The following is a 72089-nucleotide window of genomic DNA, read 5'->3' as shown; positions in this document are numbered from 1 at the left end:
GAAGCGAGAATATGAATATTGTGCCATAAACTATGGATTCAATATTGATTGAAACAAGTTCATTTCAAGGTAAATTTGTTCATTATAAATTCCACATTGCCATTACCCAGGGTGCTGACAGCATCATCAAGTCAGCTAATCTAAATAGTGGTAAAAATGTGTAGGTGTGTGTACAGTTATGCCACTCAAAAAAACCGTTGCTCTTTCTCAAACTCACACCCAACCAATGTCCAGTGCATGGTAATAATTTAATGCAAACAAGTTACCATATTACACATCCAATTTAAAAGTATTATTTGTCATTAATCTAGTATTATTATGTCTATATGAAGTAAAATTTGGCTGCTTCTTTAGTACTCGAGATGTTCTCAAGCATCTTGATAGGTATGCTAGTACTGTGCCTCTTTCAATGAACCTCTAATGAATACTGGCTTCTATATTTGATAATTAGCCATATAGTATAGTAAGTCTTCTAATGTTACACGCAGTAAGTTAAGGAACCATTTAATGGTATAGAAACTATTTATACCCACCAACACACAACTTAGATTCCAAACTTTGAATTTCTCTTTAATAGCTCATAAATACTGTTTAATTCATGCTAACTTTTAAAAGAAGTTGAATTTCTTCTTGAACTCTACAGGGAGTTGGACTTGATCTTTTTGGGTCCCTTCCACCTCAAGATATTCTATGATTCTATGAACTTTTATCAATAGGTAAATTAGGGAAGAATTTTTTGAATATTCAAGTTTTTTGTTTTTGTTTTTTTCTAATGTAGAATAATACATGAGAGCAAAACCCAGGAAACTGTCCTTTCTAGCATATAACCTGGTGTGATGGCTAATAAGCATATTTCTCAGATATTAGAAAGGTTCTTTATAATTCTTTGAAAGTCTGTCAGTATCCCTGGGGAAGATAAAATTTGTAATGGAAAAAACAGTAATATTTGTCTCAGACACTTGTGTTCTTGATAGATAGTCTTTATAATGGAGGTATTAACGCATGCATGGTAAGGCTTAGTGTCAAGGATTAAAATTTAGTTGTGCAAACGCTTCCTCATATTTCAAGGATTCGTGAGACAACACTGTTTTGCTTACACAGATTTGTTCTTGAAATTAAATGTTCTGGAAATTAAACTAATTTAAGTCATAAGCAAATTTTCAACTGTTACAATAGTGTAACCTGAATTAATTTAAATATCTGAAACAGAGGGGTCAAGACTTCTAGAGCTGACCACCAAATTTTGGGTCTCTGTGTAAATAAAGCTACTGTAGAACAAAGCCAACAGAATGTACAGTATATTTTAGGGGTGAATATTTAAAACACCTGAAATAATCCTGCTGCTATGTGCTATGCTGGGTAAATAAAATAAATATTAATCAATTTATGACCATTGTATTTAAGAGCGTTGTGTGAACATCTTGTTCTACAGTAAGGAATGACAGCAAAATAATTCTGCTGATAATGGGTAAATGTTAAGCAGAAAAAAAAAATCACACCAAAACCCAAACAACACTGCTGCTTTCCCTTAACCAGTCTGCTATTTCAAAACAGGATAAACTTGCAATTTCCTTAAGTGATGTATATGACATTTAGTAACATGAAAGGTAGGTGTCTGAAATTGTTTATATTGGAATTTAAAACATTAGGTTAATTATAGAAGACGTAGGACAGCACAATGACCTCCTGAGGTTTCCTGGTTTATTTTTTAGGGAATTAATTTTCTTAAGGATTAGTTCAGATACTGCTGAATGCTGTCTCAGATTCTCAGTGTGTTTGCCTGATAGCTGTACTCATTCTAAATAGGCAAACACAAAAAAAAAAATAAATAGCAGCATGATGATCAGTTTGTGAAATGTCAGTTTTAATTTCTTGATTGGCTCACCAAACTCTGCTTTCCCAAGAAAGGATAGGAAGGGAGAAGCAACAGTTATTTTTGACATGCCCCTAGGTAATTGTATTCTTCTTCATCAGACAAGAATGTATACGCTTGGCTGCACAATTCAGAAATTAAAAGCTGCTGTACTTATTTGAAAGGCATGTTTTCTTTTGGGGATTGTACCACCATTTAGAATAATCTTTGTCTCATTTTAGATGTGATCCTCTTTTGGGGAATCAAAAGGAGTGCTTTCTTTTAGCAGTACTGATGAAGGTTAACTCATCAAAAGTACAGTAGTGCATTCTTTAATGCAAAGCTGAAAGGATCTTTCAGTGGGTTTTCAATTAAAATTTCCTTGTAATATAATAATATGAACACAGGCACAGCGCACATGGCAAGAGATCCTACTGGACTAGTTTGCCTGTTGGAGTGTGCCGAGCCAAAGTGACTCCACGTTTCACCTATAAGCGCAGTGTTACAGGTGAGGTGGTTGTCAGACCTTGTCCCCACCGTGTGATACCACTTTGCGTGTGCCCAGGGGAGCTGCTTGACGAGAGGCTGAGGCAGGGACACTGGGACCGGTGACCTTGGCCACCATCCCATAAGAAGGTGGGACAAGAACCTGCTCTTAGAGGAAGAGGAGGAAGGACTCCAATCTTTTCCGCCTCCATCCTGCCTTCCATCCTCAAATTTGAGTGCCTTGTCTACCTGCAAGACACTGGGAGTGCGCATGGGGAGCAGCTCCCTGCTCCTAAATCATCTTTATGGTGCGTAGCCTCTCCCCTGCGGATGGCAGAGCACATAATTAACTGCTTTTTACGGGATGCAGAGGTGGCCCATTGCTTTTTGCTGGGAGATGAATGAGACCAAATTTGTCAAATGTGGGTGCTTGATATTGGACCCAAACTTAAGAATTTAAATCAAAATTGTTTTTTGGTTTTTTTTTTTTTTTTTTTCCTGGGCACTGAACTTGCACCTTTTGCAGCAGCAGTACATTTTGTGGGTGCTTACCTGACTTTAAAGTGAGGCTGCTATGGTTAAAGTGCTAATACGCATCTCGGCAGCTAACCTTAAGCATTAAAATTTGAAAATTCTGTCTGAGGCTGTCTATGCAGTAAATTTTTCTGTTCTTCATTTTGTATTTGCACACCTCTGTTAATTAGTCAATTAACAAAAGAAACCATGATAATAAACTTCTCCTGCTCAGACATGTGGTACATAATTCCTGCTTCTCAGCTGGCTCATTTATTTCCGCTTCATAATACTGACCAAATTCACATCAGATTATGTTTCTGAATAGTTTTTCCATTCTGAACCTGATAGAGAGGGTTAAATTTTGTGCTTATTTGTTGAAGACTTTTATTTTTTTCACTTAAGGAAAATTAATTTGATCTTTGTAGCTCACTAGCTTCCTAATCTCCAAAGCCATATTATCACCAGCTTAAAATAAACTATGTGCTGATTGATTGACTGACAGGGAGTTTTTCTCGTTTGGCTGGAAATGCATCCTGTGCCAGAAACAAGCCCTTGTTTTGCCAGTCATTTATTTTCTAAGGATTTTATTCCACTCAAATATTAAAATATTTGTTTCTATACGATTATGCAGGGAAATAGCTTAGTACTGCTTTCTCCATATTAAAATGCTGCATGTGCAGAACTGCTTGAACTGAATATGAATATATGTTCAAAGCTGTATATTCGGTATCAAATTTGAAGTCAGACCCAGATATGTGTAGAATAAAGCTTTCTGCCTTTTAGTAGTTCATGGTGTTATCATTTATCTGCCTCACCACATAGCGAGCTTTGCAAATAAGATAATTTTGTAGCAGTCTATAGCCAAATCTTAACAGCTGGCTTTCTGTTGTGCTCAGATTCAGATCTGAGCTTTTAATGCAGCTCTTCTAGAGTGCCCTTTATCACTAGGAGAAAAGGAGAGACAACTGCTTTACATTTTTCAGATGTAATGTGTTTTGGGGTTTTACCAAGACCAAAGTCTCTTGATAACAGCTGAGCATATATAAGAGTGAGGAGGAGAAAGCTTAATATTAAATACCGTAGATAAAACTAGAGATAACCTTTGAAAAGAAACACCTGAGTAACATGTAATATATGTAGAGAGAACACCTTTTATTTTTGTTCTTGGTGAAATGAACCAGTTTATGATTTTAAGCCTTATGAGATATATGACTACTCAGCAGGGGTGAGCATTTCATCACCTACAGGTAGAAAATTGATTTTCACTCAGTCTAAGGTGATGTGTAGTATTTCTTTAAATCTATAGTCGGAAGCAGAACACATCCCCTCATGCTGTACAAAAATCAATTTACCAGAGAAGAAGGAAACTTAAGTATTTTCTAAACTGTGAAACAGAGTGGAAACAAAGCAGTTCTGGAGATAGCACTTGGTACTAACTGTAATAAGGTTTACTCTACAATTGTAGAGGGAAGCAGTCTTTCTTGCAGTTCTCTTCATTGTTGATGCATGTCTCCCTTTCTTTGTAGTGCAACTGGATTATTAAAACAAAACAGACACAATATGGTTTGCTTTGCTTTTTCCTCTTTAGTCTTTATCTGATGATTCTACTTTTTGCAACCAGGACTGCTTCAGTGTCTGGCTAGTATGATGTCTGATTAAAATGGTGGGGCAAGGCATCTCTTAACATAAAGTGGTCTTTTTGCTGAGATTTTGACCTCCGTGATAAGTATTGTGCTCAGGCACCTAAACAGTAAAAGGTACCAGCAGCTTAAACTTTGCTATTTGCTCCCAAACTGAAGGTGGTTGTGATGGCAGGAGGTTAGCACCATGACAGTCAAGGAAGCAAAATGTGTGTATAGCTTGTCTGCGATGCAGAGGTACTATTGCAGTTTTTGCAGACAGTCACCACTGCCTGGCCAGTGCAGCAGAGTGTTAATTGTGGTAGTGAGACCCTTAGCCATAGATTGTATCCCATCCAGTTCAGATAGATCCCATTGAAACTGAATTTTGTCCACAACCCAGCTAATTAAACCTTGCTCAGATATGGCAACAAGAATTGTAGGCACACTTGTGGATTTTGGTTTAAATGTATTCATGTCGTATTGATATTAGTGCAAATGGAGCAAGTTTGCCCTTAACCGCTGCTACAGACCTGGCAAACCAGTATCAAGCCTTATGTCAAAGCAACTTCACCACTGTTAAATTGCAATCTCTTGGGTTTAAAGCTAGATTTTGGTTTGCTTACTGTGAAAACGTGCAATGTCTCAAAAGTCATGCAGTGTTTTTGGGAGCCTGGAGAGGCATTATCCAAGGGAACAATAGCAGGTGGCTCAGTTTTTTGGAGGTGATTAAAAAGAAGGCTATGCTATAGAATATGTAATTTGGAGGTCTCAATCCAGTCCTGGTGGACACAGACTTCTTCTAGGGCATAGTCTTGTGTACTACAGAGCCACAGAGACCCTGTGTAAGAGTGGCAGTCGTGCTACTGGGTGCTACAAATTGAACAGAATTTGTAGATTGGGTCTGATAGATTTAAAGAATAAAAAAAAAAAAAAAAAGAAATCCTGCTGAAGTCTCTGGGGCTGCCTTAGACTCTAATGGTATGTCATCAAACTGTAAAAAAATTACAAAATATTAAAAGGTGAAAATGTGCAGTGAAGGATAATGGTGGGTGAGCAGAAGCATAACATTCTGAGTAGGAAGTATAAAGAAAGGGAAAAGAAAATTCAGACCAGAAGGGGGGAATAATAGATCTGTACCTCTATAAATGTGTGTTTTCATGTACTCTAGAGTCTGCATAGCATCTGTTGAAATTAGTGAGAAAGTTACATGAGGATTTACTGGAGCACTGGCATTCATCTCTCTGCACTTGGGTCACTTACACTGACCCAGTTCGCCCCAGTTTTCTAGACTTTATTTCTAGCTGCATTCACCAGATGTTCACACCAGAATTTCAGTAAACTGTAATGAAACTAGAAACCTCTGTACCTGTAGATGCTGACAAGGCAAATGCTCCCTTCTGTTACTGTATGAGGAAAAAAAAGACTTTCTATCCAAAATAGTAATTGATTATGTCTATTGATAAAATAACATAATTTTGTGTGTGTTGGTAATGTGTACTTAAGAGACTCCATAAATGGGTGAACAGCAAGAAAGACCAGTGTAATGCCTGCATCTCAGACAGTTGTGTTTCAGTTCGTTTTGCATTTCTGTTTCTTTGTTGTCTGAATATTGCTTGATTATAACTGGATTTTAACCTCATTAGAGTCCGCATTGCAGGCATTATTCCCACATCAGACAGTGGGACCTGGGGCATGTTCAGGTTAGGTAACTTGTGTTAGAATATACTTGCTTTTCCTGAAATGTATAGGCTTTTCTCTTTTTAAAGAAACCAATCAGATCAATTGTAATAATTTCATAGGATGTGGTATCACTACGCATCACACAAATTGACTTCATGCAAGCTTCCTTGGAACAATTTGGATCGTGTGCTATGCATGTGGTTGTACAGATAGCCTTCCAGGTTGTGGTCTGTCCATGTCCAGTGTCAGTTGCAGAGTATGCCTTTTTGACAACTTGGTCAGGTAGATTGCTACATCTCTGAAATCAAAAAAGAATTATCTTGAGAGAGATTGAAAAATGTTACATTTAATCTTTTCAACAAGAAGTCATTATGCATTGCCTTTGTGGAGACGCTGAGAAAACTTCAGAGTAATGGAATGTTATTTACATTTGATAGCCTAAAACCACCAGCAGAGAAAACACGCCATTTTAGTGATGAAACTAACTCCACAGCTACTTGATCTACCAAAGAAATACCATTTAAAATGATTGCCTGATAAGCAAAGAATCTGTGGCCACACCATTCAGCCCCTCCTTGTTGCAAATTAAAGCCTATATATAAAATTTAAATCCACCTTTTTACCTTATTCTAGCCTAGTGATATACTAGTTTCTTATACCATGAAAAACCTAATTCGTAACATGGGGATTACAGAATGACCTGTCTTCTTGGTCAGTCATTTGTTGTTCACAATTTACTGCACCGAGATTTCAAATATTAAGCACTTTTTACAATGGAAAGTAGGTGTTCTGTGTGTGTGTAATATCTTTATCCATATAGGTATTTGTAAAGCATGGTCAGTGAGCTGATCAATTTATGGTGTCAATGGAACATCAAAAATTTAGAAGACTGATTATACTAGTAAGATATCTGCTTTGCCTGGATATTTACACTTCTGTTACTGTATTCAAACTGTGTTTTTGTTGCTGAGCAAGAGAGTTAATTTCATTGACTAGACGTACTTAAAACCTGTACAGATTCTGAATTTGAATACCAATTTCTGTGTTAAGATTTCCTGCTAAAAGTGGAATCCAGCCTGTAAACCTATGATGCAAAACATATAAAATCACGAGGATTGATTTTAGAATGACAGAATTATAGAAAAGCATGACTCTGATGCCCTGACACTAATTACTGTAAAGGTGGTAGTAAAAAGAAGGTTGTTGAAATGAACAGCTTAGTATTGAGCTATTGTTCTTATGCTTTCTTATGACAACAGTAGTTTTGTGTTGCATGGGCACAGATATTGATAGTTTTAAAATGGTTAACTTTCTATGTGGGCATATAATATTATGTCTGTAGACTCTTAAACTCTTATTGCATTTTTGTTTATCTACTAGTAGGCCTTAGTATAGATGCCTCCTTATAGTTCATCCCCCTCCTTCTCCCCCTCTCTCCTGGCTGGGGGATGCCTCTGTGCATGATTTTCCAGTATCACCACCAGACTTGGCAGATCTCCTCTCCTGAGAACTTGTCTACCCCACTGTGTGGGCCCTCACTTCTGTCCAGTCCGGCTTTAAAACTGGAAGCACTGGTTTGCAGGTGGGAAAACTTAGCCTGGGTTAGTTATGGGCCAGCTTGGGTTGGGGTCTCTATGTTGACTATCGTGGTGCCAGGAGGCAGGGTTTTATAGGCCTGACTTCTGGTGTGTTGTGAACATGGCAATGGTGCTTCTTGGGCTGAAAAGTGCGCGCTGACTTGTTTGGGTCTCAGTTTGGTGAATCTCTGTGCTGCATGCCTTTGTGCTATTGTGTTGGTATGAGCTAATGAGGCTTTTTGGGGAAATACACTAGGAATCTTTTTGGAGTCCAGTCCTCCAAGACCTCCTTTGTTTATAAAAACAGAAATTCATGCAGAGGTAAATATTTTTTATTTTTTGTGCTAGTCTTTTACACATATGATTGTATATATGCTGTGATCTTATGCTGGAAACTGTTGTATAGAATTGTGAAGGCCGGTTTGCTCATGCTTGATGTCCTTGTCTTTCAAAGTTACTGTTAACATTATCTCCCTATCTTATGTGTATAACTATCTTAACTATCTTATGTATATAACACACTCCATTTGCTGGTTTAGATTTCCAACAGGAATGGCATCTTTTAACTTGTGAATAAACTGAATGCATATTAGGAAATGCTTCTGCATTTTTTCTCAGCCTGATTTATAAACTTGACTTCTGTCTTTTCTCTGAAATATTTCTGATTATCCAGTCTCCTGTTTATCCTTATATGAGTAAATATTTTTTTTTTATTTTTCTACATTACTGTTCCCTTTGAAACCTATTCTCCATATAACAAAGAACGAAGTTATATTTTGATTGACAGCTGTACTTTAAAGAAAATATCCCTTTGAGGAAATCCTTTGTAACAGCTCAGAATATTTGCTTTCTTAAGATTCAGCACCCTTTCTCACAAATGATACAATATTTCTTAAGAGGTTTACCTTGTCAAACATTGTTAAAATGTAAATAAAGTAAATAAAATGGATTTGAAGCCACAGGGTGCCTATAATAGCTTTTTGTCTCACGTGAAATAAATATGAACTTTATCTAAACTGCAGATTTCTTTGTGATTGCAGAAAATGACAGTTATATTCCTACACTGTTCACTACAGCTTTGTCTGGCTTTAATTTTTGGAGTCAAGGGGCAAAAAATGATACCTATGGATTTTGTGTTAAAAGAGGTTCATAAATTATGGATGAAGTGGGACAATTATTGGTATTTAAAGACATCATTCTTGTAGATGAATATTAATAGAGGTAAGAACCTGAAGGAATTCCAAATAAAAACTCTCTGAAATAGAGCAACTGAACAAAGATTGCACAATTCAGTAAATAATAATATTGATACTGAAATGATGGATTAGTGAAGTATGCATATTTATATGCCAGGTTCTTCATACAGAGGGAGTGATTCCTTATAGCACAACTCCTTATCTGTTAAGTCAGTCTGCACAGTTCAATTTCAAGGTCATCATTCCTATACAAGCAGCTGGGATGAAACTTTTGCATCGTTAATTTGTGCCACCTGCTTGAACTTTTGTCTGAGGCAGATTTATGTAGTAGTTTGAGATTGCTCTGGGCTGGCCAACAAGAAACCAAAACCAGGCAAACGTGCGTTGTTGGCAGCCTGGTTGTTAGAGCTGTTTTCTGTGGTAGAAGAGATAAGTGTAATATCCACTCCCAAAAGATTGCATAAACTTGTTTATATTTCACAGATGATTAAAAACAGTTAAGATTTTGATTATTTTTTTTTTTTTAAACTAGATTTTTTTACCAAGGAATAGCATAATGAAAATATGCCCAATGAAATAAATATATAAACTGCTAAGCAAGAGTAGACTGACAAGGACAGTGGAAGGCAAGTGGAAATGTAGAATGAACATACAATATGACAGTGAAAGTCAAGAGAAGAAGAAACTAAATGCAGATGTAATTTATAGATTTGAGGTATACAGGTCTAGTTTGACCTGGTATCCATTTCTGTTATTTTTTTTTTCTCTCTTCTCCCCCTCCCTGTAAAATAACTTACAGTTCTGCCTCCCTGACCAGCCCAAATTCAAAGCTTTGGCTAGATCTTCTGATCTTCTGGCTTGTACATTACAAAAATTTACTCATTTTACATGAAATGCTAGAAAGAAATCTGTTCTCTTATGCTTCTTTTTTTTAGGTAATTTTGTTGTATTACTGTAGCTTTCTAGAGGATGTGGTAGGGATCTATATGCTACTGGATAAGGATTTAATGAATTTTTAAAGAAATTGCTGAGTTCACCCATTATTTCTAAACCTTAGTGAAAGAAGTGTAACTGATCATTTTAGAATAATTCTGGTTTTGTGAGTTCTCAAAGATTATTGGTTTCAGATAATTTATTCCTACTTACATCAGCTAATTCTTTCTTTTTTTATTTTTGATGAATCATGCACAGTATACTAGAGATCTGATATGCAGAAGCTGAAACAGTAATTACAGAGTCACTGTGTGGAGCCTTGTGAGATGATGCCCTTACTGTGAAGCATTCTGTTTTGTCAATAAGCTTACATCAATACTTGGCAGGTCATTTATGCAGCTTTAATGTTTCAGAATTTAAACTAGACAAAGTGACTAATATCAAATTGGAGCTGCTTTGCATCTGCAATTGACAAATCCTATTTGAAAGCATGCATGAACATGAGGATCAAACTTAGCTTTTAACATTTACATTTTTTTCCAATGGGGAAGTGCCTGATCCACTTCTAATTTACCTGTTGTTGATTACCTGATTCATTCCTAATCCCTTGAAGCTGAGATGTCCTCACCATTGGAGGAGTAATTAACAAAATCCCTGACTGGAGTGTATGAAGCATCTGTTATGGAAGCATAAAAGGTTAAGCTAAATCCCAGCACACAGAGATGTCAGACTAGAACAAATCAGCACGGAGATTTACCTGGAGGCACCACAAGGTTAAGGTGGAGCATATGTATGGTAAAAAGGTTGTTTATGACTAGCAGAATTAATTTTTCAGGATGAGAAGGTCAGACATGCAGAAATGAGGGCTGTCTGTGATGAGCAGGGATTGCTTTAGACTCCAGTTTTCACCTGGTGAACACTAAACTGGAATATTTTTTGTTGTTGTGTCCAAACTGAAAACACATAAGTGAAGGATTACACAGATGCCGCTAACTGTCCTCTCTGGATGGATATATGCTTATCAGTCAGCTTAATTCTCAAGAAGGCTACTCTCTCTTTCCCTACCTGATGGTGTAGCCTATTTCAACCCTTCAAATTGAGGTCCTTCAGCCTGCTTCAAATCCAGTGCATGTTGGTACAAGAGCATCTCGTAGTGCACATATTAATTGTATAATTTCCAAATCCGGGGTTTCTGTATTTGTTGTATCTGAGACAAGTTTTAAACTAATGAAGTATATACATGTCTGATAATTGTAAAATTTTGGAAACATTCAGTTTGGATCATCATATGATATGAACAGGCATTGTTCTGCTACTGCCTCTGTAGATCAAGATAGGTATATATTACCACATATTCATTTCCAGCTGTTTTCTAGGGTAAAGTTTAATTCCAGGACATTTGGGTGTTCTCCAAAGGGTTTGCACTGGCATATGATTTTTGTCTAAAACTTGTTTTAAATTCATTCTATTTTGTATTCAACATTTGCATGTACATTTTTCAATACATAAACACTCATGCATTAGCCTATGTATGCTAGCACTGTTGGAGCTGGCACAACAAAAATCTGAATATGCTGAAAGGAATTCAGGGAAAAAAATGCTACCAAAGAGGTTGGAGATTGAAGGGACCAATTAGTGGGAAAAGATTAAATGGTCTGATTGTGCCCTTTACATGCAGGCAAAAATCAACGAAAGATTATATATCTGGTTTTGGAGGCAGTGAGGGACAACAGCCAAAAAAGGAGATGGAGTCAGGGAAATAGTAACTGAAGGAATATGGTAACCATCTCAAATTCTTGAATAGAGAATAAATTTAAAATGTAGTTCAGAGCAACAAAATGAAAATAAAAATGTTAAATTGACTATAGAAAATTAACTTGCAGAAATAAGGAAGGTGAATATCAATAAAAGGAGAAAAATAAGTTGATGAAAATTAAATTCTTTAGGATGCGGAATGGCAGCCACATATATCAGCTAGGGAGCATCCATTTCTGGGATAATTTAACGTGTAACTATTCCAAGCATTAAAAGATGTAAAATCTCCAAAAGACAGACATTTTGAAAGCATGGAGTAACAGACCATGAGTGTTACCATCTCTGATCAATGTAGGTATATTTATGCAAGTATGAAAACCGTAATTCTTGAAAATGATAGGTCTTGTGTGTGAAGTTGTTGCCTGGAAATTTAAATGTTTGACTTAGGAGCACCTAGAAGGTAAAAATGTAAGGTTCTAGCCTCATACTAATTCTGTTGCTCTGTATTTTATTCATATTGTCAGGTACTTAATGTGCTTCAAGTCAGATTTTCAGTTGGCTTTTCAGTAAGAACACATTCCTTTTGGAATCTACAGCACGACATCTACATCTACAGACCCATCCAGACAGCTGTGGTCTTTCACTGCTGAATGCTTGGGTGTATCCAAGTTCTGAGTCCCTGGAAACGCTGCTTTTGCTTAGTACTATGCTACGTGTTCTAGTGGGTTTCTAGATTGAGATTACGTTTCTGTCTTCCATATGTAGAATTACAAATATTCTGGACTTGAAATACTTAAGGAGGAAGTGTGGCTATTGTTTTGCCTTGTGTGGTCATTGTGTGTTTGCTAGTCATCTGGAAAGAATGTATTTGTTTTCAATCTTTTATTGGAGTTATGAGGGGTTATTTTTGTTGTTGTGGGGGTTTTTGTTTGTTTGTTGTTTTTGTTTGTTTGTTTTGTTTTGTTTTTCCTACTCAGGAAACCATGGCAAAAAGTACTTTCTATGACCTCAGTTATGTCAACTGAGATGTTTACTTTCATTATTCTATGTTGTGTTTAGTTCATTATATAAGTCTTCGACAATTTCTGGAACTTTTTTAGATGTCTTCATTTTATATACTGCCTGTAGGTAGTTCTTCCACCACAAAATGCAATTCCCTTCTTGGAGCAAAAAGAGGAATGTCAGCATCAATAATGAAGTAACTGGTTATTAGATTTGCATACCAACTGATGTGTTTGGGGGGTTTAGATTATTTCATTACTTCTACCTCCTTCCTGAAGGTTAGCACTCTGGTTAGACAACCTTGTTTACCCCTGCTAATATGTCTCATGATTGATTGAGTCATCTTAACAACATTTCTGATTTTTTTTTTTTCTTCCCATTTCCTTTAGGGTATACCTGTCTTTTAGAAATGGGCTGTGGGGAGAAATCAGAACTAATGTAGAACTGAGTATTTCTTTCTGTTTAAGATTGGGTAGAAATGCCCTATGTGCATATCATCACTGTTGTTTTTATGAGTATCTGTAGTTCAGCTTTTCAGTCCGTGACTTGCAATTACTCTTTGAATTTTCAGTGTTTTCTTTGTATGTATGTCACAAGTTCCCCATATACATACAAGTCACATTCTAGACAAAAAAGTATATTTTGGCAATGAGACAGTTTTGATTTTAAAAAACATCTTGCTTTAAAATTTGTTTGCCACAGCTCTGCCTATGAAGCAGAAGGATTCAAGTTTTAATGCTCTGTAATTTTGTAATAGATTGCATTTAATTTAGTTTCTATTTTAATCTGCTACAGATAAAATTTCTATCTTTTCAGCTGAGACAGCATCTGCAGTATCCTTTATTTAAGGACAAGGAAAAAACCAAACACCCAAACCTCACCCTACAACAAAGGAAAACCCCCAGCCCCCTGCATTATCCCAAGTAAAAATGTGAAAATTCCCCAAATGGGAGAAGGGAGAAAAAAAAAATTGTTGAAAACTAAAGGTTTTTAACTGATTTGAAATATAACTGGACTGTGGCTAAACAATTTAATTGAAAATTCATACTTTGATAGATTATTTTTTTCATAATCTTGACTAATCATTTTTTATTATTCTTAACATCCATATAAGCAAACTTACTAATATAATGCTAAACTTGTTTTTCCGTATTGTGCTTACTCTTTTCAACTGCTGACTCATATTTAGGTTTTAATGACTGGTCTTATATCTGTATTTTCATATCTATATCAAAATGCTGTGGTAATAACCTATGAGGAACAGATGTACCTACTTTTTATAATCCTGGTCTCATACCTAGTGTTCCAAGTGACGTCAGGACATACAGATTAGCAGCTGCTTATATTTGTGTTTATACTTACTGCTATGTGAAGAACATCTGTTATAAATAGTAGTCTGAGAAAGAAAGTGTCAAGAAGTGAAATACTGTAAGAATTAAAATTGACGCTGTCTTTCATCAATGTTGAGACTGTCAGAACTTGTACAAGCCAGCCCTAACTATCCGCAGCAGGCAATCTGGTGCCAGCCTGCTGTTAAATAGCCAACATTTAACAAGAAATAGCGTGTAGATGTACCATGTGGTTTAAAACATTGCGTTAAGCATCATTAAAACTGAGTCTCCTTAGAGTCTTATTAAAAAAGTCCTTTCTCTCTCTGTAATAAAACATTTCTCTCTGACTGTTTCAATTAAGGCTCTAACAATACAAACAAAATGCCTCCTAATTCAGTACCACACCAGAGAACCACTGTTACTGTCAACTTGCAAAGGCAGGTGGAAAAAAGTAACTATTTTTACAAACCCCTGTCTAAGCAGCAAATGAGAAGCATCAGATGGCTATATTTAGTTGGTTTTCTTGAGTCTATCATCCCTGTTAAGTTCTATATTTGCAAATATTTCAGCGCCTGTGGTTCACTGTTTATGTCAGCTGCAATCCTCTTTATATAACTCATTGGCACCAAGGTTTAGGATTCACAGAGGCTGACATGCTGAGCATGTCTGCCTAAGCTGGTTGGTTGAGTGATGTTCAATTGCAAACTGATGAAGTATTCTTAATTTTTCTGGAAAAAATAAAAAAGTACATACATGCTTGGGCAGTGTACCAGCAACCTCATTGGTTTCGGATGAATCAAATTCTTCCTAACACTATTTGGCTCAGTTTTTGAAATACATTCCTACAGCACAATCTCTGCCCATGTGGAGTCCCACAGATGTCCTTTTGGTTGGTGAAGTTTACAGCACTGGAAACTTCATAATTCGATACAGTGGCCAAAATGAACTTGTCCAATTGCATTCTCTGGGGTGTCAGGTCTTAATTATAAGGCACAAAGGGAAATTGAATCTGTGTGTTAAAAATTTAGGAGCTTTCAGACAACCCTCAACAATGAGAATCCTAAAAAGTTTCTTAATTCTCTTGGACTCTTGAAGTACTATGAGAGTCCTAGAAATGGCGATAAAATGTTAGATACAAGTAAAGCATCTATAGACTTGATCTATTGTGGCTGAAAGGAAGAACAAGCTGGATGTAAGCAAAGAGATGTTTTCTTATGCTGTAAATCAAAAATAAAACATGTGAACAAGATAAAATGCTGCCAACAGTGGGTACTAAGTGCTTATAGCATAGAGAAGATCTCATGCTTGGTGAAATAATGATTGCTCTTTATTTATTTTGAATTACATCTACTGCAAATGAATTATTTTTTAAAACCAGATAAGCCCAGTTACTACTGATGGTTTCATGCGTTTTCAGCTTTTAAAACTGAATACCCCCAAAGCCAGAGTTTTACATGTGATCTCCTAATTATTAATCCATAAAGTTTCTTTGCGTTCCAGCACAGCTCTTATAATAAGGATATTTTCAAATAAAATGAAATAACTCTTTAAAGCTTTTGTCATCGGTGACCAGGAATGGTGATGTACACTGACATTACTTATCCCTGGTTTTCTTTCTTTAATGGGTGTTGCCTTCCCTCCTAGAGGCATAATGCTTCTGAAAGAGCTCCTCCTACTGAGACAGTGGTGCCTCTTTTGGTTTGCAGGTCCATAATAAAGTCTCTTTCCCAAGATAATGTTCTCACTGCTTTGGCTAGGGAACTTGAGACTAAATGTCATAATTGAGGTCTTAAGTCCTGTCATTCCCTATTTGCAATATATTTAAATTCAGGGAAAAATGACATGTAAAATGTTAATATGTAACAGTGGATCTTCTGAAAATAGGTTGTCAACAGGTCCGATAAACATGTATGGCATTTCATTCAGCATGCATTTATGTATAGGTGACATTTAGCATTTTTACAGCCTTAGTGTAGTTTGTGATACCCTGTTAATACAGTTGGGTGCTGTTCATGTTGGTGATTGTACAGTGTGTACATTTTGGTGACTCTATTTGTTTTCTTTATTATGAAAACAATAAAGATGTTAAAAGAACTTTTCAAGCTTCTTAATGTACATAATTTTCATTTTAGACAACGTAGCATAGGTTTAATTATTGCTTCAGTGAAGTCTTTCCTTATGTCTGTTAAAATGCAAATAATATTTTGGGAAGAATGAATGGCATCATATACCCACAACAGATTTCACTGCAAACTGTTGCAACTGGTTTAGATCATGTTATTAAAAGCTGAAAATGTATTGATTTCTTATGGTCTCAGAAGGGCAATGCATTTTCTTCTGTTCTAAGTAAAAATAAACCAATAAATGGCTGCATTAATGATGCTATTACTGGATAGCAGCAGTATGTTTCTTAATGTCTCGGGCCTCAATCATGCAATCACTTACTTACTCATATGTTTTACTCTAGGCAGCTTCACAGAGCCATTATACTCAATTGGGTCATTTGTCTCAGAAATGAATTCACTAAAATCAGACTTGGTTCAAGTCACACATTCACTTTCGAGTAAATGTGAATTTGCTGTGCATTATGAAAGCCTAACCTAGAGGAAGATATTTAAAACTATTGCCAGCAGTGCAAATTGCTATACAGTGCCTCTCTCCCAGTGAATTTTAGACTGTCTTTATTATTAAGAAGATCTGTATTTCATCTTTTACAGCAAGAGAAGTGACATATGCCAATACAGCAAAAATCACAGCATAGGTGAGTCAATAGTTTCATCTGTTACTTAATCTCTCATAGCCATACATTTCACCCCTTCCAGCCCTCAGTCCCTCCCTGTATGTGATCTTGTCTAGTTTTGATTATGAAAAAAACTAGAGCATCATGTCTCTCTTGGGATTTTGTAATGGCACAAATGGACATTTCTTTGGTTCTGAAGATAAGTCATGAAATGGCTCTAAGAGAAACTAGAGTCAATTGTGAAGATTATTTTTATTTATTTACTTAAATTTAATTTAAAGTCACTCAATTTAGGTGAAAAGGTCTCAAAATACAAATGGAAACAATCTATTTTCGCTTTTAGGACACTTTAGCAAACTATAGAAATATGAACTGACTTTTTTGTCACTGGCAGTTTTTACTTGTATCAGTACATACTGTGGTATAAGAGCTATGCAGGGAGGCTGTAACTTCATTTATACCTTTGTATTTGACTTGAACGTACACTTCAAATTACTCAGCAGGATTGCATCAGAGATGTTCTAATGGTTCTTGATTTATTAGGAAGTTTTAGGTAAGTGTGGAGGCCAGACCCTCACCTACACCTGCAGGTCTGCCAAGGGGCCTTGACTGGAAGCTCCAAAGTCAGGAGCCAGAGAACAGACAGACTCACTAGCTGCACAGGATGTATTCCTACTGACTCCAGGCTGTGACCAGGCAATTTATTGACTTGCATGGATTTCTGTTTGACTCTTTCTAACCTACCAGCATTACTGGAACTCTCCCACTGTGCAAGAATTGGAATCTAAATCCCAGATCAGATCTCTGGATGCCAGATGGCACTTTGCCAGTCTTATTACATGAGGAAACAAAAATAATCACCTTTAGATTTCAGAGCTGTCAGAAAGAGTGCTTCCTCCCAGCATGAGAGTTAGCTGGTGAGACAGAGTTCTGCTCCCTGTTCAGAAGTCTTGAACATAATAAATTTGTGTTGTGTGTGCAGGCAACAGGAAGGAGATGACCTTCTCCCCACAGATGCAGAAAGAAAAGACACGGTGAGGAAAGAATAGAGAGTTCATTGTACTGAGCATTCCCTTAGCTATTCACAGCCAAGAGATCTCTGTGGCTCTACTGATGACCCTACAGCTCCAAACCCACCACAGTTGCACCCTGGCTAGTGAAAAGACCACAGAGGAGACAGAGATTTTGTTTTAAGTAGACCTGCATCTGAAATGATAGCTTAAGAATAATTGTGGTTTTGAGCTAGGAATAGTATCAGCACAGGTGCACTGGGCATTTGATCAGTATAATCAGCAGTTAAGGCACAGCTCAATTTCTGCAGATGGAATAGAGATAAAATAATATGGTATCAGTCCTGGATATCCACTTGTTCTTACTGAACTTATTATTCCTCCATAAATGGAGGAATATTAGGAGTAAAAATCACCTGTACTGTTAACATTGACACCTTTGTTTGGACTTCTGAATGTCTGTATTCATTAGTGGATCTAAGCCCTGCAAAGGGTGTCACTGTTAACAACCAGTAGAAGATTGCACCTGTTATTTTTTTTTGTAGACCCTGATGGTTGGTGACAGATGAGTAGGAGTGTTCATGTGTCTCACACTTACTCTAGCTCTCTCTCTCCTGCAAGAAGTACAGCCTGAGCTTACCATTAACAATGCAGAAGTGATACTGCAGACCGCTATTTACTGAATTTTATTTTCAGATATTCTTAGTCCTGAATTTACAGGGTATCATGCTGATGATAAGATTGTTCAAAATTAAAATATATTAAAATAGGACTTACACCATAATCACTAGGGGGAAAACAAAAAAAAAGCTGAAGATATCTGTCCTTAATTGACTTTCCAGATGAATAGACACAAAATCTATTGACAGACAAAATCTATTTTAAATCTTTAGTTCATGTTTAGTCATTTAGGAGTCTGTGAGATTAGAAAGCTAAAAAAGATTTTATAGGAAAAATATGTTATTAAGGGGCTACAGACACTGTTATCAATTAGAGAAACAGCATCTTTCACTTAATAAATCTAACGCCCTGATTCTTCAAACTGGTCTGTGTATGTGGACTTTTATGTCCTGTTACAGTTAGCAGCAGCGATGCACAGATTTAAGGTTCTGAATATATTCTCAGTAGAAGGTGTGTAATTTCAATATGTTTTATAGAACACCTAGTATTTTAACATCAGATCAAGTGTAAACAATAAAGATTTCTGACAGAGAGTACAGAATCAATATAGAAACACTTGCAAAAACCTCAAAACTTTGAATTTCTGAGAAGCTTTTCCATTTGCTTTATAAATTATTATCATAGGCAAAGTATATTATCAATAAAACTAAAGTACGCATAGATACTGACATGGAGGCTTTGGAATATGGAATAATGTTCACAGGGTATCTCCTGGAAAAATGTGGAACACAGTAACAATATAAGAAAACTAATATGATACATAGGTGCTAGAGTGACAGCACACTAATGGCTGTACAGAAATGAATTAGCAGTTAGTTAATTAGTAGATTGATTTCATTACCAGATTTGCAGAAGAGCAGCAGAAAGATATTCTACTTGCATGGCTTTGTATTTTCCATGTGGAGTCTGACAATAGTAATCAAAATAGTTTATGGTGAATGTTAAGTGGTGACAGCTCCAGGTCAAAACTTTAAATAGGACATACAAATCCTCCTTAGATGTTCTCTTTAGGTGTTCATGTATTGATTGACTGAGGACGTTTTCAGAAGTGTCCCTTCTCTGATATGTCTGCCAGATGTTCAGCAAAAAACTAAGCTAAAAAAGGTCTTGACAGAAGCTGCCTCACTAACATAGTAATTGATGTTCATATGCAATGCAAAAACTTTCTTGTCTTAAGTTATTTTGTACATAAATCTACTTTCACGGAAACAAAATGATCATTTTTCTCTGGAGTCAACCTGAGTGCATCTATTTAAGTGCTTAGGGTTAGATAAGGAGCACATTTGTGAAGGGAATCCCTCAGTTGTCCCCATTTACTCTGCTTTGGCTTGTGTTATGGAGCCATCTCAGACTGAGAGAACTGCATTCCTTTTGGGTGAACCTAAACTGGAAGATGCAGTCCAGGAGTGCACCTAGCATGCCCCAACTGTTAACCAGCATTCAGTGTGTGGGACCAGGTTAGAGCTAGTCTGGAGGGAAGAAAACTAAAAAAACCCTAAATAAGCCCCCAGAAAAACAAACCAAAGCAAAAGAAAACTTGTGTTCCCGAGCACTTATTGATGTTCTCTTTGGGATTGATTTTTCTCGATTGTACTACTTACTGAGGTAGAGAGACACATTAGTGACTGAAAGGATTTATTGGTTATGTCAGCTCTGTGATCAGAGTTTATTTTCATGCGAAAATGAACCCCAAAAGAGAATTCTACCCTGAACTGGGGTTTCTGGATTGAGCTGGCATGGTCGTGGTTTTGGCAGCTGTGGCCAAGGAAGGGTAGCAGAACGGCACATGTGTGAAACTGGTATGAAATTTTGTTTCCTTGCCTTCATGACTGTGTCAAACCTAGTGTCTATAAAATTCTTAATGGTTCTACAACAACTTTTTAAAAAATGTGTTCACCTGCCATATTTTGTTCCATTTACATTTCCTTCATTTCAGCAGTGTGATTTCTAGTGCTGTCCTATAGAAGAATAGCTCTGGGTGAAGGAGGTTGTATCAGTCAACAGCACTTTTCTGGCAGCTAAATGTTATAAATCAATCTCACACAAATTTTATTTCATTTCAGAAAAAAAAAAATCTGATGAAAAAAAGTATCTCTGACAAAAAATTCATATCCTATTGCAAAATGGTATGTACGTGATTTATGCAATGATTGCACACTGCATGATTTTTTTTTATTTTCATGAACACAGATGTGAAATGTCATATTTGTGAAAGAATCTTTTAGAACACTATTGATATCAGCTCAGTGTTATTTTACTTAGTATCAATAAGCCACATTTTCCCTTAAGCATGTCAGTTACCATCAGAAACAAAACCAGGAATATTACCATGGACATGTTTCAATAACAGATCAGTTAAAACCCAAACAAACAAAAATCTACAAAACAAAACACAACTTATTTTAAAAACATATCTTAAGACAAGAAAAATAGTTGATAATTTTATAAATGTAACTTTTGAATAAAAAACAAATTTCTCACAGAGAGACCATCCAAATCTGGGGGAAGATAAAACTGTATCCTGTTTAAATATGTGGTGGTTTGGTCTTTTAAGAACATTATCTAAATTGGGAATAGAAATAGTACCTTAGTATTTTTGTAGGACTAGGCACGTGCACTCTCACCCACACTTATTCCCATGGTAGGAGGACCTGTCACTAAATTTTCCTTAGGATTATCATGTAGAAATGTATGGTCATGCAGTTTAAGGACTGGAATAACTATGGGTTACCTGATAATACTATTCTGAGTCTTTTTTTTTCGAAAGTAATATTTTAGTACAGGTTTATGGAATATTAAATCTCAGGCAAAGACCAAAAAAACTAACCAATAAGGTATTATTTCCTGAAATTACTGATAGAAACAAATTATCAGTATCACTAATGAATACAAGAGGAGCATTGTTGTTTGCCCTGGAGAGAGAAAATGATGGTCTTTTTTGTTTAAAAAAGAAATGCAGACATTTTCTTTTACAGCAATTAGTGATGAAGCATGGAGTGAAATGCTAAGTATTCATGACTAATCTGGATAGACAGGGCTGTCCCTTGCTAATCACAACGAATATTGGCCTGTCCATAAAGAGCAAGGAGTGATGATATCAAAGAGAACAGTCAGCTATTACCAGAGCAAACTCTTGGCCATGAGCTTCTGCAGATGATAATACGAAAAGACAGAAATAAAATTAAAAACAGTGTTAACTACCCAGGAGGCAGGAAAACACAGAATTATTTCTTTGCAGTTACTTGTGTATTGTACTGCATTAAGACAATCTTTTTTGGTTTTATTATATGCATTTTGAACGTATATGGAATTATTTTTATATGGTAACTCTATAAAGTATCTGGCTCCAGCAATACAGAGAACAATCACTACACTGGGTATGGTTGGGGATTTTCTTACACTGTAAAGTCATTGCCTTTGGTCTGAAAAAATATTTTTTTGCAAAGCTGTGACCAGTGGTTATGTCCTCCAGAGCAAGTGATTGAAGACTTTTTCTTTCTGTTAATTTGGTAAAACCTCTCTTGTCCTTTTGCACCTTCCATCAGATCTTATTGAAAATTCACCATGTAAAGGAGGTTGGGTGCCCACTGGTGAGGTTCAATGCTTCTATTATCATCTCCAGCCTGTCTCCTTTTGAGAGTGTTATCAGTGTGTGTGTCCACAATAGGGAAGTGGAACAGTTGGTCTCCACAACATTGTCCCTTCCCACTCTGCAGGAATTTTTCTGGGTTGCTAATGAACATATTTTTTTAGATTGGTTTTATAAAGTCTGTTTCTGTGACACACAAAACCCTTTGAAACTGTGGCAGTTGTTGAGAACTTGCCCCTTATTGATGATGATGTTCTGTGGACAACATTAAAGTAGAGAAAATTTCCTGACCTCTGCACAGATCCTCAGGGATCCATTTTGGTTTAGGGAATTAATTGCCTTTTTTCTCTGAGGGGAAATCTTTGCAGGTACAGTTTCCTGGAGTATATCTACATTGCAGTCCCTACTGTGACTGTTGCTCATGCAGAAATGCTTAGCTTGCCTTAAAAAAGTAGCTTGAGAGTTTTTGCCACTGCAGAAAAATTACAGCCTGACCCTGTGCATCCTGTGCTTAGTTTTGTACTATCACAGCCACTCTGTTAGCAGAACCTCATCTAATTTGTGAATAACTGGTTTAGGTATGTCAGCAGTACAATGGTTGCAGTGTGGATGAATCTCAAGGAGTAGCCTGTCTCCTAGTGGCAAATAGGTGATGATAGAGTTTGAGGAGGAGCTACTGATGGGTAAAGGTTAGAGGGATGTAAAGTTTTATTAGATGTTGGTCTCCATTAACAAGTAAAATCTACCATAAACCTTAGGCCACAAATTTCAAGATCAGGGAGAGTACAAGATTTAGTATCAGGCCCTTAGAAACACTTGCCATTTTGGGGTCAGGTAGAAGGGTGGCAGAAGTTTTAGAAGATGGTGATGTGGGGGCAAAGAAGGACAAAATAAGGACCTGATAGGAGAGGAAGAATTAAAGCATCATACTCTGCCGCTTCTGAGTATCACTTTCTTTCATTTAAATGTCTTTAGTAACTTATCTGTTGCAAAAGCCTTATTTCCCTGCTTGCCTCTCCTGTGTATGAGGAAAATGTGATATTTCCCAGTTGGTTTTTGTGTGACTTTAGGTCCCCCAAAAGCTCAGGAAAGTGGTGACATATTCAAATTGTTTTCTTTCTTAAATTGTAATTGCTTGTTCAATGTGTTAATCAGTGACTGTAAAATCACAGTTGAAAGTTCACCTTTTCCCCACAGCTTTTCTGTAAACTAGTAACTAACCTTCACGAACCTCAGTCCTTGGTATATTGTATAATTTTATTAATTTTAAATGCTCAAGCACTTCCCTATGTTATAAAAATACAAAAGTCATTATTCTTTAACAATGTAGCATTTCCTGTTGTAAATACTGAATATTACTGCTGTGAGGTAGTCCCTTAAGTGCCTAAAATAACTCGAATTTGACTCTGTTAGTGTATGTCCTGGGTTGACAGTTGCGGGCAGAAGACTGGTGGAATTGTCAAGGATTTGTGATGAATGAGATGAGTCAAACAGCTTGACTGCTGTCAGAGTGCACATCACTAGCACCATCATCATTTATACACCTTTAACAAAAAGATGTTTCTGCTAAGAGACGGTTTACTTGCTACTTGGACAGTATATTGTTTGTTAATGATGGTGTCAACTTTGAAATCCTTTGTTCCTTGTTGTTTTGTCCTTTAAACTGAAAGAAGCACTAAATACAAGCTCTCACATTGATCTGCAACTCATTTGAAAGAGATATTTGGAAAAGCCTAAAGATTAGCTGTTATGGAAGTATGGTTACCATGGTAGGCTGACCTTGGCCAGCTGCCCACCCAGTCACTCTTTCAGTCCCCTTTCACAACAGATCAGAGAGAGAAAATAAGGTGCTAAAGCTCATGGGTTGAGGTAGAGACAGGGAGATCACTTGTCAGTCACTGCCACAGCCAAAACAGGCTCCACTTGAGGAAAGTTAATTTATCGCCAATTAAAATATATTTGGATGGTGAAAAACAATGACAAAATTAAAACAGTTCCTCTCCTCCCCTTTTCCCAGGATTAATTTATCTCCTCCGTGGCTGCAGCGTAGATGGCTGCTCTGGTGCGTGTGGTCCTTGCCAGGGGCTGCAGGGAAATGCCTGCTCCTCCATGGTCCTCTTCAGGGGCTGTGGGAGAATGTCGGCTTAGGTGCCTGGAGCTGCTCCTCCTCCTTCTCTGGCCTTGGTGATTGCAGAGCTGTTTTTCTCATGTATTTTCTCCACTCCTCATTGCCTGTGTGATGTTTTTTGCCCTTTCTTAAATACAATTTCCCTGAGGTTCCACCAGCTGGGTTGAGGGTCTGAGCCGTGCCCTGAGGGCCTGTCGGAGCTGGCTGGAACTGGCCGTGGCTGGTTTGGGGCAGCCCTGGCTGCTCTTCGCAGAAGGCACCCACACCCCGTACAGGTGTGTTCTGGTGAACTAGAAATAATATTCTGTAGCAGTTTAGACAAGGCGTGTGAACTGTATTGAGTTTTAACTGTATTTGCTTTGATCTTTCTTTCATGGCTGCCAGTAAGACACGGTAGAAGGAAGAGGGGTTGTATTTTGGTTCTTCTGGTTTAGTGAAGACTAGCCAATTCATCACTACATCTGGGAATTTTCTGGTGAAGTACATATTTCCACTGTTGTAAGGAGTGTGTGAAATTCCTTTAATGTGGTACTTTAGGCCTTGTGCCTGCATTTTTTAAATGTATGCAAAACTGTTAGTGTTTAACTGTGACCTCTTGTGAGGCCTTTTGTGTTAGCTTACCTCCATTTGGGCTGGTTACCCTTGAGCCAGTCTTAGTTTTTCTATGCTTCAGCTTTTTTTTTCTGTGAAAGGGGAAAAATAAATGTCCTTAAACTCCATGCCTGTTAGTGCTGGAAAGGGCTCTTCTGCTAACGATGGTGATGATATGGCAATGAGGAAAAGAAGAGAAGGAGAAGATTTAAGGATATTGTCTACTGCACTCCAAAACTGTGCTCCTTTTATCCTGAAAATCTTGTAATAATTAAAGATCAAAATGCAGTCTGTGGGCTGCAGCAGGGTATTTAGATATGCAAGGGCTCAGAGTCTGGTCCATGGATGCAGAGGGCTTTCACTATCTTTTCTTACTCAAGAAATCTTTTCCTTCTGTGAAGCCATAAGTTCATGTGACTTCCTTGTGAATGCCAAAATAATAATGTGAGCAGACAACCCATTTTTTGGCCACATTTTCTGAGAACAGTTGTTTTCTTAAATGAAGTTCATTAAAAGTGAGTGGTTTGCCAGGAGTTGTCTTCCTCTGGCAAACATGAGCCATATGCATGGAAAGCCGGCGGTGCATCTGTAACCCCTTTGACCCTCATCAGTTACTAAACCAGTGTAGCTTCTTCAGGCTATCTTATCCTTTAATTTTTATTTAAGCTTGTAACATCACTGACATATGTCTACATATCATGTTACTTGAAAGAAAGCGTTTTTAGGAAAAAAAGATGTTTTGCTGTGGTTAAGAGACTGTTCATGGTTTAGAGGACTGTTTTTTCATCTCTAGGCTTGTGCCCCTAACTCATGCACTTGACTGGAACCTTAATGTTATCCTTGGTTTAGTCCTCAGATATAACAAATCTGCTGCAACTAGAATTGCCTACTATGAACAGTCTCAAAGCATTTTTTTTTTTTTTAATTTTAATTATTCAGAAAGTGGTGAACAGTATCTACATCACAAACCAAACTTCCACACGTGTGTACTGTGGACCAGAAGAAAGCCTGAACTTGAGAGTCCTAGAGAGAAACAAAGAAGTTTGCTGTGTATTGCTTCTGTTTTGTTGGTCTCCCTTATGAAAATACAGAAGCTACTGCATCTCCTGCTAGATGGAGGCATATCTGCATTCATTCTAGCTGGCTAGATGAGAGGTTGCTGCAGGATGGCTCATCCTTTATCAGACTGCCAACTGCAGGGGTGCTCAGAGACGGAGAAAACCTGTTATCTCCTTGTGGGAGGAATGGATGAAGAAGCTCCAGAGAGGAAGCTGTGCACCTCCTAGACTTCTGTAGATAAGAGATAAAAATCTGCATTCTGGTGGGGGTGTAAGGAGAGTCAGTCAAACTTGGTTCTTTTTGTTCCCCTCACTTGCCTTTCAAACCTGATAACTCTGCTTAGGCATCTGTGGGGAAGGGGGTGGCCTGTGAGGAAGATATAACTGGGACAAGCAATTATAGACGTGGGAAATGAAAGTCTGCCAGCATGCAGTAGGCTTGAGCTGCTGGAGAGTGGAGTGGCAAGGAGTGAGTAAGCGCCCTTTCTGTTCTGCTTTTCTTCTGCCCACCCCCTCCTTATCGGGCTGTATGAATGTCGAGAAACTCAGAAAGTGGCCATGTTTCTGTCATTGCAAATCTAGTATAAGCCAATTGAAGTAGAATAGAATAAATGCAAGAGCTGACCAAGTCTTTCTGAAGACTGCCATGTTAAATGGAAGACTGGCATACCTACTTATTTTGGACTGTGAGTTTTCATTGTCCTAATTAAAACAAAAATAGATTAAAAAAAAAACCAAACCCCAACAACCCCAGTTTATATGATTTGATGGCAGAGATGACTTTACAGCTGTTTTAAGATGGTAGATATCACTTCATCTCGAATGCAGCACACAGAAGAGATGCATATAAATAGTGCTGCACCCAGCCAACATTTTACAAAAGCAAGTACTCCAAAACATCAATGCATAATTCCAGTTTTTTGCCAGACAGCTGGCTCCAATCAGAGGGGCAATTTGTTACCTATTAGTAAAGTCATCTTGCTGTTGGCTGTACTATAAACAGAGCTTATTTGACTCTCCTTTAGAAAAAACAATTATTGCTAGTCCCTTTTATTGATAATGCAATATATGGTGGTAGTAGCTGTGTAGTGGTTGGAGAATAGCTCATTGTGACAATTTTGATCCTTTGTCCTAATTGTGGATATACGGAAGAAATTGATGTCAAATGGAAATTCAGGAACGGAAATGAAGTAATACTCATTTTATGCCAGGTCTGAATTTGTGGTGCTAGTGCATGCAAAATGCTATCATGATGAAAATGAAGAAGAAACTTCTTCTTTGATCTTTTCAAAATAGTTAAATATGAAATCTTGTCTTGGGAGGAATGACTAATGGGCCACCTGAGCACTGAAAAGTGTCTTATGAGAGAGTTTAATCCCTGCTTATTGCTTAGCATTTCCTGGAGTTGGCTTGCTACTTAAGATTGAATTTTTCTCAGCAAGGCCTGAATAGAAACTGATTGAATTGAGATTCTTCCTTATTGAAATAATTATTTATTTTTTCCCATGGATGCTGCATCTGGGATTTTTGAAGGAATATCTCAGCTTCCTTTACTTTAGCTCTTAGGAAACACTAAAGTAATTAATATAGCCATGGCTAACATGACATTGTGCATGAGCTAATAAGAGTGAGGGAACAGCTCAGCATGGGTTGGTTCATAAAGAATGTCAAAGTCAAAAAGGAGTGACCTGAATGATTGGTAGAGAGTGGGCTTTGCAGTCCTACATTACTGTGGCACTGAAAGCACAGCAGTATTTTTCCTGAGTGAGCAGACAAGATGATTGTATACACAGGGTACTTCCCAAAGTACCTAGCAGTCTGAGGGGAAGGAGAGCTGTATCCTCGTTTTGATTCTGTAAAAGAAGAAAGACCAGAGACTGATCAAAAATCTGTAGTAAGAGCTTATTTGCCAGCTTTGTTTACAGATTTCCTTCCTCAGACCAGTTTTATGAGCAAGTTCCAGGCAGTGCTGACCTTTTGCCAGATTTGAGATCTTATCTTTGGTGTTAGTCATAGGGGGTGTGTAACTACCAGGGCACCTTAATTTCTACCTGAATCCCTTTGTGAGAACATGCGCTTCTGTGTACTGAGTCAAACCCCATGAGCCTCATGAAGTCTTAGAATCTGTGTAGATCAACAGCAGACAAAAAGGTCCCTGTCTATGGTTTTGTGTGTGGGATTTTTTTGTTTTGTTTTCTTGTTTTTAAATCAAGTCTCTCATGCATAACCATTTTGACAATTGGTGGGTTATTCTCTCTTTCTCTTGGTGAAGGGAAGCTTCCTCATTTTTGATTTGGTGAGGACTATGCAAGCACTTAGCAGAGGGGCAGTGGATCCTGCTAAGTTTGCTCTTTCTTATCCCACCATTGAAGTGGGATGTGTCAAAGCCAGCAAAGCCTTGTTCTAAAACACCCACCACAAAACCCAAACATCAATCAGTCTGGTGTCACAAGTGATTCAACTATGTTGATGATATCACTAATGCCCAATGTGGAATGGGACTTTGTGTCAGAGTATGTGCTTCAGTTCCCTAGATGGATTGCAGAATCTTTTATCCTTTCCATTAAAATGCAGGAAGAATTTAAGTTAAATTCGTGTGCAAATGTATGCTTCTCTAAACACGTTTACTTCTGGAGCAGAAATCTTTTTGCCTGTCTGTCTTCAGCAATGACAGAAAAAGATGCTGCCTAGGGCAAAGTGTGTGAGCCTGCCTACTTTCTGCAGTTTATTCCTCAGCACTTGGAGTTGTAGCAGGGACATCAGAGGCCCTGCTTTTTAGTATAAATTTATATCCTTTTAGTCCTTTGAGTTGTGATCTATGCATCTGGTGTCTATGAATTTATGTAATTCCTTTCTGAACTTTCTGATGGTGTCTTCCTCCACAACCTCCTATAGCTGGAAATCCCAGAAGTTTAATATTCCTTGTCTGAAGAAGTACTTCATTTTTTAAAATGAATCCCCTTTTAGTTTTACTGAGTGCCTCCTAGTTGTGATGTTACAAAGACTTGGGGAAATGCGGTTCTGCATATTGCTTGCATGATTTTGTAAATCTTTAGCATCTCTCTCTCTGGACTTATCTTAAGCTTTTTCACTTTTTCCTCTTAAGGTGGCTGCTCCAATACTTTGAACATTATAGTTGGCTCCTCCATACTTTTTCCACTTCTCCTGCATGCTTCTGAACTGACCTTGACCAGCATTGCAGTCTGTATTAAAGATGTGGAAATGCATAGATCCTTTTGTCTTGTTCTTTGCACCACTTCTAATAATGCCCAATGTCTTTCTGGGTTTTTTGGCTCCTTTTGCACATTGGGTCAGTTTGTCTGGGAAGAACAGTTTGTCAAGGACAACTTCAAGATCTCCCTCCTGAGTTTTGACTCCCATTTCTGAGGTGAGCAACATATAAGTATAACTTAGACTATTTTCCCTGAACACGTTCCTATATAATGAACTGATATCCCACTTTTTTTGCGCACTTACTTGTGCTTGCAAAGGTTCTGTTGGCATTCCTTGCCACTGGCATGCTGACCAGCTGAAAGACTAATTTCATTGTTTATATGCTTTCACTGATCACTTATGAATTGGAACAGATTGTTTAAATTAATGTTGAATTTATTAACTGTAGTTGAATAGAATGGTCCTAGCAGTGATGCCTGGGGATCCTGCTGCTGACATTTTTTCCATCCTGAAAAACAACCAGTTAAACCCACACTTTGCTTCTTGGCCTTGAACTAGATTTCAGTCTTTAAAAGAAACTTGCCTAGAATCCTCTGGCAGTTAAGCTTCTTGAATAAACTTTTGTGTAGAAACTTTTTAAGCACTTTGTGAAAATTCAGATATGTTACATTTGCTGGATCATCTTCATCCTGCTTGTTGATAGCATTAAAGACATTCAGCATGCTAGTGAGCCAGGATTTACTTTTTACAGAAGTCATGCCAACTCTTTCTGGATAGACTGTTCTTATTCACATGCTCTTTCTATTTAACATAGACTTCACTGTTCTTATCAGCATGGAAGCCAGATTCAGAGGTGTGTATGTCTTCCCTTGAGCCCTTTTTGTAGCTGAGAGTTGCACTGTACTCTGCCACAGTGGCTGCCCGTAACGTGTAGTGACGTTATGCATCCTGGGCAGCACAAAAGTAATTTCAGTGTGAATTTCTACAGCACTCTCTGGTGAATGCTGTTGGGCCCTCCAGACTTCATGACATCTGATTCATCTACTTGGTTTAATACTGTTTGTATACACCAAGGTGATATAGCTCCTCTGACCTTTCCTGCTACAAGGAGTAGGCTGAGTGCAAGAATCTCCCCAACGTCTCCAGCGAGAACCACTAGTGCAAAGCAGTTACTGAGCCTCTCTGCTGTTACATTAGCCATCTCAGGTACACCTTTCACCCCTTTGTTGTCAAAATATCCCTCTGAGCCCCTTCTTGGCTTCTTCCTTTGATATATATTCTAGCTTTTTATTCTGTTTGAAATTTCTTTACAAGGAACTCCTCAAAACCCTTTTTAGTTCTCTTAATTTCCATTTTAGGTCGGTCCTCCCTTGTATAGGATTTCATATTCTCCTTAATTGAGCAAGCTTTCAGTTTCTTAAATGCTGACATTTTCTGTAAGATGGCCTCTGTTACATTCTTTCCTATTAAGGCTTGCTTGGGTTTTATTCCATATTTCCATATGCAAAATTTATTTATTTTTTTTATTTACTCCACTTACAAGAATCTTTTTAGGTGTGTTCTGTAGTTATGTAATAGATCTTGATTTTTCATGTAGCTTTGATATTTTTATTTCATAGGTATTCTTTTTGATCAGTTCAGTTATTTTTGAAGTCACCTACAGATTACCTTGTTTTCTGTTGCTCAGTGTGAATCTACATCATGATGTTTCTATATTTCTGAGTCCCATTAGTTACATTACTATCATGATTTTCTCAAGAGCTATCCTCAAAGACTAAACTAGAAATCCTGTCCAGTCAATTCCAACATCTTACTGCGTTGAATATTTAGCTTGTGAGATTACTACTAGTCTTGTCTCTTCATGGATTCAAATCAGCACTTCTGTTTTTCACCTGGGTTAACATTTATTATCTAGTAACATAAAATATATTTTGTTATTCATATGTGGGATAGCTATAAGTTTATCTAATCATTGCAGAAAAAAATAAGTATGTTGGAATAGATTCTTTTTTGTTCAAAGGTCAGATTTTTTTAGATAGCGAGTGATAAGGTTTATGCTTGTTCTGTCTCTGTATCACTGAATCCATGTATTTTAATTACTGCAAAAGTTGTCTTCTTCCCCATACAGAATCGTAGTCCTGCTGAAATTAGTACGAATTTTGCCACCAGAGGGATGAATTTTAGTCTGTTGCATTCCTGGTAACTTCAGAATGATGCAGTCACCTTTTGTAGCTCACCTCCACATTGCGTATGACAAATGTTCCTCTCTTTGTGTGTTTATTCCATTTAGGGACTTTGGCCCTACTCTCTGGTAATAATTTAAAGTGTGTGTTCCTCTGTTCATTGTACATATATACTGTAATAGTTAAGCATATATTTCTAAAACTCTGAATTTCTACTCTAGAATAAATGCCAGCTTCCATTTTATCTAAACTGTGAAATTTCCCTTTTACTTAGTTTCTGTTACTTTATGGTCTCTGGTCTTTTCCCAAATGCTAACTAAAATACCCATTTTTCCTGAATTGGGATGAGATTGCTTATTGGAAAGTGTAGCAGAAAGTTGTCATTGCTCTTAGGACATATTCTTGGTTTACAGTACTTTCTTCTGTCATCACAAAGCTCTCTTTTTGCCATGTCCCAGCAACTTACATTTTTCTACTGAGCCTTATGAATACACAGGCAGAAAATATAACATTCAAACACCAGTGCATAAAATTACAAGGTTTAGCAAACAATCCACTGGAGAGGCATCAGGTTATACATTTACCTTAGCTCTACCTCCATTATTTCTGCACTTCCCTGCAACAGTAATAAATTGTGTTCACTAGGCTTTTTGTATGCAATAAGAATTTTAATTTACTCTGGAGGAAGAGCTAGTTCATAACTCAGTAGAACTGACTGGGCTCGTAAGTTATTTAGTTCAGCTCCTTGTGATAAAATCTGGACATGAAGCCATTTATTATGTTTTGTCTGCCCTCTCAGCCCTGTAAGTTGACTCAGAGCTAAACAATTAAAGTGGCAAATTGATTTGTTTACAATGCAAATCTGAGCTAGATTGGAAATAATGCAAAAGGCATAACCAATTACATGTTTCATAGCGTAGGTTAGCCTGAAATGAAATAGATTTAACTGATCTGTTCCCAGGGACGCTGTACAGTTACTGATTCACAGCCGCCTTGTAGTTTTCAGTGGCTGTAAAGGATCTGAAGCTGCTGTCCTCAGAACTTCTCAGGCACATGCTGAGAGAAAACAGGCTTGCTTCACCTTTGCTTTTACTATGGTGGGTAATATAGAGAAGAATTTTCCCCATATAATTTTCTGGGGGAATAAAAAAGAGACTATGTCTGAGATAAATGGTCTATGGGTATATATATAAATAGGGAATTTTGTTTAGTTGGAGAAGAATGGGAGGGAAGTAGGGATGTAAAAAAAATAAGACAGAAATAGTGCCAAGTATATTATTCTAAAACATTAAATGAAGAATTTAGTTTTTTCTTGTGCAGCCTTTGTGCAAAATCTGAAGAAAGCAGTCTTACAAAAGTGAAATTGTCAATGACGTCCTTCATTAATCAGTGTTGTCCCTCTGACTCTAAGCTTCAACACATAGTAAAGGCTATGCCTCAGCACAAGGCAGGGGGTGTGTTACAGAGTTTCCCTGCAACAGAGTCTTGGAAGCCTCAATGCAGGTAAAGTTGGCTCTCATGTAAACTCTTTTATTGCTTGTCCTGCAGGGGATTTGCAACCAATTCTCAGTGGTCTGACTTCAGTTTCATATTTTCATACAACTGTAAGGCACTTAGATTTTTTCCTTGCTCTACATACTTCCTCTCATTATATAAAATAAATGTGTAGAGGTAAAGGACAGTAATTCACCAACTCTTTTTTTTATACAGCAGAATTGTTTTCATGAATACAAGATCACTATCACTTTGTGCTGACCAGATATAAAATCTGGTTTTAGCACTAAACACATTGCATAGCAGTGGCAAGCAAGGTCCATTTTATCAGAGAATTTATTTAATGTGTGCATCACATTTTTGAAAGCTTACAGCAGTGTTTGGAGGCAATGTTTGCTTGTTGGCTTTTCAGAAACAGTGGTTGCAATTCTTAGGGACACAGTTTACTGAATACTGCAGCTTTTAAAAAAGCAAACACAAATATGTGAGTAATCTTTCATTTGGAATTGGGCACTAGAGAAAATCTGAACTGATACATAGATTTGTATGTTTGGTACATGAAAATGAATCAATATTAAATTAATATTTGGGAAGACGTTTTACTCCTGTGTCACCATTGCCACTTGGCTCACCTCTTAAAATAATGTTTTAGAAAACAATGAATTGTCAAATGTAATGGATTCTATAACATGAAAAATTCAATGCAGCCTAAGGGACTTCACAATGCTTGATTGCTATTGTTTTGTGTGAAAGTGTGAATCAATTTAAAACAATTGTCTCCTTTTGTATTAGAATGACAAGTATTTTGATAGCAGTTCTGGATCTCCTATGCAAATAATGGTACTGGAGCATATGCGATAAATCTATTTTTTGAATCATCTTCAAAGTAAAGTGGGATCAAAGTGTCAAGAATGTAGATCAAAACCATCAAATGCTCACATATATAAATATATATTTATGTATGTGTTTTAATCAAGAGTTCAAAAGAAGATTATAAACATAATCCTCCTGATTTCATTAATGGCAAAGCAAAAATTTTAAATCAGTGTTCAAGTGTCATCATGATGAGGACAGTTGACTGTAAGAACTGAAAGATGCTTCACATTATGTTAAAATAATATTCCTCCCTTCCCTAAAATGCTGAAAAAATTAAAATAACTCCCACTGGAAAAACTCTTACCCTAAATATGGAATCATTACCAAATCTGTTGATTGGAAGAATAGCTATTGCAGATTAAATAGGTTTTCTATGCTGATATTTTTTTTCTCCTCTGTATAAACTGTAATGTTGAAGATCAAATAGATTGCATAGAAAGGCTCAATTTATATGGCTACATTAGTTTTCCAGAGTATGCACATTTTGGACTTTTTTTGAACCAGGACTTTTAAAATATTGTCCTATTAGGAAGTAAGTGTGTGTGAAAAGTTGTAGCTATCAAATTCTACTGGCCGTTTGCTTCGTACCTGATTATGTTAAAGTATTTGGAGACTTCACATTCTTCTGTGGTGAATACCTGAATTCAATATAACAAAGCTTTCACTGTTTCTGTATGTTTATGGTACATGTCTCTGGTTTGCTTTCTATACTTGCAAAACAATTCATATTTCTGTAGCTGCCTGTATTTCCTTCTAAGTTTATGTACCAAATTAATCACAGACAACTTTCAGCAAATTCACAAAAGTTCTACTTTGATTGATAAAAATCACCTACTTTCTTGGAAGTTTTTGTTTTGACTAATGTAATTAAAAATTATGCTTATTCAGATAAAAATCATAAATTAGAAAACTGGCATCCTGGTCAATTTTTGCTTTCCAATTTTTATGAAATGTTATTATTGGAACAAAGTCCCTAAATTTTATTGATAGTTTCATTAACAAAAGTGGTTAATAATAGCATGCATTTGTATTACTTGTACTACTAATGATTTTCAAGATATTAATTCTAGCTATTTTTATTGCTGTTCTAAACTGACATTTGTTCATCCTTATGTCGTTAGTTACCATGTTTAATGTACCAGCATATCGAATACAGTCTAAATTTCAACATAATTGCAATGGGGATAGTTTTCATCATGTTCTTCATTTATAATGAAGAAATATTTCCTGTTTATTTTTATCTAAAATGACCAGGGATTTGGGGAATGTTGGCCAGATAGAAACTCTGTTGTGATGAAGTTGTTTTGCAGGTTTACAAACTTTGCTTCAATATAAGTGTCTGCCAATTTATATCTGACTTAAAACAATTCCCAAAACATTCTTAGTAGGTACTGTGATCATTAAATCAGCCACTAAATGTTGATGTGCAGCTGTTGGTATGGAATAATTTAAAGCAGTGGTTAAGTAAGTCTTAAGAAAATCAGTTTTGTCAGTTTGGCTTCACAAACTGGGAACTGGAGCAATAGAAAAATACCAGTAATGGTCACAGGCTGCTGAAGATCTCCATGCTGAGCAGAGGCAGAATGGGAGAAGAGCATCCATCTTCTCTTCCTCTGTGGCTTGTGCATCCTCACTTCTAAATATGCCGTTATGTTACATGGATAGGGCTGTGTTTGTTGTGGTTTTAGATAGTAATGATTCAGAAGTGTAAAACTTTCCTTGTAAATAATAGAAAGAGGTGGGACCTAGGTCCAAAACTGGTAGATAATACGAGTGAAAGAAGTGAATTTTAGGCTGCATGGTGATCTATCCTTGGTCACATTTTGCCACTCGTGATACAGTTTTTTGCATAGTTATGTCCAAAATAAAGTCACTGACATTCTGGATTTAAGGAAAAAATTTTCCTTTCCAAAAACCTAAACCCCTAAATCAATTTGTTTATTACTTCCCTTCCTCCCGTCCCCCTTTGATATAGCAAGCACTTATTATTATTTCTATTATCCTAGTGTATAGGTTGCATTGTTTCAAACAGTTGAGTGGGCAAAACCCAGGTGTTTCTTGGTCCTCCCTTTTCTCATGTTCCTAAGTACTTGGTCCTGCTTCCTCTCTTGTGCCAGAACTGGTATCAAATTGATCCTTTCATGAGCTGTATCATCTTGCAGTTTTCTTTGCTGAGCTAATTTTCTGTTGTGCTCATCAGGTGTTCTTGGCTCATGGAGGAATCTAATGAGTGCCACGGCTGTTGCAAATTAAAGAGTGGAAGCATGTCCTTGGAAAGGAGGGAATGAAGGGTGTAGGAACAGCACTTCTTCCCAGTGGTTACTCAGTTGCCTTATGCCTCTCTTAAAAATAGTCTGAAATGTTTGGTCAGGAATTAAGATGATGTCAAATGTTAAACAAGAAAAGCAAGACAGCTGCTGCCAAAGTAACAGTCAAAGTAGGTGCATGAGGAAGCAGGTATGTGCAGACAAGGAAGTGCAAGATGAGTGAGGCAACCTTCCTATTGACAAGAAGCAAGTTTTAAGAAGAGTGGGTCAACTTTGTTCCTCTTCAGAAAGCAACTCTCTTCAAATTGATGGAGTAGAAGGAAGAAGCAATAGAAACAAGAGATTAGTTTTAGCTATATAACTGTTAGAAATTTTCTATTTTCTAAATAATGAGTTTGGAAACTTTTTTTTTCTCTCTATACTGCAAGGTAGACCATGCATGCACATGTATTTTTGAGTTACTTTGCCATAAAATTATGCATAGATATACTCCAGTCTGAATCTTGAAATCCTGAAACAAACAAATAAAAGAATCCAACAACCCCCACCAAAAATAATCAAAATGAACTCATCCCAATGTAAATCCCAAGCCTATACTTTTCAGCTATCTCACTATATTTACACTATCCATTTAAAATCTATGAAAGTCTCTTGGTCATTGTACATTCAAAGTGATCTTAAGACATTTCTAGCACTTTGGATCTGATATTCAGCTAGAATAAACTAGTCTATTGCCACTGGAGATCACTGCTTGTAACTTAATGTAGTTATCTTTGAAGAGAAGGTTATAGGTTGTTAGAAAGAAACAGAAGAGTTGTTGCTCTATGTACTATTACTGTCTACCTGACATCAGACCACAATCTCTCTGAGTTTCCAAACTCTAAAGAAAGAACAAAAGTCTAAGCTAGATATTTACTTAAAATTACAGAACTATTGTTTTATATTTTGTTCTATTGTTTTGATTCCTCATTTCTTTTTATCATCATCAATTTGGTCTTTCTAACTCTGCTTTTTCATATATGGCAGTGCCACTTACTGATTGTTCTTGGATGACCTAAACAGCAATCTAGTGATGCAGTGGGCCACTTATTATTCTTCTCTAAGTCAATAAATTTAACACATTCACGAAGAAATGTTTGTAGAGATGGTGATGCTGCTGGAGGTCTGACAACAGACTTTGTAAAACTGTGGCTTTTTTCATCTGTTTAGTGTGTGAACAAGTGGCATTCGACCCGGTGCAGTTCAGTATTTGGATCAGTTTCTCACTGCCTATAGATTTCACTGCAAATGGCAGCAAGATGTGCTTTAATGACTTTTGCTCTCTGCTATGTAAGTTAAGCGTTCACTAAATGAAAGTATCATTTGCTGCACCCTCTCAGATCAGGTTGACTGCTTTTGACCTCCTGTCAGGACTGTGTGAAGGAAATACATCAGGGAAACCGGCAACTTTTTTAAACTTTGGTTTAGTTCTGATGGTTGGAGGCTGTGCTGCATGCATGTCTTGCTCCTTGATAATAGTTCATATTTGTAGACTGACATCAGTCAGAGTCTCATGGATGTTTCCTTGATATCTTTTGACACTGTCTTTAATACATGATGGTTTTTGACAGATTCTTACAACAAGTTTTCTGGGTTCAGGATAGATCTCCTTTGTCATCTGAGTTCAATAATGTGCCAGTAAGTTGGATTTCTTTTAAAAACACTACTGTATGGTCTGAAAGAAAACTAATTCAAGAAGAAATGGTTCACAGCCAGATACACGAGACCAGCAAGATAACTTGGGGTAGGGAAAAATCTCTGAAAAGTCCACCATCTGTGCAATGAACCCTTTTTCCATTCCAAATACTTTTTCTGAGAATTATTACTGTCTGATTCTTTTCATTATCTGAACCTAAATAGCCAGAAACTGAGAGCTGGTTCTAAAGTAGATCTTGTCATCTAGCGGCCATTGCTTTAGAATTTTACTTTCTGCATGTGGGTTTGGTTATCTAAAATACTTGGTCATATTCTCCTGTGATATTAATTCTTACCTGTATTTTAATACCCAGTGTCTATCTTCAGGGATATTCAGATATTCCTTCTGTAGCTGTTGTAGTATCATTTGCTTAGCCAAGGAGTATGCAGGAACGTGTTTGTTTATAATTGCACTAAAACCAGAAAGCTGTCAGACTCTATTTCATGCAGGTTCATTGAAACATTAAGCTCAGCATGGTTTGTGTTTCAGTAGCTTCCAAAAGATGGCTTACAAGCTGCTGTTTTCCCCCAACCCATTTTTTTCTTTGCTGGTACCACTTTGGCATCTAAAATTGCCTTGTTGTTATGTTTCTTTTTCAGTGTGTTAGTAGTGTCTAGTTGAATTATTTTTCTCTCTGCTCTCAACTTCCAATAGAAAAGTTCATATACACAGTATTTAAAATGTGAATACTGAGTGCATGGATGAAGGAATTTACTTTTCTAAAACATGTTTTCCTTTTAGGAAAGGAATAGTTGGCATACGGTGCTCTTACTTGCTTATACTTTTATGTGTAAATAAAAATGTTATAAGACCAATTTAACTAAATAGGCTTAATGTGTTTCTGACAGGGCCAATGGCAGTCTGAGCTTTGGGTTGTACCTGTTTATTCCTTTCTATATAGTAAGCACCCCAAAGAAGGTAATAAGGTTTTTACACCGAAAGCCATGTTTCATTAGAATATAAACTGGAATAACTATCTCTTGAAATGGAGAAATCTTTAAGTGATGGGAAACAGAGACTAGAAGTATAATGAGTTTATACACAGCTCTCTCCCTGTCAACTCTCTTCTTGCAGGCAGCCTCTTTGCCTCCAAGCTTGATTTTAGTCTCTGCTGGATTTCTGGGTCCAGCGGTTTCTCTGGACACTGACCCTTGGCAGCCTGGCCCATCTCAGCAGTTTCCTAGGCTCTACGTGCTTCAGGCATGAATCCTGGCTGATTACCTTCCTCTTTCCCACTCGGCACTCCACTCCTCCTCACTTCCTCACCTTGCTCCCATACTCCCTAGGAAAGGCTCCCACTCCCCACAGGATCTTGCCACTGTCAGTTCTTCTTAGTGAAACATATGCATTAAGAACAAATAGTCCATCATGGGGTCATAACTGGTGATTCAAGAAACTTGGGTGTAAATGATTGTATAGAAGAATACCAGGTTGTTACCAGCAACCTGCAGGTGTAGTGGCAGAGTGGCTAAGGTCTCTTGGGCTTGGCCAGAGGAACTTGTCCCAGCTTTTCACTGAGATGCAGCAAAAGATGGTAGCTAAATTCTGGCACTGGTGGACCAGAGCACTGGTACCACAGAGTCCCGTGCTTACCACCGAGAGTTTTCTTTCCTCGCATTAGAAGTTAGCAGCCTGGCTTGATGCCACCCATGTTGTACTGTTTTTCAGTTGCCCTTATGGGTGACTGGAGAAGAACAATGGAGAAGGACTTCAAAGGGAATGCAGATGCCCTGCTTGCCATTAGATTTGATGTGCAACCCTCTTCCCATTGCTGCCACTTTCCAGCTCGAACCTGGCAGTGGAGGTTATTTCTCCCTGGGAGCTACTGTCAGAAGAGGGAAACTGAAATCTTTGATGTTAGTAATTTTTTTTTTTTTTTGGTGTTTCCTTAGTTTTATAATGTATGCTTGAACTCAGCCTCTCAGTAAATGCTTGCAGATAGCCCTCCTTTTTATTCAAAAGAAAGCTTCTATAGACAGCTGAGGATACACTCAGAAGGGTGCCAGTTTTACAGCACATAGTAGTGGAAGGCTGTAAAGGTTTTACTATATAACAACCACAAGAAACTCCTCAAAAGAGGAGCACCCCGAGCTATAGTGTCATGGAGGCTGTGGCTGAACTTTACAGTTGCAGGAATTGCTCTTTCCGTTATGCTTTCCAGGACAGTAAAAGGAAATGACTTTAAAGGCAGATTTTGGGAAACAAACACAAGTTGTGAGAAGTTGAAGTATAGAAGGTCAAAATGCCAAACACTTATCAGAAAGAGACCCCTTTTTTTGTAATGTAAGATTTTTTCAAAATGGCATACTTTTGTCTCTTATTCCCTCTTTCAAAGATACCATACTTGAACTCTCCTTTGCTCTTTTCTCCCATATTTCTTTTTCTGTGCTGTCTTTTATGCTTGGAAATCCTTATGTGAACTCAATACAATAGTACTTTATTTTTGCTTCAAGCCCTACCTCAGAAGGTATCAGTGGTACATGATTTAACTTGATTTAGAATAACTAGAAAACCATCAGTCTGTGAAACACTGGTATTCTGTCTGTATTCGTATCATCTTCATACTTAATCTGTTCCATTTTGTCTTTCACATTTATATGTGCTGAATATGTATTATATATGCTATATATGTGATTTTTGCCATTACTGTCAAGAGGCTATAGACTATGTACTGACCTGACAAATGTAGGGTTTCAGGATTTGCCTGGGCTGTTCTTGGCTGAGAGAGTGTCAATACTTACTTTTACCCTTTTATGGTCTTCTCATAGACAAATTTGGTTATGTTTGGTCCTCTTTTCATGAATACTTTGGATACTAAATGTTCAAAAAAGTTTACAGGATTTAAAGACAGGATTAGTCTTTTTAAAAGGGCATTTTCAAAACCACTCAGAGAGCAGAATAAGACAGAAAGACATGTGTCTCAACATGGTGAAGCTAGATGTTTTTCCGTGATGAGTGCAAGAAGCAGTAAACTGTTTAGTACAAAGAAATCTAGTTCTTGGAGAAAAAAAAAAAAAAAAGGCAAAACTCTCATGTCCTTAGTGGTACAGGATCAAATCATTCAAAATGGATGGCTCAGAGACAACCTTTAGCTTTCTCTCACCTGGGGCCTCTGAAGATTTTTCTCAGTTATTTCCTTCTGATTGCATATTTGAACATTTTCACTTTCATACAAATGTTCAAGCCTTTGTAGAATATTGCTGAACTTGATCTTTTTATGTGTTCCCATGGCAGTGGGTTTCACCAGTTTAATTAAATTCCATTCTTATAATCATTTATGGAACCCAATCTAAGCTTTAATATAGCCTGCTCACTGGATAGTATTATGGATTGATGACTGAGTTTCTATCGTAATCGATGGATATGATCCAAATTCTCATATTATTACTATGTGAAGCCCAGTCATGTAGGGTGGAGAGAATGGAGCACAGCAAAAATTCTGTTTTGAAAGGATGGAGATGGTGCAAGTGGGAAGGGAAATAAAAACCAGTAAATAAACAGTGTCTGTAAATATATTTCTAATTGAGGCTGCATGTCTATGTGATACTCTTAAATCTAACATTTGCAATGTAGAGGCTTTAGGAGTTTCATCAGCCCCAACATTGTTTTGGAACAAGTCCTGTGACAGCAGAATTTGCTCTGAGGATGTGGAAAGGAGATTGAACCAGCAACAGGAAAACAAAGTGGCAAGTGGAAACAGACGATTTTCTCTTTCAGTTGTCTAAACTATTTAACTTGTGGTTGTTAAAGACTACTGTAGCTCAGCTCTTGCTCCCAGAGTCAGCTATGTGTCGATCAGGCACAATTAAGGTACAAGACCTGAGCCACTCCATATTTCAGTTTCACTAGTTTGACTTCTTTTGGAGAGAATCAGCTGAGCCCATGGGACTTAGTCATTGCTCACCATGTTCAATTTAAATAACCTTGGGGGCTTTTGTCTCTTTTAGCTGATTATACATTGCTTTTAATTTACCCATAGCCAAGTCATTTAAAGGAATAATTTTTTACATTGGACTTAACTGCTCAGAAAGCTACAATTTTTTTTCACTGCAGGAATGGGAACTTTTGTCAATTAGACTAATATAAAGTACATTGAAAACAATAAGCATTAATTTTACCGCTACCTACAAAGTCCATCTTTAGTTGAATATAATAGTATAAATTGAATTAATCTAGTAGAAACTAGTGGAGTTAATTACCACCTTATATTTTATGGTAGCTATGAGACACAGCTACATGTATTTTCATCCAAAGTAAAGTCAACTTGTTAGAAATCCAGATGTTCTGTGTGAAGAAAGTTTGGCTAATTACTGATACAGGAAGGGGCATGTTTGTGTGGCTGAACCATCTCATGCAGGAATCAGGGAGAGAACTTGGAAGTGGAGAAGGAATATTTTATGCAACCTGAGCAGATGCAGGTTGTGTTCTTCCAAGGCAATTTTTGGAACACGATGAATGAAGGCATTCTGATGCTGTGAGAGGTAATTGTCTCAGTTCACTTCACTTCTCCTGTATTTAAAGAAGCAGAATTTGATACATTCTTGTAAACAAGTATTTTGTACCAGAACTCTCATTCAAACATCAGTCTCTGCTTCTGACTGATATAAACCACAAGACCTTGAATTTTGGATTTAAATACATAGGAGTTAAAACTGTGCATAGGATTGACTTTGTAGAAGTTAATTTCTTGCTTTTCTCAGTGTTTTACTCTGGTAATTACTGTGGGATTTGATAAAGTCCCATCTTGTCATATTGGTACAACTCTGCCTCCTCTTCAGCCTTCTGATGCTTTGCCAGTGTGACAGAAGTCACTGACAGCCTACAAAGATGCTTGGCTGGTTCTTTTAAAACACTTCAGTTATCTGGATCTGCTGATTTTTAAAATGTCAGACTTCAGAAGCTGATAGCTAACATTTTCCTGAGTTAATACAGGAAAGTTGTTCATCACTTCCTGAGACATACTACTTTGTCTCTGAAGTATACAGCAGAAATATTTATTGAACACTTCTGTTTTTTATGAATTACAATTAATCATAACATTGCTACCATATTTTAACAGGCCGCTGTTGTCATTTGGGTTCTTTTTGCTACTAACTACTTAAAAGCTCTTCTGTTTGTAACAGTATGGTTGAATTTTTAGTTGGAAATAGCCTGTAAGTACTTCTGAAACATGCCTTCCAAACACAGTGTTGTTATTCCACCACAAAACATAATGTAGAAAGGAAAAGGACTTTTCAAAAGTTTAGAAGTAGGATTTTGAAAGAGGAGAAGGTGACTTGGCACATAAAACTGAGACATCTGGAAGCATAAGAGGCAGAGGGTAAACACGTTAGTGGCTCACATTTGTTGTGCTTCAGGTTTCTTGGCATGGCTGGAATGCAATGCAAATCAAAGCTGTTTGTGATTTTGTAGAAATAAATAGGGAGCAAACACTTTCTTTTTGAGGTATGTATTTGTGGGCAAACATTTGATAGTTTTAGACTGAACTTATCAAGACCCCAGAGTTTTTAATTCCTCTGGTCAGAAAATTGGTGCTGGTCAACACTAACCCTCACTGGTTCCAGGACAAGACCACAGATAAGCTCATTATGCTGTCTGCCTTTTATGACTCTCCACCTCCAGTTCTGGGATGTAATATTTTGCAGGATGATTAGATATATGTCAGTATAATGTATTCTTTTTCTCAGTTCCACTGACAAGCATAGTATTATTTCATTAAAAACTTGTCATAAGGACTATCAGTGCTTCCAAGCACTCGAGCTGTTAAGATACACGATTTCTGTGTCAGCAGATGGGTTACGCATTACAGATTTGCACTGGGTATACTATGCAGCCAAGAAAGTGCAGTAATAAAAATAATATTAATAATAGACCTTGTCTAATAATTAGATTTGTTAGACATTCAGTGTTCTAAAGTTAGATTTGTATTGGAGTCATTTACAATCTTGATGCTTTCTACGCTGTTAAAGGACATATTCATAATGTCATATATTTTCATGATTTTTAATAAATTGTGATTGATATAACTTGGGTACCAGAGTGAACATAAGATGATAAAGTATTTCTATTTATGATTTTTTTTCCCTCTTTATGACTAAAGTGCTGTAGCAGATGTAGTAAACCAATGACTGTGAATATCGTCCCGTTTGTCATATGTAACTCCCTTTCTGACTCCTTTATTAACATTATCTTATCTGTTCTTCCACATCCTAGAGCAAACAAGAGCAGTAAATTATTTTAGAGGATGTATTTGGTTGTGCAATTGCACCTCTTTCTCTAAACTTTGCATAAAATGTTTATAAAAATACGATAGATTTCATAAGCTGTAGATTCTTTTAGCACTTATGTGCAGTGAAATGTGAGGTGAAGAGGTTTTTACCACATTTTCATTCAGTGAATGTACAGCCAGTACAGTGTGGTGATTGCAGAGGGACCTTACTTGCTCTTATTACAGTTGCCTTCCTTGGGTCTGCGTCAAACCTGTGATTGCAGAATTGCAACACTGGGTCACATAACCAACAGTATAATCTGTTGCAGATGGCTGCAGTTTTGAGCAGAGTTTTTTAGTATGAGTGATGTACTCTTGAAACAAAAGACAATATGTATGTCTTGAGTGCACACAGAATATGGAAATTCATGCCCAGTGTGCCAGATGCATAAGAAGGTTTCTAGTAGATAGTACTGCAAACTTTAGCCATTTAGTCTCTCTCCAGGCTTTAGGAATATCTTTGCATACTTAACATGTTAAGATGTTTAAAATGTTTTACTGAATGCATCTGCAGTAATTTAGTTAAGCACTTTAACATGGAACTACTCTCTAAGCATTGAAGCACAATCTTAAAATTAGATATTTGCAGGAACATTACAGTGAAAAATAAGGCCCATTTTCCCACTAAAAAATGAGTGTTGTAATAATTACAAGTATTATATGCAATATAGCTTAAGAAATATAAAAAATGTCTGGACTTGAAAATTTGTTTAGAAAGTTTTTAAAGTTAGAATTTTGTTTTATTAATTCAGCTATGCAATATGCAATGTTTCCATTGTAAAAAAGATATCAGAGCAAGTTTGTGTTGAGATCTTTTGGAAGTCTAAGATCCCTCTCTTCTACAGAGCTTTATTTTCTTAGACCTTCAAAAAGAAAAATCATCCTGTAACACTAATAGATAATGCTTGTCTGTGCTAACGAACCCTTAATATTATGTGAGTATCCTGACCTTACAAAGAAACAAAACAAAGTTTGATTTACTCAGTGACAATGTATAAACCAGTCAATGGCCTTTGATTTTGCTATCTCTTCTTAAAGTGTCTTGTCACCTATTGGAGCATTCAAAGATATTTTGCGCTGGCCACTCAAGACATTGAGGATGACAGTTACACTACATTCTGTCACTCGTGCCTTCAGTTCACCGCCAAAGGCATTTCATACTGTAATATGGATGAGTCTGAAAGCTGAGTTACATTTTATTTTTGTGTGTGTGAACATCTTAAAAAAAAAAAAAAAAATGCCTCTCTTTTGGATTGTTTCTTCTGACTATGCAGATTCAAGTGATAAAGGCACACAAACATTTATTTATTTTGAAAAATTTCATAACATCTTTGGAGAAATATTCTTTAAGGCTTAATTTTGCAATGTTTTTTCATATTTTTAATTTTAAGCATGGGTGATGATCAAGTGATTTCTTCAGAAGTAGGAACCCAAGCCCCTTGGGGCTGTAGCATACTTAAGTACTCTCCAAATTCTACTTTCTGCTGTTAGTGGCTTTGAAACCTTGAGACTTTCAAATTAGTTTTTAATGAGTCATAGGTACTAAAAGACCAAGCTCTTAATTCAGAGGCTCTCTCAGGATGCTGTACTGAATGACATGACCTTCTGCACTGCAGAAGTGACACTTCTGACACCATGGAATTTGTTGTTTTTCTAAGTATGTGGAGGTTGTTCTAAAATGAAATAGCTGAGAAAGGTTCTTTTAGATCAGTCATAGAAGTTAGCGTCCACCATCATTAACTGTTTTCTTCCCTCATCCAGACATGCTTTGTATGTAAGTGTATTTTTATGTGTTTATCTGTGAGAAACAGTGAAAAACATAAAATAAATATACCAGCTTGTAAGTTCTTTCTGCGATGAACTTTTTAATTCTTAAGTCTATCTTTACTTGTTGAAGCAAACCAAAACAAACTCCCCCACCTCCCTCCCAAAACAAGAAATGATTCTTTGAGAGCATTTTTTTTATTGCTTCTCTAAAGCTGTGCAAGTGAAAGTCCTACAGGTATTTGCATTACCTTGTTCTTTTCAATATGAGTGATACAGATCAAAGGCCAGATTTTAGCCCTGCAGGCTGTGTGCAACAGATGCTGTTACAATGTTAAAGCAATAATTTATCACTGCTGTGTGTTCTCTGCATTACAAACAAAGTAATTTCACTGCTGAACTGCATTAATTGATTGTTTGCATTCTTTGCATACTTCTTGGCCATTGCAGCTCATCATCCTCTCCTACGGAGAGCAGGCCCTGAGCATGATGAGTAGCTAAATTTCAGGTGATTCTGTTTAGGGAATTCATACAGCCAACAAGTTGTGTTTGGCTTTAACTATGAGCTTTCCATGAGTTGAGCTGTATTATTTCTGTGAGAGCTAAAACAATACGCTGTTTTAAAAAAAAACAAACAGACCCCACCAAAACCCCTTCAACACCTGTTGTGAAATCTATATTTGAGCTAAGGAAAGAAATCTTATGTAGACTTTCATATTTTATCTTCCGGTGTTTCTCAGTGATAATCCCAGTGAAATAAATTATTCTAGTTTTCCCACTAGGATTATATGTGTTTTGCTCAAAATATGTTTACTTTTAAATTTGGAAGTTGGTTTCTTTGGTTGCCTCAGTAGTGAAAACACTTATCCTCATTTTTTAGGGAGAAAAGTTGAGAAGATGGTTACATTTAAGGAAAACTTGTGAGATTTGATCCTGACACTGAGTTTTCAGATAGCAGTTATCTTATTCTGGAAAGAAATGCCAGCTTTGATTTTGCCTTGTTATTTAGGGAAATTATTTTGTTCCTTAAAGAATTGCTCTCCATTCAAGTTTCATTAAAGCTGTCCTTAAATGATTGAAATGGAAAATTTTATGGATTTTGTGCAATATATTTCTATTAATTCTATTTATATAGTAGTTTGTTAGAAAAACTGCAGTGTTTACAGGAGGAGACATGTGTGACTTTGTTAGTTTATTCTGCGCTCATTAAATTGCAGGTCCTTCATTTCAGGGTCATGTTATTGCCAGCAACCATTGGATGAGAAGACAAAATAGAAAGTTGCAGAGTGGTAAATCTGGCAGTTGGTTTATTTTTCTGTAAACAAAATGAATTTCAGCCAAACACAGTATTACCTTGCATTGGCCTGCCTTCCTCTTCATACTGTGTGCATACTAATCATTCTATCTTGACATTTAGTTATTCTAGTTATTACAAATATATCAGTGAGTGAGTGATAATTAGATATGGCTCAATAGCTCTAAAAAGATTTAAGCAGTAGTGTAACTCCCGAAAAGGAGGCAAAATAAAATGGTTGGATATGCTAAGATATGTGCAATAAACATATACTAGTCCTCTGAAAGGACATCCACAAATGATTCCAAGATACTGTGAGGTCTGAGGACAGCTTACTCATGGTGAAAGAGGTCATAAGCATACAACAGAATTCCTATTGGATCTTTCTGTGAATGCTCTTGGATTATTTAATTTTCAGAGGCTGAGCACAAAGGAGTTAATGGTCAGTAGCCACATTTCTGTAAATTCTCACTCTAGCTTACTGTATACTTCTGTCTGCCTATTGGCCTCATTATACTTTGAAACTAACTTGGATATATGTGAGGTACTACTTGGTCTGAGCTGATACTTTAAGTTGTCACCTGAAAAAATAGTGCTTTTGTTGACTGATTAGGTAACAGCTCAAGGACTGTGCATACAGAGCAGTGGATGGCAGTTGGATTAACTCCCTGATCCTGAGGTACTCTGCTACATGGAGGTAGGTTTCTCTACTACCTTGGTTTGTCCAAGGACCAAGTGCTTACAAGGCACTTGAAGATCACTGATATAAAGTTTTTCAACAGGGTATTATAATTCCCTGTGTTTTGCAGTGTACCACTTTCTCTGGGGTCTTCTGTATGCCAAGATAATTTCTCACAGAAGATAAAATGTGGGAGTATATTCAAATGAGTGTAAAGAATGACAGTAACTGAAGTGTTAAAGAGAATTTAGAGCTTTGGAAAAACTCTTTTATGAAGGGCAAATTTGCGATATGAAAAACTGGGCACAAATGCTGCAGGTTATACAGCAACTGGTGGATTACTTTTTTTGTTGTTTTCTTCTTTCAAACTTGAATGTTACAATTAAGAGGCAAGGGTGAAGAAAAATCACCTTATGACATGGACCAGAGAGCACGCAGCATTTCTTAGCAGGGAATTAAGCAGTGAGAAGCTAAGGATGGCCTTCAGTTTGTGCAGAGGATTAACAGTGCTGGTTGGGTAACACTGATGAAATCCCAGCTTGGTATATTTGCTTCCATGAAAGCAGTGCTCATCACTTCATTTACTGGTCATTTTTAGGATCCACTGACCCATGTTGCAGTAGGGTAAAACTGACACGAGGCCTAGATTCAGTTTTTAAAGTGCAACTACATGTTGCTGTTGTAATAACTAAGGCATTAAGGCTCAGGCCAAACTGTATTTTTGTATAAAGATGAGATAAAAGCTTTTTTAATACAGAGGTGCATCAGTGATGCTGCTGTTTTAGTCTGTATCATATGTCCTTAACATTAAATCCTATTTTTCACATAATATAATAACAGTGCTGTGGTTGCCAGTGATTGGTATTATAAAATGTGCAGTGAGATAAATGCTGTTATTATGGAAATCCTATTAGCAAGTCCCTATGTACTGTGCATGTAGCACAGATTTATTAACATAGCCTTCTGTAGTTACTTTATTGAAAACAGTTTTACCTCCTCTGAAATACTGTGCAATAATGCCATTAATAAACGCATCTAATTGCAGTATATAACTGTGAAAGCCTGAATGGATTGTAATGGATTCGAAGAGAAGCAGGATTATTGCAGTTGGATGTATTGAACAACATATATTGTACATCCCTAATTTTTTGTACTACTGTATGTTGAGAGAGAGCATTAAGTATATATTCAGGCAGCTAATGAAAAATGCAAGCTTTTTTATACGAGCTGTCAGTAGATGGCAATGTGACTATTTTATAAAGACTTTTTATTCTGTATGAGGTTTAAGACTTGTAATCATCTGCCGTTGCTGCTTAAATTACTATAATTTTTTAAAAAAGCTCTAAGAACCCTTTAAAACTATTCTTTAAATAATTGATAGTTACAAATGGAAATCTTAGCCCAGAATCTCCAAAAGTGATCAAAGTTGTTTTAATTTTCCAATGGTCAGGGTTGAATAAAAATAATGTCGCATAATATGCCATCAGTAAACAGGAGATTACTGCACTTATGTCTCATGTTGCTGCAGATTCAGTAAAACTATGTTTTATTGATAGCTAGACACTTTGGCCATAACTCATCCAAAAGTGTGGTGCTTATAATGAGCACCAGAAGGAATAAGAAAAAATAAACTTGTACTTGTGCTGTCAACAATACATCCAGCGTAAGGCTTACCAGTGTCTCTTCTTTCCTCTCCTCCCTCTTTGCAGTGAATCTAACAAGGGAGAAATAAAGTTTTGGAACATCAAGTTCATCATCTAACATTAGATTGGACATTTTGGTCATATCAAGTATGAACAGCTACAGCACAAACGTATATGTTTAGTGTTTAGCTGATAGTTGCTACTGTCACTACTATTTCATGTGGCACCAGTACAGAGAAACATAATGTGTTAGACACACAGCAAACAGCTTTGAAAAACGTAGTAAAGTATTCCTATTTAGGACCCACTGGTTTTAAATGGCAGCATGAAGGGCCTGATTTGCCATGGCTTGATTGTGTTCTGAAGTATCAGCTTCATGCTTGTATTTCTAAAAGTACCTCAGGAAGGTGATGTCTACTTCTTTTTGAAAAGTTTTCATAAATCTGTCCGCAAATACCTAAATCATACATACAAAATTTTACCTTTGGTCATTATCTTCAGAAGGACCTGTTTTAGGAACAATCCATCTTCATTACAGTGGTCTCATTTATAAATCACATTGTGGTGTGAGGCCTGTCTCTGTGCATAGTATCCACATACCTGAGTCAAGAGGCTGTTTGTTGAATTTAATCAGTCTATAACGGATCTCTATCGTTGTGTTTCTGCATTCTCAAGCATGTGTTGGAGTCTTGGAAAGGTGCAGAACTAGATGTACCTACTATACATTTCACATTCAAATAGATTGCTATAATACCAACTCTGGTGAATGCCTGGATCCCTCAGGAAGTTACAAGTAAACCTGGCTACCCAGCTTTCTGGTTGGTTGTGGTTTTTTGTTATTCATTTGGTTTTGTTTTTTTGTTTTTTTTTTTTTTTTTCCTGTTGGGTAGTCCGATGCTATATGTAAATGAGACCTCTATTTTTACTCAAAATATCTGTGTCTTACACCCAGATTGACCTTCGTTTTTGAAATGCAAAGAGGTGGAACAGTTCACAGTCCACACCTGAGCCTGTGCCTGGTCACAGCTGCACTGGTGATGGCAAACAGACTACTGAGAGCAGAAAATGGGCTGCTAAGTGAAAGGAGTGAGAGAGACACCCTAGAGCTCAATGAAGATGCGTCCTCATATGATTTATACTATTGACTGTCTATATAGGCTGGTGCAATATGTAGCAGGTTGCAATCGGTCCTTAAAAATTTCCTCCAAGTTCCTGGTACCACGGATGTGGCTGATGGTGGAGTGAGTGCAGTTGCCCATCCTGAGGCACCTCTGTGGTGTAGATGCTTGCCAGGTGAAGAGGGCTGATGTACTTGCCTTGTGGGCATGTGGGAAGCTCATGAGCCTCAACATGGCCCTTGTAGCTATGCAAGCAGACAGGCTGCTCCAGGCAGAAGCTTGCACTGTGGGAGCAGCTATTGAAAACAAAGTCGTTTTGGCTTTTGAAGCAAGCAGTCCTGGCTGGTGTTTGCAATGGGAAATTGAACCATCCTTCAATCTTTTAAAGAAATTAAGCCTTTCATTGTGGACCGGATGCTGTAAACTGTTGTTTTCCACTCCTTGCTACTGTTAGCTAGGTTTTAGTGGTTTGCTTCTGAGGGAGAAGAAACTGCTTGTATTTGTCAGGTATTTCTTTGGAGCATCCCTAGTCATTTGGGATGAATGTATCCTCTTCCTAAATTCAGCAGAAATGAATAATAATGGACAGTTTTCTTCAAACTTTTAAACCTATTTTTCCATTCAGTCCTACTCCCAAGGAGGTCTATTTCTATTCTCCAGGCCAAACCTACAACTGTTCTTCTGGCTTCCTGGTGGTTTTCTGCCTACATGTACCAACACATCTACCTCCTGTCAATGCAGGACCGAACGTTTTCAATCAATCCCCTGGGCCTTCCCACATGGCTTTCTCTTGTTTCAGCTGTTTCACTCTATTAAAGATCTTAATTCCTCTGAACAAAGAGCTGCTAGCGTGCACATCAGCTTGCAAAGTCTGTGATTTCCCATGGATCAGAGGCATACTTGCTGGCAACCATTAACACCTTCTAGCATAACAATGCTCTGCAGCAGCGTGGGGCATGGAAACCCACCGCTCAGATTTAAGAGCCCTTCTGTAGTGAAAGCATCTGCCAGGATCCCTGCCCAACCTCCCTGTTCTGGATAGCTGTGCAAGGGGTAGGTAGCCTTAAAGGACCTTTGAGTAGTTAAAAGGTTATTTGTTCAAGACTTTTGTTTCACGCTGCCTGTTAGTTAAATAAATGTATTAAATCCTTGCTTTGCCCAAATTCATATATCGTAGAGAGAAAGATTATGTTTTTTTTTTTTCTGTGGCTTTCTGTAAATAGGTATGAAAGTGTAAAATCTTCTTTCTTATATTTATATATAAATTTCTTATATTTGTATATATGTCTGTGTCCCTAAATCTGTGCATACAGAATAACTGTCTGCCAGAGTAATTTAAAATGAGAAATTCTGTCTTACAAAATGACACAGTTCTGGCTAGTCTTAAATGTGAAGTTTGTAAAGAGTTATAGATTATCAGCTTTTACAAGACAAACATTGCTAACTGATTAAATCACAGGAAATATTCCAATGCCATACCAGTGTTTTTAGACATTCATACATAAAGGAAATACAGTCTGTTTCTTGCTGTGCTTAACAAATTTGCAACAAGAACATTAAAATATGCTACTTCAATAGTCCCCATTATATTTCTTCATTTTCAGTCATGCCAGATATTTTATTTTGCTATGGCTGTCCTTACTGTAACATTTAAAAAGGGACCCAATGACCCTGCTTCCTTACCAGTCTCCTGAGAGCAATCCTTGAGAGATTCATGAGAAGGATGAAGTTTAGCAGAATTATATATAATTTGGACTTTCTGAATGGTTGAACAAGAACTCCTCCTAGATTGTTAAGAGCTGAAGGCTGTGTCCTATGTCATTCCACAGCTAATTTTTCCTAGGTATGTAATAGGATTTTTGTTTCAACCTGTGTGCTTAATGTCAGGAAGTATTAATTATTATCCATCTTTTTAGAAAGTCAGCACAATAAAAAAATTATACAGTTTTAAAAGAAAAACTTTTACTTGAACTTTCCCTGATCATTGAAGTTAAGTAAAACATAGTGTATTTTTGTTCTTATTTGCATAGAAATTCCATCAATAAATTTAGCCTGAAAAATTTTATTTCTATTATCAATCAATATAGTCTTATGATCAATGCGTTGCAGTCATTAACGGCCATGATATGTTCAACAAAATTTCAAAACATAGGAAATGTTGTCTTAATCTAGCCCTTTGCTTTTTGGTTGTGAACTGGTAAGCATTGATCCTCAATCTTCCCATAAGACAATTGCACATTAACTCCTTATATTACGTGTATTCTTTTCTCAGTGGGAAAGATATGTAGTATTACAATAAAAAAGAGAAAGAAGTGGCTGGATTTTCTGTTATGACAATTTTTCTTCTGTTTGAGACCGTTTACATTTCAGAAGCAGATATGAAATACTATATTGTGGATGATCTTGCTAAGGGCCTTCAGTAAGGAGAAATGGTCATTACTTTCAATAGTATGAATCATCATTCTGACAGGCAGAAAGTAGCTGACAATGTAAAAAGCTTGACTGTTCTCAAAGAGTTTGATTTAAATCAATAAAATTTTATTTTTAATCCTGCAACCCACCTGTGGGAGGATTTTCAATATTAAACTTAGAAATTAATAACCTATGTGGACCAAAACTGAATATTTTTGCAGCTCTGCTTCCTTTCAGCAATCACAGTAATTTTCCTGTATGTATGACTCTCTGTGTTATGTTTGCAACACTCCTACATGACTTGAGATGTTGGTCTGATGGTTGATAGTTAGACAGATACACCTCTGTTTTTGCTGAATAGGGCTGTGAGGGATTTTTTCTCACGCATGAAAACCAGTCTGGGCAGAGAAGTGGGGTTGCTGTCATGTGTTAGTGCAGCCTCACTAAGGACTTGGATGCAACTGGGTTGTATGCTTAGATGTGGGAAGTCTACCTTTTCATAATGTAGAGATAGGCAACTGACGTCACATATACAAATCCACTTGCATTCATAAATGGTTGCAGGACACATCCCAGGTTTAGTTCACTCTAAACCAATAGAAAAATGTAAAATATCATCTCAATAAAGGGAGTGGGTTCATTATGGGGCCAAGATACTGTGAAGAGTAACCCCATCTCAGATACTAAAAATCATCTTATAATGAGATACCTCTAAGCTTTTGAACATCATTTATGCAGACAAAGTAACTTCTGTGTTTTGTGTTTGTTATGTTGAGATTTTAAAAATTGGATGCATTTGACGTATTTAATTCAATACTCTTATTAATTCCTCACACTGAATGCTTTAATGCCAGTCATGCAGAAAATGTTTAAATATGACAAGTTCTTTTTAATTATCATAAAATTGTATTACAATAAAAACAAAATACTTGGTTAAGTAATTCAAACAACATAAGCCAATTCATAGTTATACAAACAAACACTGCAAAAATTGCATGCAGAAAAATGTGAGAATAACAAAAAGGTTTTCATTAGGAAATCACACTTCTCTACTTTCATGTTTCACCTGGGAGATTAAAGATGCCTCTTTTCCAGAAAATGTCTGAATTTTATTTTGTCACAGGAACAAATCAAATGATTCCCATTAATTTCAATATGCATTTTAGTTATCTGAAGTGGAGGGGTTTTTGTTTCCTTTAAAGTAAAGATTTTGGTATTATCTAGTGTTTGAAGTTAGGGAGTGAGATGCTAATAGAAGGGGGAAATATACAGCAAACCATATGCAGATATTAATGCATTTTCTTTGATCTTATATAAAAATATTGTAGACTTCTGAGGGCTAGAAATGTCACAGATAAAATCAGCAACGTTTCTAATGGTGAACACTGCTTTCATCACATTCTTGATTTACCAGTACTCTGACTTAAGGTCTCCCAGTTCTAAGACTTGATTTTATAATTTACGTATTTAGTCCAACAGGCGTTAGATCTTGCCACTTCTTCAGTTCCTTTTTAAGCTTTAGATCTATCACTTAATGGGGGGGGAGAAAACATCTAAAGATGCGCTTCAAAGAGGAGTGGGAAAGCTTCACTTTTTATTATCAACTTGCCTCCTGTCAAGAGCTATTTCTGTAAATCAGACCAAAGAGTAAATAGATCATATAGACCTCTTGTTACTTTTGTAGTCTTGGGGGAGCCTGGAATATTTTCCATAGTGTTATGATTTCAAAGGATGCAGCTTAGATATTCTCTTAAACGGCAATTTTCGAACTGCAATCTTGGGATCGCTGTCTCATTCATCTGGGATCCACTTGATATTGTCCTAGCTCCTCTTTCATCATTTTTATAGCATTGCATGTAGCTGAAATGTTGTCCCCGTACTACTCTCCCAAGAAGAAACTTTTGCAGATGTGTATAGATATTTTATAGCAAGGAATAGGAATGGAAGATGAGTCAGTAAATAAAAAGGTTGCTTCTCTTAAAGTGTTACTATTTCTCAAAGGATCTTGTCCACCATTTTTAATGAAAAATGTCTTTACTGGAATTTGCCAAGTTGTCAAAATTGTAATGTATGAAGGAAAAAGGCTCACTTTCAACAAAAATCTGCTTGGATGGCATGACTTCAGGATACTTATTTTTTTAAAATATGTCTGATTTCCTGATGATGTTTTCCTTCAGACTCCTTGTTAGTTCACTGACTAGGCAGTAACTGGTAAATTGGAGTCTTGCGCAGTGGCTTCTTCTCATGGGATGACTAACCCCTCCAGTGTAAGGCCCTCTTGCGAGAACTTTGAAAAGTTTCCACCTTTTTATCAGAATCTGATCCAACCCCCCCCAACCCAAACCACAAAAAAAAAGATCAACCACCCCACCACCCAAATCACTTAACTTCTCTGTGGTATCAAACCATCTTTTCATGTACATCTTCACAGTTAAATAAACCTGAACAGAAAAGTGTGTATGTGAGAGCATAGGCATGCGTGTACGGATAAAGTGTCAGTGACTTGGCCACTTGACAGAGACACAGAAACCTTAGGTTCAAATTCTGCTTGTGCTTAATTCAGGATTATAATAGTGTAGGAACTGCTTTCTCAATTTTGACAAGAAATTCCACCTTGGTTCTTTTATCAGTGACACTTTTATAACAAAAACAATACAGTTCTGTAAATAGTGACATCTTTTTTGTTTTCCAGGATAAAGTCTCCCACTAAAAAAAAATTCTCAGTGTTCTCAAATGTTATAGTGAAAAAGTGCATATCAATTCTGACCCCAAGGGAAAACTAAATGGAGCTGAGGGTGTCCCCAGCACAAGCAGGATAGTGACCACAGGTCCCCTGGGGCCCCAGCCAGGCTGGTGACAGACGGGATGCACCGATGGCCCAGGGATTGTCTTGCAAGGCAAGATGCTGAATCAGGTCCCACATCAGTGTAGGAAGTCCAGCCAGGATCAGGAGGGGATGGGGCTGGGCACAGGCACTGTGCTGAGGCAAGCACTGGGGACCCATGCCCCAGATGAAATTGGACCCCTGGAAGATGGGCAGGGGGCATGGCCTATTATTGCTGCAAAACTGTGTGAAGGGTACAGTTTTTAAACACATTCCTCATCCTCCCTGCCTTTTGCGTGCTCTGTCAGGAAGGTCTGCACTGATTTACTTACAGTTTTAAAGCAGGAGATACTTTGAAAAAAGCATTACGTAAACCAGCAGTGTCGAATGACATTATCATCATCTAAGATATCTCTCCTAAATAAGGCTGATGGGGGCTGTGGGAAGCAGTGAGCAGAGTATGGTGGATGCATGACTGCCTGTACAAGCCTTTGCATGATATTCGTCACAAATTAATTCAGTGTGTGATCCAGTCTTCTGCTGTGCTACTGATGCATACTTTCCTTTACAGGCTTTTTCTGCCCAAAGACATGTCACTGATGTTCAAGAAGTCTGTGATTGTCATAGCAGCCTACTTCCAGCTCAGATGATATGTAACCTAATATAAGAGAGGACATAAATTTTAATGGCAAATAATTTAGATGATAAGGAGGGTAACAAAACCAGTAAAACAAATGCAGTAACAGTGTTGAAAAGTGAGCAGTAAGGTGTATCTGTTAAAAGATTTGTTATGTTTGTTCACAATAACAGGTGAAAAATTAGAAATCTTGCATTTTAAAGAAGCAGAAGTCAATCTCTTGCTGCATTTGGTTCTCAACTAATATAACAGAGCTAGCAGGGAAATATTTGTAACTGTTTGCAATAGACAAAAATTACAGAGGGAAAGCCTGCTCTAAAGTTGACTATGTTAGTTTGCCTGTCAAGACACATTATATCAGTTGGGCAGAGCTGAGAAAACAAACCTGGTATGTTTGTATGTTTTCATAAAATATATCTGTGGGACTTTCTGCTATGCATACTGTTATATAGATATATGACCCAGTGATTTCTCTAGCGCATTGTAAAGGAATATGTATGTTTTCTTCTTGGAGGAGTTGTGTTGTAGCATCCCTGTAAGAGGGTGTTCCGTACTGTATGTAGTTGTAAAGAAGTCTTGATGCCTAAACTCAAAGGATTTAATCTGCGAGTAACATTGATTTAAAGGTGTAATATAAATGTTTAGTGGCCACAGGTTTGTAGGGATATTGCTTTATATGAAGACAGTTTATCTTCCAAAATTACAAGGAAATAGATTTCTTTCCTGATCTCACATTACTTCAATGAAGATCACAGGAGACCTTTTTCTGAAGACAATGTAGGACTTCTGTGTATGTGATATTATTCAACCAAAAAGAGTGGTTTTGAAATAAAGCATTTAAATAAGGCTATAATGCTTAAAAATACAGTAGAGGTCATAGCTGGATTTTGTATGAATTGCATGAATAAAATGATAATCGGAGATCCCCTTACCATCCTATTTCACAATGGAAAATGTAGATGCAACAGTGATTGGCAAAACATAAAAATTTTGTCATTTTGTTTAGACTCCTGCAGTCAAACAGTTTTCTATGTCATGGTATTCCTCTAAAGGAAGTTACCTTGTTTTTTGAGGGCTCTTTTTTTAAACAAACTAAGGTCTTTCAATGCTGAGAAAATTTAACAAACAACCAATAATGATGTTCCTTGAAGGCTTTCTATTTCTAAAGCATTTTGTTGGGTAATTTGCATGAATAATTTTTATATTGTTGGACTTTCAAACTTTTCATTTTCATTGGGCTTTTTTTTCTTATTTATCTTTCTGGATCATATAGCATGGCTAATACAAAAGTTTTTCTTTTCTTAAATGGGAAAATAATCAACAACAAATAACTGATGCTCATTTTTCGATGATTGAAAAGATTACATTAAAAATTGCAGCATTTTTGAAACAGTCTTTAAAAGTTGTGAACATTTATATAACTAATAGGTATTAATATTAAATCCTTCAGAATATCATTCAGTCTTTTAACATTAGGTCTATTGTTTTAATTTGTGAAAATGCAATTTCTGAACTACATTGATAGTTAAGGTTGGTGGGTTGTTTTTTTTTGTTTGTTTGTGTTTTTTTTTTTTAATTTTATTATACCATCCATCTCAGGAATTGTGCAGTTCCTTTATTTGCAATCTGTTTTTGTTTTTCTCAAAACAGAGCTCACAAACTTCAGGTACGCATCCTGCCTTCTAAGTACTAGTTCAACCAAACCTGACAATTTATCTCTTAGTTCATCAAAAATTTGGCTTCCCACTCAAAATTAATATGTAGAACTGAAGAAAATACCGCACTGATCTACTGAGACGCCTGTTTGAGACCTGAATTTGTGCATCTGTACTGAAGATTGAATTTTTAGACATCCCATGTGGGCTAGGTAGAGAGAGCAATCCTGCTTGTGTTTCTGTGGGAAATGATTGATGTTTGTATGAAAAACAGGTGGAGTTTTAGATTTAATGTAATAACTGAAGCAAGAATAATCTCTCCCAGTGATTAGTGTGTTGTGTCCCCCCATCCATTTATGTGTGTCCCCCCGCCTCCCTTCCACCTTGGGAACAAGCTAAAAACAGGAGCTAATAATGATGCTGTTCTAGTCTGCAGGGAGCCCATTTATATTCTCTGGTTTCTCAGGCTACTTACACAGTTACATTGTACATAAAATTTAACCTGCTGGAGTTGCAGTCTAGTTTTCTTGGACAGAAAAGTAGTGGGTCATAGCTGAAGAATATTTCTTCAAGTAGAAAAAAAAACACAAAAATGTTCTTAATGTAATTCTGCTTTTTTTTTTTTTTTTTTTTTTTTTTTGAAGGGGTGGTGTGCTAAGAAATGCTCATCTTGATCACACAGATGCACAAAACTTAAAGATGTCCTAAACCATATCCTGTCACTGCACTCATCCTCTGAATTCTGCCACTAATGATACTGAGTACAGTAAGCAGAATTTGGCCCATTGTTCTTCACTAGTATTTGGGAGACTCCTGAATTTGTGTCAAGCGAAAGCAAAAACTGTACTGTTCTTTCTATAAACATCTCAGGACAATGAAATTTCTGTGGCAGATTTGTCTGAGAAATCCCCAGGGACGTTAATGGTGCTAAAAAACCCTAACTCTACTCCACCCCCAACATTCTCACCTTAAAGACATTGGAAAATATTAATTAGAAATGTGATTATTTTTTTTTTTTTAATACGAGGGACTGTTTTATTCAGTATTAGTCATCAATTTCACATGCCTTGTAAAACCTGCACAAAAAAAGATGTGTTATGCTGCTCAGTTATTTCAGCTGTGAATTTGCCTTGTGTTAAGAGTTTAAATCATATCCTTTTTTCACTTTAATGCAAAGTGGATTTTTTTGTATTAAGAAATGTAGACAAAGATGTGATTTAGGATGAATCTTGTCAAGGTGTGGCTCTATGTTAAATTCTTGGAGAACTTGGCTGAAGACCAATAGTAATGTGAAAAATATTTACAGTAGGAAGTGTATGTCAGTAATGCAGACTTTGCAGGTTCTTCCAGTCTCCAGAAGTACACTTTTTTGTCAGTTGTCCCACAGTTAAGGCATTTCTGTCAGGTTGTAACCACTTAAGAAACACCTCTTCACTTAATATTGTGGTATACAGAAATGCTAATTTTCTAAGAGAAGTTGTGAAAACAGAGATTTTTAGCCTGGAGGGATAGGAGTTGTCTGACTATCAAAGGATTCCTCTTCTAAGAGGAGAAACCATCAGAAAGTGTAGCAGTTTGAATATGAAACTGTACAAACCTTCAAACTCTAAGTATAAAGGAATGTCACATTGCTGGTAGTTTTTCTTTCTTCCCCCATTTCAATAGAAGGATCCTTCAACTGATCAAATGTAACGAGATGACAAGAAGTAATTTATATGGGATCATATTCACTATGTAAATGATTGCAACGAAAAAATGAAAGCTCATTTCTCCTGTGTGCTTGCATATACAGCAGTTACTCATCACATAATACTTATGGATGGATTCTCTGTTTCTGACAGCACATTAGGTACTGAGGTAAAAGCACAAGGGAAATGAATGAAAGAAATAGCATGTGTCTAAGATGTTGGTGCAGCCAAGGTATAACAGATTTGTCACTGGAGATAAAACAGCGTAATTCAAATGCATCCAAATGTAAGAAGGCTCCACCAAGAGGAAAAAAGAGAGGCTTTTTTTTTTTTTTTTTTTTTTTTTTTTGACTGTTGATTTAAATGAATAATGTGAGGTTGGCCATTGTGGGTGTGCTGGGTGCACTCTGTGATTAAAATTCAGTGGGGCTGAGGCTGCTCTGATGGATTAGCTCTGAACCTTGAGGTTTCATGCTGTTGCTTTGTAAAAGGCAAACCAGCATGAATTCATTGTAGATGTGGCCCAAAATATTCTGTTGAAACTATTTTCTTTATTAAAATTATTTTCTGTGTGAGAAATGTGTGCTCTTTGCAGACAGTTTTGACTTCTTAACAAAAAAATGAAACAGCTGAAAACAGAAACTTTCGGCAGAAAGCTGAAAACCTTTGATTTGAAAATGCTGCTGTGCTGGTTCACAAGTGTATTCTACTAAAGAACCTGGTTCTCAGAAGCAAATGTAATTGAATTCTAGCTCTCATGAGGCTGAATGTATAACATGCCTTGCGGATTTTTGTCTGCTATTTTGGTATGTCGAAACAGTGAAATTTTTGTGGGTTGGATGGTATAAGACTCATTTTTGGACAACTTTTAATTGTGGTAGACCAATTTATGGGCACACATATGCATACATTTTATAATCAACCCTTATTTTAGAATGTACAGAGACATGATTCTTTTCACTTAAATCACACTTAACTGTCTTCCTCCTTTCACACTCTTAGATAAGTGCTTGATGTATAAGGGACAGGTTGTCAGCAGATGAACTCCTTTTCATCATCACAAATAAGTGTAGACATGAAATATTACTCAATTTTCTTGAGCCAGGAAAGGAGCTTTATTTTAAGGGAAGGCTTTATAAAAATTGTTTCAACATTTCAATCTTCTGTCAGAATATACTGTGCTGTTACATATCTTAACTCCAGTGCTTTTGGATAACCTCTTGCTAGGCTGAAATTTAGCATGCACCCTCCTTGCAATAATTTACTTTTAGATGAGACACATTTGGTACCTCCTTATGAGATATCCAGGCATTTATGAGACTTCAAAGCTATGTCTAAACTGCAAAGTAGGAACACCTGGGGCTGTTTTGGGCCACAGGGGTCAGTGGTCCCCTAACCCAGGGTGGCTGCATGAATGCTGGGTATGTGGAGAGGCTCCAGCATGTTCTCACTCTGCAGCTGTGCCTAGGAATTGCTTGGGAGAGCAATAGCTGATGCAGAGAGAATCTGTGCTGGGATTCTGCTACAGTTTAACCTTACAGGTAACTACCAGTGATTCTTAAATTTGCAAGAACAGACACAGACGACATTCTTAGTGATGGCATAATCTAAATAAAAGAAAAGAATTTTAATCCTGGTGTCCTGATCTAATGTTGCCTTAGGTAATAGAACTGTATTTTGCAATCTCAGCTGCATAGGTAAATTGATTGTCATCTCAACTGAGCTGGTGTAAATCTAAACTAACTGTACTGAAGTAAACAGTTACAGCTGCGTGAAATCAGTGTAAGTAAAGGGCAGTCAGGACTACTGTGTTTTAGAACTGGGCAAAAAGTGCACGCTTTTTTGTTGTTCTTTTTGGCACATAGTAAAATGCTTTAAAACCTTACAGAAATTCTTTAAAGTTGGCTCTAAATCTGAGGACCTACCGTGATTCCAGTATCTAAGCTTAAAAAGAAAAAGAAAATATTTACCAAGTGTTGTTCATTTCTCAACAGGATTTCCTAAAGCCTGCTACAAAGTGGTTCTTTTAGCACCTTTGCAACTTTGCTGTAGCAAGATTGTCAAAGATGCTGTGAGGCTGGGGCAGATTTTGACCAATGAATGGAGAATCTAAGATTAATCATGGAGAATGCGTGTTTATTCTTGAGATTTATATCTTCATGTGAACATAGGATTTTTTTTTAATAGAGCTAAACTAAATGTGTAGATTTTGGTGAAGATTTTTCACATTAGTATACTTTACACACTAAACAGTGACTCAGTTTCTCAGGCAACAAAGGAAGAATAAAGGTGGGACATTTATACTCTGTTGATTACATCAGTGTTTCTTTTACTCTCCACTAAATTATTTGTTTCATATTCTGCCGTTGCTGAAATTTTGACACAGAAAATCAGACAATTGTATTAATACAGTTCTTGAATTATTAACATCTGCAATGACTCTTATGATATAAACTAGCATAGCAAAGGTTTTGCTTACATAGTGTGTTAGTCACTCACTTGAACCATCCAAAGTGTCTCTTTATTTCTATGAAATAAGATGGATGAATTAACCCTTTAGCATGTTCAGCTGCTTCTTACCTTATATTTGCTCATCATGTTAATATTTTGTCCAGATTTGTAATTAAGTACAAGTATACAAGTCACACAGTGTTTATGCTGAAGGCTTGTTTCTTGTTTTCAACTTGAAACAATTCTGGTAGGTTGCAACAGTATTAATCTATGATAGGGAAAAGAAATTCAAAACAATGATTTATTGTACGTTTTTTTTAGATAATTTTACTTTTATTTTTCAAGTTACCAGTTATGATTACCAGACAAAAAGTGGTAATAATTTCTGCATTAGAGCAACAGTAACAGCTCTTCCAGGATGGTTCCCCACAGGTGCGCTCTGAGTGACTGATGACAGAAAACAACACTCAGAGAGATGTGTGAGCAATTTGAAAGAATAATTAATTTGACTAATACAGGCATCTTTCCTATTTGTGAAAAATCCATGTGAAAATTCTGTTTGCATTTCTTTATTGTTATTTTAAATTGTCCCTTAAATTTTCATGAAGGGATTTCAGCTGTTGAGGTGATTGTAAACTGCTTGCTGTTAGTATTCTCTGGAAGTATCCAGTATTACTGAGTGCCTCAGTTTAGTTTGGCTGCAGGATTTTGTATTATAATTTTCCTAGGAGCTTAGAATGGGATTTTTCAATTTTGAGGCAATGGATCTACCTTATGAAAGTGATTTTAACTACACTTAGTTCTGGAAGTGAGTCTGAGTGCTTCAACTGAGAATAATGAAAATCACTTAACCCTAGTTTAAAATTATGCCAAGTTTCTTATTTCACAGTGGGAATCAAGAGAATTTAAGATGAATTAGAAGCCTGACAGAATCTAGAACCACACTTACTGCTTCCTGTTTGTAGCTATTGTGGTTGCACAGTGTCTTTATATTACAGTGTGATAGCTTGAACCTTCATTTGTAGTGCATGTATGCCACTTACTTATAAAAAAGTCAGTACAATTAGTCTGTAGCTATTCAAACTTTTTCTGTTTAAGTTATTTATAGCACAATTGTGGCTACCCTTTTGCTAGATGCTATGTTTCTCATGTTATGGCAAAAGCAATACTTCTAAAAAAATTGCTGCTAAATTCCACTTTCAAAACTGGATATAGACATTTTTGCATTTGTCTCGACTAGAGAAGTGTATGTCAGACAGCCTGTGTGCAAGCAAATGCTGTTCCAAACCAAGATTTCTCCTACTGGGGAACAAGTTCACAGTGTAGTTTATTTGGCTGTCCAGGATTGTTTTCTATCATCTTATAAATCTGTTTTCAAACAGACATAAACATACAAGGGAAGATATAATGATAGTATTAATTTGGTAGACTAATTAAGTATTCCTTTGCTCTGCATAAGCCTCTTCAAAATGTGGTTGGCTTTTCCCTGTACCTTTTTTGGATATCTGCAAAGACCTATGGCTCTGATAATCAAACTATTTGGTCCACACTCTTCAAATACAAGCTTTCAGCCAGGTGACCTATTAAAATCCAGCTATAATGTCCTCTTATAATATGCCTGGGTGGTCTCAGTTCCTTGCCTGGAAAGGCAGAAGAGCTAATCTGTTACATTGACAGTCCTTAGTGGCTCACATAACTGAAACACCTTCTTTTGATTTTAGTTTCTTACTGCCCTGGATGCCATAACAACAGAATTCATCACAGTGGATATGTCCATTTTAACTATTCCTACAACACATGTAGAGCCTTTTATAAGGAAAAATCTGGATTATGCTCTGCCATTCCTTCTGCATAGTCATGAACAAGCACAATTTTGGGAGTCATTTTGTAGGTGGTATCTGGCTATGCCTAATTATATACTGCATTAATGCTGTTAGGCTCAGAGATAAAGGAATGTAATCCTACAGACTGTTTAAAAAAATAAATCTCTCCAGTTTGAATTTCTAGGTGATGTGGAGAAGGTTAAAGTGTTACTGGAAACACTCCTAGTGCAATGACAGTTTCCTTGGAAAGTTACATTTTTGCTGCCTAATGATGACACCAACACAAAAACGTGGTTGGCTTCTCTGGCTGTTTGAGTCATGATTAATACTGTACCTTTTTTTTTTTTTTTATTAGCAGAATGTTTGGCCCACTGGTTTGCTACGAAAACTTAGAGGACTGTTATGAGTATACAAAAGAGAATCTATGTCTTGGACAGGCTGAAAAGAGTTCAGAGGAGGGCCACAAAGATGATCAAAGGACAGGGAAGCCTGCTACATGAGGTAAGTCTGACAGAAGTGGGTTTGTTCAAACTTAAGAAGAGAAGGCTTAGGGGACACCTTATCACCATGTTCCAGTGTTTAAAGAGTGGCTACAGAGAAGATGGAGACTCCCGTTTTACAAGGAGTCATGGGGAGAAGATGAGGGGTAAGGGGTACAACTTACTCCTGGGGAGATTCTGACTAGACACAAGAGGAAAAATTTTCACAATGACAACCATCAGCCACTGGCATAATCTCCCCAGGGAAGTGATTGGATTCCCCAACATTGGGCACTTCTGAGATTCGGTTGGGTAGGGTGCTGGGCCATCTTGTCTAGACTGTGCTTTTGCCAAGAAACATTGGACCAGATGATCCTTGAGGTCCCTTCCATCCTGGTGTACTATGATTCCTATAGTGTCTTTAACTTGGCATTATTGGAATGTTTTAATAGAGTGAGAAAATGCTTGTGGGCAGCTCATGAGTAGATTAATATTGTCTCTTAAGCTCCTGAAAGACACAATTCTTTTCCTGAAGTTCAGCTGTAGTTCTCCTTTAACATGACAATCATGATGCGCAGCATTTTACTGCGTATTGTATATATGTATTCTTTTTATACAGGACTAGCAAAGTATGTCAGGCATTGGCTGTAGGTGGTTATCCCAAGCCAAAGACGTGGTGATGCCAAGACTCTTCTTGGCATCTAGCTCCAGATACCAGATTCTTAACAATGTTAAATGAGAGGATTTCCTTACCACTGGTGTGCTCCTACCACCCAGGATGCTCAGGCTGTACTGGGGTGTGTAATGTTTCTGGGAACAGACTTCTCTTCTTTTGAGGTTGATTTATTTAACATTAGAATTATTTTTTTTTTTTTTTTTGTGGCTGAAGAGTCCTAGATTGTGCCCTTTCACCTATGAATGGGCCTAAAATACACCTTATTCTGCTCCTTCACTGTAAGCTATGTGGAATGATCATACTCATGACAGAGCCCAGGAGTGATCCCAGTGTGCATGCGCATTGGGAATGCTGTGCCCAGCCTTGTGTTGCACTTGAAGGTAAATGTCAGAAAAGAGAACAACATTGACCCAGATGGTTCAGCTGTGTTCCTCTCTGTGTACCCCCAGAAGACACAGACTGGAGCTGTCTCTTGTTCTAGATATTAAAAAAAAAAAAAAAATTAAGAGCAGTGAAACTTTATAAAACTTTCACTGGCTTCATGATTCATGCAGGCTAAAACAGCTCAGGGAATCACAGAAATAGCTCTAAAGCACTCGTGTAGGTGGTTTTAAATCACAGAAGAGATGAGCTCTAATACATGATGGACTCTCAGTTGCAGTGTGATAAATTATTACTGTGATCTTCCATAAATTCTAAGGGGGGGAAGGAAGGTTGGCAACTGTTGATATACCACTTTTCTGGGTAAAACACGTTACTACTGGATTATTTTGCATGCTGTCACAAAGCAGTAGATTTATTGGTTAAGTTCTGTTGTTGACTGTCCCAGCAAGGTGGCAAGCAGTGTATGATATATTCAGTTCTTACAGCTATTCACATTAATTTAACATAATTGAGGAAGATGTGTTGTGAATTTTTTTCTTTTTTTTTTTTTGGTGAGAGCAAACAAATACTGTTAATGCCAGTGCTATTAGTGCTACGTATCTAGCTGAGATGACCTTTTCATAATTCAACCTAAGAAAAGCATTGTTCATATGACTGTTATTCCTAAAATGTCATTAAACTAAATCTTCACATAAATCTAAATGCTTAGAAGTAGACTGATTTTCAAAAATAAAAACTCCACACCAAAAAAACAGACACTGCAATTCAAAGTTTTTTTTTGTTTTTTGTTTTTTGTTTTTTGTTTTTTCATCAGGAGCTTTAAAACAAACAGAAAACTGTGTGATATTTCCAATTCGATTTATTCAGTGTAAAGCAGAAATATGGATTTTAAAACTGTTATGTATTTATAGACAGGTTTTATGTGCCAAGCAGATAACACAGAATGATTTATAGGCAATTAGAGCTTGTGTCACAAAAAATGGCTTAAGAGTTTAAGTCCTGCCTAACACTTTCTTGGGTGTCTTACATCTGAAATTATGACCCTCAGAAGGAGATTAAAGCTCTTGCTCAGATGATGCCTCACTGTGCACAGCAGTTTTTGACTAGCAGTTCTCTAGATGACTGAAGTTTTGTGTTGGGGTTTACTGAAGAAACCCTCAGTCTTCACATATTGGGACAAGTCTGTATGCACAAATGAGATAACCTTCATCCATCTCACTTGACTAGGCTGATCCAGCAAATTTGTTCAGAACATGCCCAGCAGACCATGTTCTTCCCCCAGCTGAGCCATCAAGTGGCTGCCAAGGCAAGTGCCTGGCGAGTGCCTTTCACCACCCCTTCCTCTCACCTCATTGAGTCTACTCCTTATGCATGGAGAAGACAGCTCACCAGGGTGTGGGTTTAACTGCTTTAACTTTCTTACTTTTGCCTGAAAAAACCCTCAGCCACCACCTGAATCTGTTTCGGAGAGAGGAGGGAGCTTAGCAGGGGTCTCCTATGTCCTGGGTGAACTTTGTAAGTAAAGTTATAGTCAAAAATTTGAGCTTTTTCCTTTGTCATTCTTAGAGGAAATGTATCACCCCTGTTTACTTTTAAAAGAAAAAAACAAAAACAAAAACAAAGCCCCCTGTTGTGGTTTGAGCTCAGAGGGTAACTGAGCACCACGCAGCCACTCACACATCCCTTCTCTCCCAGTGATGAGAAGGGACAAATAAGCCAGTGTTGGGATTCAAGATAGGACCGGTATGGGCGAATCACCCGTTATGGTCATGGGCAAAAGGCAGACTCATTAGGGGAAATAAAAAAGAACATAGATTTATTACAGACACTAACAACACTTAGCAGAGTAGGACAGTAAGAAGCATTGCCACATCTTGAGAACACCTTCCCCCACCCCTCCCTTTTTTCTGGGCTCAGCTCTGCTCCCAATATCTCTACCTCCTCCCTCCCAGCAGCGCAGGGGCAGGGAATGGGGGGTGCAGTCAGTGCTGCCGCTTCCTTTATCTTCGGTGGGGGGAGCTTCTGGAACTTCTTCCCCCTGCTCCATCGTGGTCCCCCTCTCACAGGAGACAGTCCTCCACAAACTTGCTCTGATGTGAGTCCCTCCTACAGGCTGCATCATTCCCCACACTGCTCCGGTGTGGATTACCAACTTTCTTCAACTGGAGTCCCTCCCACGGCTGCAGCCCTTCCTGAGCTGCTCTGACGTGGGACACCCCCGCATGCTGCAATCCTTCCAGCACTGAAATACAACAGCAGGGTCTACCTTTTTCCCACAAGACCCTGGCCTTCTTTGGGCACAGCACCTTAATCAGTCATGTGAAAAACACAGGCCATAAATCAGTGTCTGCTCCACCATAGATCTTCATGGGTGACAGGGGGGGCCGCCCTGCCGTCTCACCACAGGATACAGGGGGGTCTGTGTTCCAGCACACCTCCCCCCTCCTTTCTTCCTCCGTTCCTCCACTGACGTTGGTGTTCACACAGCTGCCGCAACTCCTCCTCACTACATCCCTTCTTAAATATGTTATTGAAGAGGCGCAGATGATTGGCTCAGTTTTTGAGCAGAGGTGGAGCTGACTTGGAGCTGGGGGATCTTTGAGAAGCTTCTCACAGGGGGCCGCCCCTATAGTCCCCTCCTCTAGCTACCAAAAAACCCCACCACTCACTCAACCCAGGACACCCCCATATATTTTTTGTCTGGAATAAACAGGTCAGAACTGCAGATCATTAAAAGAGGAAGGCATTCCAGTTTAAAAAGAAAAAAAAAAAATCCAAATATTTTGTGTTTCTCTCTGGCACTTGTGATCATATATCTGAAGCACCTTTTTATGAATCTTGCCTCTTGGAAGTCCCATTCTGAGATGACTAAGCTGCACAATATTGGAAATCTTCATCTGTAACTCAAATTGATAGAGGATCCACAAGTTGTAATTTTGAGTACTCTGGGCCTAGTCTGTAAGTCTAGTCTGTAAGCATAGATAAGGTTTTTCTGCTTTAAATAAAAGTCTTGGAAATAGTTGAGGTTAAAAAAAAAATTCAGTTAATTTTTCTTATTACCTTTTATAGTGCTGCAAATTTCTAAATTGCTCCAGTAGGGTGTAGTGGTTTTATTTTGTTATCATATCAATCTCCTGAGCATGTAATTGTGAATTCATAGACATGATAGTACAGTGTCACATGAAATGATCCTCCAAAACTTTAGAGATCTTAGTGATGCAAACTCATCATTGTTACATCATGTCAAGATGTTGGTCACTGATAATCTTTGGAGTACATTTCACAGTAATGAACTGAAACAAAAAGATATCAGAGCAATTCCAAAACCAGAGCCATCTGATTATCAGGGTGATTATGAAAGACAAATTGTAAGTACTTGTAACTTTGTCTATGTTACCAGATCTGTCTTCTGAACAATGGCTTGATCTTCTTCATGTTAGCTTATAAAAAAAGTAGAGATGCTCATTTTGTTGAAATGTCATGTCTGACATGTCTCTAGGTATGTAGTAGCAAATGGGGAACAAAGTGATATTATTTAATTGACAAGGATGTTAATTAAAAAAAAAATCCTTATGCTTTAAATTTTGGTAACTTCATTTTGAATAGCTGTTATTGCTATAGGGAGAAAAATGTGGCTTGGCCTTTCTCTGCTGCCCAGTAAACTGGCAGAAGAAACCACCATGGTTTTGAGTGTAAAGTTACCATAATAACTATATAATTTTTAAGCAACTTGAACAAAAGAGAGGTAGCAGAAGCCTTAGTTGGTTGAATATTGAAGGCTTCAAAAGAACTTTAGACCATGAAGGCTGCAATTGTAAAAGCTATTAGTGGCAGAGTTTTCCAGTTAGGATTGAATTCTTAGTATGCTTACTACAATATACACCAGGGAAGGGACAATCCTTGTCAACAATTGTTCTGTGAAAAGGAAGAATATGCAAAGAGAGATAGAAGAGTTCATTTTACCTGGTTATTACTAAATATATGTTCAACTCTTGTAAGTTCTGTGACTATATGTATCAAAGAAGAAATTAACCGAGAGGTCTCTTCTGCAAATTAGGTAGATGAAAGGAAAAGGTTGCTGTTGACACTTGAGATCATTCAGATGATGCAGATGTGTGAATCCTTTTGAACTCAGATTAAAGTTTGCGGAATATGTGTATTTTTCTCATTAGTTCCCAGTCTTTAATAACGTTCTCCTTAATTTGTGAACAATTCATTTTTGTGTGGTTGGATAAAAATATACAGTATCAAATATAGGACATTGAATTTTTATGGCTATACTTACTGTATTGCCCTGAAAACAGCTAAATAGTGCTACAAGTGATGAAAAGGCAGACAAATCTACCCGTCTGAAAGAAGTAGAACAATTGAGAGCATTGCTGACACTTATAAATCTGAAAACTAAGGTAATGAAGTCTTTCAATAATAGGAGTTTTTCTTATGTAACAAAAAAAGTTGAAAGAAAATTAAGAGTAAGAAAGATAAAGAAATTACAGTATTTTAGCCAGTATATTTTCATACCACTGAGTATTGAATGGTTGGTTTACACTTGTGTGATTCTTAGAGTTGTTAGGATGGACCTTCAAACATTAATCTATCTTTTTATAAAGATGATTACATTTCCAAATAGAGAACAACTTGTGTAACAGAAAATGCCATCTTGTATGGAAGATGTATGGAAAAACACTAACATTTTCCATGAAGTGAATTAATTTAGTCTAAAAATAAAATTAAAAGCTAATTGGGTAAATATAGATCCAAAGACCAATTTTAGTCTGTTAGATACAGAGGTAACGGGCTTTTTAAACTAGAAAAATCTGACTGGGATTCATTTGATTCCAGATGATTTGAAATCTGAAAAGTGTCTATCTCTGCAATACCTGATGTTCATTATAGCATTTGTACCTTAAAGACTCTATCTTGCTTATTTCAACTTAATTGCTAAAATTTAGTTGGTTCCGATGAGAACAGAGTTGGACTTCAAGTGTTTGTGTGGGGTTTTTTATAATTATTTTTTTATTATTTAGAGCTGGAAGATAGTGCAGAAAAATTGAAATATTTGAAATATTTGTGATGCAGATGGTAATTTTCAGATGTGCTGAATGGGTTTAAAAAGCATTTTTCCATGAAGTAGAAACACTCGAGTGTTAGTGAACCTTATAAAAATTAAATCATCTCACAAGACACATTAAAAAAAATGTTGAAAATTCTTAAAATTTAGATAATTTTTCTTACTATGCTCAGAGAGAGGGATATGTCATAAAACCCAAAGGTTCTAGCTTCCCATTCCTTGCTTTATTTGAAAGACCAACATCATAAATCCTGAATGTTCAGTGATGATTTGACAAAGCAATTTCCTCTTGGAAAAAAAAATATTATTGCAATTTGCTCTAGGAAATTACATTTAAAAATTTTTCTTTGGATTCCCCCACTCCCCATACCCCTCCAATATTAATTTTTGTATACATATATGCTTTTTTAAAAAATCTATATCATTCTAAGCTGTTGTTATCTCTGATAGAATTTTAGCTCCAGATATCCCAAGCGGTTTCTCTAACTTGTTAAACCTGGCCTGTAACCATCTTGACTCTCATAATCTGTAGTCTAGTCCTGAAGCTGATCTGCTTGGTGACTCCTTAAAATCTACACATTTTCCTTTTTTGTGCTATCAGGTGGCACTTAGGTATATAGCAGGATAAACGGGAAGTTTGCAAAGGGGACTGGTGGGAGTTATGGATGAGCTGCTTAACTCTGAGCTGCCTTGATTAGGAATCTGGGAGTCCTTAACTGTGATCTGGGTAATGTTAGAACCAGGACCCTTTTAGGTAATGAAGCCAAACTAGGGGACACTCACTTCTTTCCATGTAACTGATTTTAATTTCTGTAGAAGTGAGAAATTATGGGTCAATCAGGAGCTGTAGGTTCTTCCAGTGTAAGTCAGTTTAGATGACTTGGGAACCATGAATTTGCAGTCTACATCCCAACAAAGAAATCTGCTCACCTGAACCCATAAGAACCTAGGCTGGTTGCTCCTTCTCTTTGCTGCTGGACAGTACAAGCCCAAGGCTGGTATTTACATCTCTGAAGTCCACCATCTCAAGCTTTCACACTTCAATTATAGCAGCCTCTGACCACACCAAATGGAGAAGAGAAGGAATTGATTTTTAAGAGAAGCTTTAGAAATGCAGAGTGGGAAGGTGAATACTCTGATGAAGACAGTGTCTGATGTCTTTGTCCTTTCTGGACTGCTCCATGGGGCAGTTAGCTCCAAGGTAATTTGAATGCATAGCTTACAGGAGTGTCTCCACATCCAGGAATGGGCTTCTAGTAGAGAGCTCAAAAAGGAGCTAGGTCATTAGTGCTGCTCATTTCCCCACCCTTGAAGTTCATGGGTGGCATACACCTGTACTGGAGATGGCCCGAGGTCACTAAAGAGTTCATTTCCAGTTACTTTTCATAGGAAAACTTCTGAATAATTTTTTAAAACTGAAAGGCGGTTTTAAAATCAAGAGGGCCTTAAAAAGTCATATTTGGACTTCTTTTAATTTATTCACTGCAAATATATTAACTCAAACACAAGGGTTGCAAGCAAGCCTCTTAAGAGATTATTTGCATTTTGCCTGAAAGAAAATAAATCAACAATTGGCTGCTGCAGACATTAAAATATACCACTTGAATTGTGACACTGCTGTGAAATTAAATATAAATGCTACAGAGATCCAAATAACATTAAAGTTTTGAAGAAGGTAGAATTTTAAATCTTGATTTCTGGCAAGAGAATGCACATATAATAAACAATTAGGAAATAATCCAACTCC

The sequence above is a fragment of the Tyto alba genome, unplaced genomic scaffold, assembly GCF_018691265.1.
Source record: "Tyto alba isolate M040663 unplaced genomic scaffold, T.alba_DEE_v4.0 Super-Scaffold_23, whole genome shotgun sequence".
NCBI lineage: Eukaryota > Metazoa > Chordata > Aves > Strigiformes > Tytonidae > Tyto > Tyto alba.
This window is presented reverse-complemented; position numbering follows the sequence as displayed.